This window comes from Papaver somniferum, chromosome 10 (genome assembly GCF_003573695.1).
Source record: "Papaver somniferum cultivar HN1 chromosome 10, ASM357369v1, whole genome shotgun sequence".
Classification (NCBI taxonomy): Eukaryota; Viridiplantae; Streptophyta; class Magnoliopsida; order Ranunculales; family Papaveraceae; genus Papaver; species Papaver somniferum.
The window spans coordinates 22,435,880-22,507,968 of NC_039367.1; the positions used below are offsets into that span (position 1 = coordinate 22,435,880).

General features: G+C 38.5%; 1 protein-coding gene across 2 annotated transcripts; it reads right to left on the reverse strand.

Annotated features, from left to right (window-relative positions):
- Positions 1 to 52,878: 52,878 nt before the first annotated feature.
- Positions 52,879 to 56,648, reverse strand: LOC113318891 (protein CLP1 homolog). Of its 2 annotated transcripts, XM_026567173.1 has the most exons (10): positions 56,327 to 56,648; positions 55,669 to 55,737; positions 55,428 to 55,523; positions 54,890 to 55,131; positions 54,584 to 54,722; positions 54,352 to 54,408; positions 54,014 to 54,148; positions 53,681 to 53,916; positions 53,198 to 53,242; positions 52,879 to 53,123 (listed from the first exon to the last, which is right to left on the reverse strand). In XM_026567173.1, exons 1-10 carry the CDS (start codon positions 56,543 to 56,545, stop codon positions 53,036 to 53,038), a joined length of 1,326 nt encoding a protein of 441 aa, XP_026422958.1. In that variant the 5' UTR covers positions 56,546 to 56,648; the 3' UTR covers positions 52,879 to 53,035. The 2 variants fall into 2 exon arrangements, with proteins under 2 accessions (XP_026422958.1, XP_026422959.1); XM_026567174.1 differs by lacking the exon at positions 55,428 to 55,523.
- Positions 56,649 to 72,089: the final 15,441 nt, after the last annotated feature.

Here is a 72,089-nt window from a genome sequence, read left to right on the forward strand (position 1 = left end):
CAATGGTCGCTTCAGTAGAGTGCATCAAATAGCGATACTTCCGCTAAACACTACAGCACCTAACCTCGATCTTCGCCGTTAACTTCGTTGTATCAAGACATCTGACGGTCGCTACCAGACTCTTCAGGGGTAGCCATCCGATTCACCTACCAGCTTCGCATCCAGTGACTCAGATTCGCCAACATCGAATCTTGATATCCCGCCTAACACCCAAGTATCGAACACCTATACCCTTCAGCCAAACGCACCTTACCCAAATTCTCATCTTCCTCCTTCGAGCAGTCGAGCTCTGCTCCTGCCAACTCCACCACCATCACCCTGCCACTGCCATCGTCACCACCTACTCCATAGCCACCTAAACACCACCACCAACTCCACTATAATCACTCCCCCCATCTTCTAGACATCTATCCTACCAATTTCTTTTCTTTTCTTTCTCAGAGAACCCTAGGAAAGAAATTGGTACAATAGCTCGAGATAGAAAGAGAAATTGAAGGCATGGGAAGGAGCAGAGAAGGGAGAAGAAGCATGGGTTGAAGACGGACTCGTCTTATCACGTTTGGTAAGTTCGAAAATCAAAACCCTAGTCTACTGTCAATTTGGGGGAATTTATTTAAAAAAACCCTAATTTTCTGTTAGGGAGAGCATTAGAAGATATGGGTCTGATTTGTACTGTCAAATTAGGTAGAAACAATTTACCTAATTTCTGTTTGATTTTAGGGATTTTTTTTGGGAAGAACCCTAATTTTGTAATTTGGGGGAAAACCCAAATTGGGTTTGTGGGTATAAATAGAAGGGACTGTGGGTGTGATGAAAAGGTTATGCTGGACTAGCCAGTGTCCAGAACTTTGTTGTTCTGTATATGTTCTATTCTTGGTATTCACTGTGTAATGTTCATGTTCTGTTTATGTTTAATTTTTGAATTCATGTTTCAATTATCTTGTATGATGTATGTTAGTGTTAGCATGTTAGTCATGAGCTAAGTCTCACTAGATGAGGCTCAGATGTAGCTTTAGTGCACTGTTAGGTAGTGGAATGTTAGGTTAGAAGCCTTAGTTCACTGAATTGATTGAGCAATGGGAGAAATCAGTGCTCACTAGTGCTTGTGATTGATTGTACTGTCAAAAGACAGTCAATACTAGGAGTACATCAGTTGAGCAAGCTGATTATCTTGCTATTCCCTTTTTGTATGCTTAGGATCTTAAGTTGGACTTAACTGTCACTTAGTTCCATTAAGGATTCAACCTAGAACTACACTATCTGGCTAGGTCACAAGGGTGGATTCAAAGCCTTAGCTTTTACCTCCACTGTTACCATTTGTTTCATTGCTGCTCCCTTGCCTTAGGCTAACTGCCTTTGTGCCTCATTGCCACTGATTTTTGCTTCTTTCGCATGATCATTGTTAGTTTGTTTCACTGCCATTGTTAATCCTTTAGTTATTGTTCCCTATTCTTCCTTGTTCCTCATCTCTGTCTGTGTTCTCTTTTATTCTCTTTCTTTTGCTATCTTTTGCTCTTCTAGTTTCTCTGTTTTGCTCCCCATTAGTCCATTGAAGCTCACTGTGGCCTAAGTGCATTGATCATTAAGAGCCCAGTCCAGTTCACTGTGGACTCATTCAAAAACCAAACTGATAGCTCTATCAAGCCCAGCTCACAGTTCACTTTCCAAGCTAAGGCCTGTCACTGTCAAGCCTAGATCCTCATACAAGCCAACCGAGCCCAAAGCTCACTTCAACACTAAGCCCAAGTTCAGTTCATTGAAACCAAAGGCTAAAAGCCCAGGTTCATATCTAAAAAGCCTAGCTCCATCTAAGGCCCAAATCATACCAAAAGCCCAGGTTTAATCCCAAGCTCAGTTCACTACACTGAGCCCAAGCCTAAGTTTAAGGCCAAAGCCTAGTTCACAGTTCATTCCAAAATCATTCAAAGGCCCAAGGCCTAAAGCACTTCATCATTACAACAAACCCATTAAGCCCAATTTACTCAAAGGGTATTCAAAGCCCAACAGTTCCAAAGGGTATTCGTAACCCATTGGTACCACAACCCTTTGATACCTAAAGCCCAATAGCCAACTAGAACCCAAAATAGCTAAACACTACAAAACACCCCTAGTCTCTGTGGATCGACCCGTACTTGCACGAGCTACAACTGACGACCGTGCACTTGCGGTATTACTGTAGGACCGTTTCATTTCGCTTCAATTTTATACGCTTTCCCGGGCCCACCAAGTTTTTGGCGCCGCTGCCGGGGATTGGTGCTGTGTTTTTCTTGTAGTTTTATTAGCTATTTTTGCATTTCACTGCATAGCACTTGCATCTGCATCTGCTTCACTTAATTTGCTATTGGACCTGCTGTTCCGAACCAGTTTTTCCTCTGTTGGGACGCCACCAAGGAAAAGAACCAAAGCCCAACTGGGTTTTTGCAACAATATCAGAGCAGCTGGGTTGTGCTAAAAAGGTAAACCCATTTAGGAGAACCCGAATTGTGGGCTTCCAATTTTTAATTGTGGGCTTGTAATATTAAAGCCAATTTTTGGGCTTTTTATTTTCTGTTGGGTTTGTAATTAATTTTTGTGGGCTTGTTTGTTTAATTTGTGGGCTTGTATTTAATTTTTGTGAGCTTGTTTAATTTGGACTGGTATTTTGTATTCTGGGTTTTTAAACCCAGCTGAGCTTGTAACCGATCACGCTAGGTTAACTCGTTAGTGGGCCGAGTACCCAAATTCTAGGCCGAGATTTTGGACTCAGTTTCACCAAACGTTTTCAAACCAGCTGAGCCAAAGCAAACACAAAACCAACAGTGGGCTTGCTCCCATTCAAAAACCAAATTTTATTTTCTTTTTTTAAAAAAAAAAAAAAACAAAACAAAATTTTTACTTTTCTCCCATTCAAAAACCAAATTTTACTTGCTCCCATTTTAACAACCAAATTTTTTCTTCTTTATCCCATTAAAACCAAACTTGCTCCCAAATTCTAAAAAAACCAAAAAAAATGTCTCCCACCAAAACCAAATTTTTCCCAAAAATCCAAACCCTTTAAAAACCAAATTCTGAGCTTTGTACATTCTTTACTTAGCTTTTGAGCCAATCATGAATAGATCTTTTTCTACAGTTGGGGAGTATAACAAATCCCTTAGAGAACTTGCATATGGACAAACTTCACGTTATGAACCTTCCACGGACCATGATGTCAATAGTCATAGGAATTATTATGGACATTTTCAAAGTCCCGAGCCGCAATACATGAACCCTAATGACTATTCATACATGCATCATTCATTGCAACGTGAAAATGAACATTCTGCTAGAGCCTCACTCACACAATCATCACTTATGGATCAAATAGAAGCTCGAATCACAGCTTTAGAAATGCAATCACATGAGGAATCTGTCACATCTAATTTTCTTAGGCAACCTGAAATCTATGCATGTCCCGCATGTGGTAGTCTAGACCACCCTGTTGAGAATTGTCATATTTTGCATAATTTTAGGCAATCTAGAGAAAATCCAAGGTATGAAATGCCCATAAATTTTGAGAATGGTAGTCATTGGGACCATAATCAATCCTTTGAGGGTTGCGATCAATATTTTGTAAACCCTAATGACCATGCACACATGTACCATTCACCACAATTTGAACATGAAGAATTTTGTACTCCCATGAATTTAGACTCCACCACAGAAGCTTTAAGACTCTGCAAGCAAGACTATGATAGATCTACATCACGAATTCATGCATATTTAGATTAGATTTTGCTTCACCTACAAAAGGAGGAAATTCATGAGGAAATGTATGTTGTCCCTAATGAAGTGTCTAGTCCCATTCATGTAAATAATGTTGAATATGAACCTAATTTAGAGGAACATGAATCGACTAATGACACCACCACTGTTAATGAGGACCAATATGCATGCTACCATGATGATGATTATGATGATTATGATGATATGTTAGAAGAACATGAAAATATTGTGGAACCTGTTGGTTCAAAAACATATGGCTTCTCGCCCTCGACCTTCATGCATGTTGTTCTTTCTAATACTCATTGTAATTCATATGATTTTGATATTGACATGGGATTCGTACAATTATTCTGTGAAGATGAGCATGACATAGGAATAGTTGAATCTTCTGTAGACACTAATATGCATGAAAATATATTTGATGTGTCTGATTCTCTACCAAGGTCACATTGTGATATTTCTCCTGATTTGCCGATGCATGAGAATGAATCTGTTGATGATGTTGATGACTCTGATTGTGATCTTGCCAATTTGTTTGATGATTGTGAGCATGTTGTGACACTTGTAGAAGACTTAGGAGATGTTGATGTGATTAATAATGATGTGCCTATCTTCCTACATGAGTCACAATCTGATGGCCTTCCATCTAACCTAGATTTGGTTTGTACCGATATTGTCAAACCAATTTTTCTGAGAATGCCCAACCTAGGTTTGGAACTGTGTGCTTCCCAAGTCCTCTTGGACTATTTTGCTTCTAAGTATAATACATCTGAGGAACCACAGTTGGAATTAGCATGTGTACCCGTCCCTAGCGAAGTTCATTTCGAGCTAGACCTTGTGCATGATGAACCCCCAAAACTACGAGATTTTGTTTCCAAAATTTTATCTGTTGAAAAATCCAGGTTTGGGGGTAGCTCATTTTGTTTCACAGCTTCACTTGCATGCCTATCATATTATTATTGTGTGAAGCTGTTGAAACCTCTACACTTTGTCTTTTGGGTTGATCCTCAACTCTTTAGATTGTTGGTGTATGGTGAATTTTTTGTATATAATCCAGTAGATACAATTTCTTAAAACCCTTTTTATTCCTTTTGTATATATTTTGCTAATCCAATATGATCTCGGCTGACATACGTTGGATTTTTGCCTTGAATAACGGAGTTCTAATATTGCTCTCGCCGAAATCGGGTATTCTCTTTCCTTTTTCTCTACTCAACATGATCCTCTTCATATGTTGTATTATAATTTTGTTCATATTTTGAAACATTGAGGACAATGTTTAGTTTAGGTTTGGGGGTATGGAATGGATACCATGATAATATGATATAATTGAAAACGAACTCCTTCTTTTGAAAAAATCGAAAAAAATTCAAAAAAATTAAAAAATGAAAAATCATAAAAATGGAGCTCATTTACCTTGAAATGTTGACTCTTGTGCATATATGTAATTTTTAGGAGTCTTAGTCCAGATATTTAGGCACCCTGATTCTAGCACAATTCACATAGTGATAAGAAATTTGCACGCGCACGATCTACCAATACATGTATAGCCTCGATCTTCAAGGTGTTTGATAGGAAGTCACGATTGCCAATCACTTTAGAATACTGAACGAAACTTGACTAGCTTGTTCTTTGGTTGGTTGGGATAGAAGGTGGAGGTTACATTAAGAAAGACAACCATCGAATTTAACTGGGTGCATCAAAAAGGGCTACCTCTTGCAAAGTGTCATGTAATTTTTTGTTTCTTTTTGTTATGTATCAAAAGAGCTACCTTATGTAAAAATCAATTTCAAGTTCTTGTGCAAAAAAAAAAAAAAAAAAATCAAGTATTTATCAATTCCATCATCTCTTGTTCCAAAAATAAAAGAGAGTAGTCAATGTAAATAAGAGTCATGTAAATAGTCATTTTGTTGTTTCATTGTAATAAGCAAGGAGGGTGTATGCCATTGATGTACAACGCGAGTAATTGTGAAATACCTCCAACTCATTCACGATTCTCGTAAAGTCCGGACAGCTAGCTAGATTTCGACCTTGGTTCTTAGCCTGAGAAACTATCTCTTGGTGATTAGTAGTCATAACTTCAGATCTTTCTTTACACATGTGTAGATACACTTTACACTCTTATCACATGTCTTTTTTTGTTATCAGTGCTAGGATTGTGCCTTTGATAGCTAGATTGACATCTCCATTTTGCTGTGAGCTTAAACTGACTTGCACATGTCACATTTGATGGAATCTGAGCTTATATTTTGACCTAGAACTTTGTAGGTACGTTCTAAGCAAACCTTCACGAGACTTAACTCGTCCACTAGGGACACTTAGTGGTTTAAAAGGCTTAGTGCATATGCTAAATGCATTCGAGAGACCAGCGACAGTGGTATAGTTAGGATTTCCTTAGTTTTGTTTTACTTGAGGACAAGTAAAATTCAGGTTTGGGGGTATTTGATGAGTGCCAAATAATGTATATATTTATCCATTTTTGTTGGCATTTAACTCATCTTTTGTGCAGTAATTCTACATTTTATCCCATATTCTGTATTTTCATTGTTTTCAAGAATAAATATTTTTCTTACTTAATTTTGCATTTTTAGGTAATAAATAAAGTCTGGATGACTTGCGGAGCGGAAAAGAGCTGAAGAGTGGTGAAAAGCCGGAAAAAATTACGCAAGGAAGCCGCAAAGAATGGAGCGCACGTCCAAAAAGCTAGGAATGGGCTCAAGAAGGAAGAATTGTTCTTCAAGAAGATATGGGCTTGGCATACCCAAGGCCCAAAACCCTTACCCAAACCCATTTTCTATATCCATACCCGCTTCCATTCTCATCCGTTAGATGGGATTACATCGAAATCCAATGGTCGCTTCAGTAGAGTGCATCAAATAGCGATACTTCCGCTAAACACTACAGCACCTAACCTCGATCTTCGCCGTTAACTTCGTTGTATCAAGACATCCGACGGTCGCTACCAGACTCTTCAGGGGTAGCCATCTGATTCACCTACCAGCTTCGCATCCAGTGACTCAGATTCGCCAACATCGAATCTTGATATCCCGCCTAACACCCAAGTATCGAACACCTATACCCTTCAGCCAAACGCACCTTACCCAAATTCTCATCTTCCTCCTTCGAGCAGTCGAGCTCTGCTCCTGCCAACTCCACCACCAGCACCCTGTCACTGCCATCGCCACCACCTACTCCATAGCCACCTAAACACCACCACCAACTCCACTATAATCACTCCCCCCATCTTCTAGCCATCTATCCAACCAATTTCTTTTCTTTTCTTTCTCAGAGAACCCTAGGAAAGAAATTGGTACAATAGCTCGAGCTAGAAAGAGAAATTGAAGGCATGGGAAGGAGCAGAGAAGGGAGAAGAAGCATGGGTTGAAGACGGACTCGTCTTATCACGTTTGGTAAGTTCGAAAATCAAAACCCTAGTCTACTGTCAATTTGGGGGAATTTATTAAAAAAACCCTAATTTTCTGTTAGGGAGAGCATTAGAAGATATGGGTCTGATTTGTACTGTCAAATTAGGTAGAAACAATTTACCTAATTTCTGTTTGATTTTAGGGATTTTTTTTGGGAAGAACCCTAATTTTGTAATTTGGGGGAAAACCCAAATTGGGTCTGTGGGTATAAATAGAAGGGACTGTGGGTGTGATGAAAAGGTTATGCTTGACTAGCCAGTGTCCAGAACTTTGTTGTTCTGTATATGTTCTATTCTTGGTATTCACTGTGTAATGTTCATGTTCTGTTTATGTTTAATTTTTGAATTCATGTTTCAATTATCTTGTATGATTTATGTTAGTGTTAGCATGTTAGTCATGAGCTAAGTCTCACTAGCTGAGGCTCAGATGAAGCTTTAGTGGACTGTTAGGTAGTGGAATGTTAGGTTAGAAGCCTTAGTTCACTGAATTGATTGAGCAATGGGAGAAATCAGTGCTCACTAGTGCTCGTGATTGATTGTACTGTCAAAAGACAGTCAATACTAGGAGTACATCAGTTGAGCAAGCTGATTATCTTGTTATTCCCTTTTTGTATGCTTAGGATCTTAAGTTGGCCTTAACTGTCACTTAGTTCCATTAAGGATTCAACCTAGAACTACACTATCTGGCTAGGTCACAAGGGTGGATTCAAAGCCTTAGCTTTTACCTCCACTGTTACCATTTGTTTCATTGCTGCTCCCTTGCCTTAGGCTAACTGCCTTTGTGCCTCATTGCCACTGATTTTTGCTTCTTTCGCATGATCATTGTTAGTTTGTTTCACTGCCATTGTTAATCCTTTAGTTATTGTTCCCTATTCTTCCTTGTTCTTCATCTCTGTCTGTGTTCTCTTTTATTCTCTTTCTTTTGCTATCTTTTGCTCTTCTAGTTTCTCTGTTTTGCTCCCCATTAGTCCATTGAAGCTCACTGTGGCCTAAGTGCATTGATCATTAAGAGCCCAGTCCAGTTCACTGTGGACTCATTCAAAAACCAAACTGATAGCTCTATCAAGCCCAGCTCACAGTTCACTTTCCAAGCTAAGGCCTGCACTGTCAAGCCCAGATCCTCATACAAGCCAACCGAACCCAAAGCTCACTTCAACACTGAGCCCAAGTTCAGTTCATTGAAACCAAAGGCTAAAAGCCCTGGTTCATATCTAAAAAGCCTAGCTCCATCTAAGGCCCAAATCATACCAAAAGCCCAGGTTTAATCCCAAGCTCAGTTCACTACACTGAGCCCAAGCCTAAGTTTAAGGCCAAAGCCTAGTTCACAGTTCATTCCAAAATCATTCAAAGGCCCAAGGCCTAAAGCACTTCATCATTACAACAAACCCATTAAGCCCAATTTACTCAAATGGTATTCAAAGCCCAACAGTTCCAAAGGGTATTCATAACCCATTGGTACCACAACCCTTTGATACCTAAATCCCAATAGCCAACTAGAACCCAAAATAGCTAAACACTACAAAACACCCCTAGTCTCTGTGGATCGACCCGTACTTGCACGAGATACAACTGACGACCGTGCACTTGCGGTATTACTGTAGGCCCGTTTCATTTCGCTTCAATTTTATACGCTTTCCCGGGCCCACCAGATGACCCTTATTTGTGGAAACAAGGTAGTGACCAAGTATTACGTAGGTGCATTCCCGAATATGAATTTAACTCTATATTGTCTTTTTGTCACTCTTATGCTTGAGGAGGACATTTTGGGAGTAAGAAAACCGCTCAAAAGGTGCTTGAAAGCGGTTTCTATTGGTCAACCTTGTTTAAGGATGCACATAAATTTTGCACAACTTGTGATAGGTGCCAAAGAACAGGCAATCTAGGTGCTCGAAATCAAATGCCACAAACTTTTATTCAATTTATTGAAGTTTTTGATGTATGGGGTATTGATTTTATGGGTCCTTTTGTCAACTCTCATGGGAATTTTTAAATCTTACTTGCTATTGATTATGTGTCGAAATGGGTGGAAGCTAAGGACACCCCAACTAATGATTCTAAAGTGGTTTCAGATTTTGTGCAAGCAAATATTTTTGCAAGGTTTGGAATTCCAAGGGCCGTAATTAGCGATGGAGGTTCTCACTTCAAAAACAGGGTCTTGCAAAGCTTGTTAAGGAAGTACAATGTGTCGCATAAGATTGCAACACCTTATCATCCACAAACGAATGGACAAGACGAAGTTTCCAACCGAGAGGTGAAGTCCATACTTGAAAAGACAGTGAATCCAACAAGGAAGGATTGGAGCATGCGACGTAATGATGCTTTGTGGGCTTATAGAACCGCATACAAGACACCTATTGGGATGTCTCCTTTTAGGCTTGTGTATGGTAAACCTTGTCACTTACCCGTGGAGATTGAGCGTAAAGCGTTTTGGGCTATCAAGCAATGAAATATGGAGATGGATGGGGCTGGAAAGCAAAGGAAGTTACAACTCCAAGAGCTAGAGGAGCTTCGCAATGATGCATTTGAAAGCTCACGCATTTACAAGGAGAAAACTAAGGCATTTCATGATAATATGATTTCTAGAAAACAATTTTGTGTTGGGCAGAAAGTGCTTTTGTTTAATTTTCGCTTGCAATTATTTCCGGGTAAATTAAGGTCACGATGGATTTGACCTTTTATTGTTACTAATGTGTTTTCTCATGGTGCAGTCGAAATTCGTAGTATTGCTACAGCCAAGGAGTTTAAAGTTAATGGGCACCGGTTGAAACCATACTATAAGAACTTCTCTTCCGAAGTGGTGGAAGGAGTTAATTTTGTGGATGCACTGCCTCTGGAGGAGTCATAGAAAGCAAGGAGAGAGTCGGGCTGACGACTTTAAACCAAGCGCTAAGTGGGAGGCAACCCACCGATTTTGTATCTTTACCTTTATTTTATTTTTATTTTTTTCAGTATTCTTGTCTTGTTTTATTTTAATTTTTTTTATTGTCTTGAATTTCCCACCTTGACTTACTTTGGATGATTCAATTTACATTGAGGACAATGTAAAGTTTAAGTGTGGGGGAGTGGTTAAGCTTTTGCTTTGTACATTTTTCATGCATTTTTTTTCAACTTTTTTGTAAATTAGTGAATAAGAAACTCCAACTTGTAGTTAGTTTAGAGTCACATAGTATACATGTCGCTAAGATTACATCGAGAATCTCATAAGAGTGACTGAACTTAGAGATGACAGAGAACGTGATCGGTTTTCTTACTTGTATGAGAGTTAAAATTGGATTTAACCATCCCAGTGGAAAATGAGGTGCAGATTGAATTCGGTATTAGATTTAGGATCCCCGATAGTGGAGACTACCCATATTACATTATGAGAGGCACCGACCTTCATTTCTTTGTACCTGTCTAAATACGTGCTTTTATAGTGTGTGTCACCGTACGTAAACTCCGGGTAGAATGGTGAGCTACCCAACCTCCCACCATAGAAGCACTATTTTGATCTCTTGAGTGCTATTTTTATCAATCATGAATGGTGACATCGAATTGCTAACTTACATACCACTTGTAATCTTGATCGCAATTAGCACCTTCCACTTTATCTCTCTCTACACCAACGGGTCCATAGAAACACCATCATCATCAACAAGAAGAGCATCACAAATTCGAACGAAAGTTGAAGACGTTCAAGGTTTATGAGCAACCGTACAGAAATGAGCAGATTTCATATCTAAGTAAAGCAACAAGACAAGGAGCAAAATTTTTACAAGTCGAAGACTATTGTACAAGAGTGAAGATTATCAAGATGAGAATTCAAGAAGTTTATGATATCAAGACATACAAGTTGTGAAGAATTGAGTGGTAAATTACTCATACCATGGCCTTTGCATTTTCATTTGTTAGTTTGTATTTTATTTTCTCAAGAAAAAGAAAGAAAAAAATCCATTGTATTATATTTTGGTTTGTTTAGTTCATTTTTGGTTTTGTATTCATTCAATAAAGCCAATGAAAGAAGAAATATCCATAATGAAGTTTCAAGCAACAAGGAATTAGAGGAAAGAATCACATTGTCAAGATTCAACGAAGTTTAAGAGTTATCATCAAGCGTTGAAGACCGAAGACAAAGATGAAGAAAAGTATTGAAGACCGGAGACGTTTCTATGGATGCTGTGAGAGTGGTGCTAACTGCACGCCGAACGGATAACAAGGTATGTAAGCATATTCCCACCTTCGTTAAGTGGTTGATTTCCTTTCTAAGAGATCGTCAGAAAAAATGGTTTTCAAAATTATAAAAGATGTGGGTTTTCAAAATACTTCGGAGGGTTTTTACCTTCCTACCATTCAAGGTGTCGCAGGATTTTCTCTTCATTCCTACCTGGACATATGTGTGACCCATAAAGAGCTATTTATTATTGAGAGCAATATCATAAAACCCTTTCTTGTGAGGCAGAGTCGAGACTTTTGATCACTTCGAACCCGATTTTATTTCGAGAAGGGATGGTTATTTCTCTCTCAACTTTTAAGGATGAGATTGTGTTCATTTATGTGTCTAACTTCTTATTGCTAGTGTGCAGAATTTCTATGTCTTCTTAGCGCGTTGGATACTATCTTTTCGGAGAACTAGTAAGTTGGAAAAGTAGGTTTTGTAGGCATACCTCTTGTAAACCTTCACGAGACTATAACGCGTCCACTAGGGACACCTAGGGGTTTAAAGGATTGTTATTTATGCTAAAAGTGACCGTAGCCTCGACGACACGGAGTTGTATATATTTTAGAATTAGTTTTGTTTGATTTGCTCGAGGACTAGCAAAGTCTAAGTGTGGGGGAATTTGATAGGTGTCTAAAACACCTAATTTTATATCTAGTATTTATGCTTTCTTTGCTATTTTTTCTTGTAAATTATGTATCTTATTTTGAATTCGAGTTATTAGGTATTTTGGAGTCGTTTTGAGCAAAAGAAGGAGAAAACGTCCATTTGGAGCGTAAAGGAAACAAAGTCAATTCACTGGAGAGTTATACTTGGAGCGGACTAAGGTGCGCGAGAAGGAGGTGAAGAATGAACTGCCAGTTCCTCAAAACTGACAGTGGAGTTGAGAAAGGAATTAAGCCGTCGATTCTCTGAAACCGAAAAGCCATGTTTGAGTTGGTCACTGGGTATCCCTTATCTACTTTACCTGGGTGGTTATATCCAACCTCATTTACTACACCAAACCTAAAAATCAGAGAAAATTCATTTCTCTTCATCTGTTGTTATTTTTCCATATTGGTCTGAACAATGGCGGCATCATAATTGAGAGGAGAGGTTCTGTGTCGAGTAAAACCAGAGATGGTTCTGCTACCGGTAAAGATTAAAAGGTGAAGTTGTATTTCTGAGATTGAGAAGATGTTGTTGCTGAATAGAGAGTTTAAGAATCAGAAGATGGAACTGATGATGAAATACAAGCAATTGAGGAAGAAACTGAGTTGTTGTCGTTCAGTTGATGACAGAGATCGAGAAGAAGTTAGGGTTTGCATTTCAGTAAAATCGATTGAAGAATCTGGTGATGATTTTGACGGATTTCAGAGATTGGGGTTTGTGGAGATTAAGAGAAGGACATGTTTCTGAGATCGATGGAGTTGATGGGTGTGTTGCTGCAATTCGATTGAGATATAATGGGTTTGAGTGAGATTTCAGAGGGGTTAGAGTTTGAACCAGAAAAGATGAAATTGCAGGTGATGGATTCTTGCGAGTTTGAAATGGAAGATGCAGGCAGTAATAGAATTAGATTGGTGACTCTGTGGTTAGATGAGATATTGCAGGTACAGAATGCTGCGTCGCAGTTGAGGATGATGTTGCAGCTTAGATGGAACTGGTGTTGCAGTTGGTCATGGATTGAGATAAAGAAACTGAGAGAAGATGGTGATGCAAGGAAGATGAGTTGCAGGTGCAAGTGCAATTCCAGTTGGGAGATGGAATTGGCAGTGGTTAGCAATTGCAGGAGGAGCTGCTGTTGTTGTCTCAGATGGTGAAGCTATAATGATGGTGAGTAAATGGGGATTGGTCTGCAATGGGTATTGTGTGAGTGTGTTTTCAAGGGTGAAACAGTGGTTTGTATGGCTGTGAAATATTGGGACTGCAAGCAAGTAGTTGTTGGCTGGAATGGTTGTTAACCAGCGAGAAAGGAGAATGTGTTGGCTGCAACAGTGCAGTTAAAGGAGGAAAGGCTGAGCTGGTGGTTGCAACTGAGATGGCAAGAAGAATAAGGAGATGAGTTGATTGCAGTCAAGCCGAGCTGAAATAGGACCAAGAATGGAAGTCAGTAGGAAACTGTTGTGGATAATGAGCTGAAATGGTATGGGTCAAGGATGTATGCGGTGGTTGATTGAACTATGAGCTGGTAATGAAGCTACAGTGGGTGCCAACATGAGGACAGTGCAAACGGTGGCTGAGTTGCAGCTGGTATTGCATTTCTGAAGTGTGCAGTGCTGCATAAGGAGATGAAACTGGTGAGATGGAGCAGCAATATGAGCTGACAGAGCTGTGGTGGTGATTGTCTGGTGGAACTTGGAACTTAGCTGAGATCGAGAAAGACATGTTGCTGCAGCTGTGATAAGAGTGTGGTATTATGGAGTGGATGTGCATGAGATGATTGCAGTTGAACTGTAGAGAAGATGGCAGTGAATGATATGAATTGAGAGATTGGTTAGGTCTGTGAATGAATTAAAATTACAGGGAAGAAGTGATGTTGCGAAGAGCCAAGAAGAATCAATAGTGGGTTGCAGATGAAGCTGGAAGTGAAGCAGTGATGCACAATCATTGTGCAGCACGGCTCTGTCCTGTGCAAAGTGGGATGCAACTGTAGCCTGAACCAAGTCAGCTGAGTGAGCTTCTTACTCAGGTCTGACTAGGCTCAGCATCTGACATCACTGAGTTGAGTCTCTGATTCGGTTTGACTTCCCGAGTCGACTCGTTGATCCGGCCGATTCAGGCCGTTGACGGTGATCGGGCGGACTTTGTCGGTCACCTGAACCAACTTTCCTGCCACTTTTCGGCAGAGTTTCTACACGGGTTTTTATGAATTTTGGGCCACGCGGATTTTCATCTAATGGGCTTTGAAATTTTGACCTAATTTTGGGAAGCAAAGGGATATCAAAGAAAGACTTCTACAAATTTTGGGATTATTAGTTTTTATTATTCTTTTTGGAGTTGGGGAGAAAACTACTTCTAGGGTTTGCTTTACTTTCATCTTCTTTATTATTTAATTGATCATGATGATGATGAACTCCATTATTATGAGTAACTAAATACACTTGTTGGTTATGGGATAAAAGTTGATTTCTCAATGCATGTTATTTGATTCTATGGATTAGTTTTGTCTCAACTTTATTGTTTATGATTCATGGTTTATAGTGTTTTAGGATTTGATTGGTTGATTCCGGAATCAATCCGATTTGCTTTCATCTCTAGAGCTATACTAGGGTTTTCAATACGTAAAAGTTGTTTGTCCCTGATTTTAAGTAGCATAATTGTGGTTAGCGCTTGTAGTGATAGATCCTACTAGTCACATATGAATCATAACCTTGGTTAAAACAAATTAGTGCTCTTACACGTTTGTTTGCTTTGATTAGTCTTATTCCATAAATCTTAAAGCTTTTAGGGAGTTAAACTTAATTGTGCATTTACACTTTGGGTTGCTTTCTAGGAAGAATTCACATATGCATCTTTTAATGTGGTTGTGATGAAAATAGGGAATTAGCGGGATACTCTTGCGATCAAGGTATTCTAGGACTTTTAATAAATAAGATATTAAATTATCAATTCTATTCAATGATGAAAAATACATGCTTGTGAATGGTATTATCCCATGACCAATATCTTCTCCTTATTGATTATTCCAACTATTTACTTTGCTTTACTTTATTTTATTTGATTTGTTAAAACAAAAACCCCCCTTGGTTATCTTAGAAACCGAAAATTGCATAACAACAAAGGCCTCCCTGTGGATACGCACTCTTTCCTACCACTTTCTACATTATTGTAGTTGAGTAAGGAAGTGAAATTATATTTGTCGATTGACAACCGATCATCACTGATGTTGTAGCATACGACCCTCACCCCTCTGTCGTTGTCACTGTTGATAAATGACAGTCTTTGTGCATCTAAAGTTTTTCGTGTTCTTCACAGCAGCAGAAATGGTGATTTCTGCAACTTGATTTTCTCGACTTTGTGATGCTCTGTAATCTCCCCAAACTCTCTGTAACCATTCTATGACCTCCGAACAGTCTTTATATACTCAACAGGGCCTAAGAATCGATGTAATAACTCCAGGATAATTCTCAATAACTCTGCCAGACACGGGAAAATATTCTTTCCCTTTTCTGCTCTTGCACGCGTTATACAGCTACAAATTCTCCTTATTTATCTCTGTCACGACCCAAATGGTTGTTAGAATCTTCCTAGCATGCGCAGCACTCTCTCCAACTCATGCAATCCCGTGATTATCTCAACTGCATACATACTCCCCTGTTTTCTTCCCAACAATTATCCAGCCCAAGTAACCTCATTTGAACACCCATACCAACATTGTTTGGGAATATCATGTTCATCCCAATTGAAATCAGCCGTTGAATCACATTATAACCCCTTGAATTCTCGAAACCTAATCTGCCAGGGAAGAACCAAACTTTCCCGCCAGTTCTTGAATTCAAATGATAAAGAAGGTTGGCCCCCTAACCAGAGTGGGGGTGCTAATAGAAAATGGGTGATGTGAATGAATTTGGGATACACATAGCCATGGGTGCTCCTTATCCAAATCTGGGGTCCGTATAGCAAATGTCCTCCGGGGTGCCCTGAGCAACTTTTCGAGCCGAATTTTCCAAAAATGTTTATTTCCCAAAAATACCTACAAATACAAAAAACACCATAATAAGTACGAAATCGAGTACCAAAAATACAGAAAATTGAGGACAATATAGACACATAAATGCGTCTATCAAATACCCCCAAACTTATTATTTGCTAGTCCTCGAGCAAAACTAATAAAATGACTACACTTAGCACGTGCAGCAAGCCGTTAAATCGCTAGGTGGCCCTAGCGGCGGAGTGTTGTCTCCGGAGGGTTTACCAGAGGTGTACCCACAAAACTTTTACTCCAAACCCTAGCTATCTACGCAGAACCTTGGAAGGAACTAAAGAATCTCCTTGGTTGGCATACAATCATTGACTATAGGAGGAAGTACCCTGATGCGAAATTCCAATTTTTGTACACGAGTTTGCACTCAGCATACTAGGATTCATATATAAGTGACAGAGCTCTACTCAGATAGTTTCTGGACATCATAACCGGAGTCAACCAATCACATGAAAAGATCAAGAAGATGGATAAAGAGAAAAAATAGATGGTTTAAAGTGCACGGTATTTCCCATTTCTGTCTGAAGGCCTCTGCCAAGATGAACCTATCCTAATGGACTGACTAATATCAACCCAACTGGCATAAACAAGGGGACCAGTGGTCGATAAACCTAACTCTAGGTCAACACAACTGGCATATACAAGGGCACCAGGGATCGACTTTATTGAATTTATTACGGTTGGTCTGATGGTCTGGTCTCAATATTTTTTTTTTGTATCTCAATCACCCTATTTCACCTAGCAACGGTAACAACTTGAATCGTGTTCCCCACCAAATCACTTAAGAAATAAAAACATAAGGGATTAGGATTTAACGATATATGGCGAAACTACCATGTTTTTTTTAATTCTAATACCTGAGCTCTGTGCTTTTATGAATAGACTCTTTAGATGTTTCCATCTAATCAGATTGGTTCCTCAACTCCTACAACAAAGATGTTCTCAGCCACTTAGATTGGTTAGTGCCAACCTTAATAAGCATAAATTTCTAGGCACTGGAGTTTATTTATTGCAATTAAAAGCTAACAAAAAGTTTCTTCCCCACCCCCAAACTTAAATCTAACATTTTCCTCAATGTTTCTAATGAAAGAGCAATACCAAAAAGTAAAGTAACATGAGGAATCAGTAAACAGAGAAGTCGGAAAGATAGTACATGGGTGAAGAAAGAAATCAAAAACTAATATACAACATACAATCGCCTCGATGGTCAATCAAGGGTAAACAGGGTCCTCCAGAGGGACCTCCTCAACATCACCTGTAGGAAAGGGATCTAAAAAGGGTTTCAATCTCTGACCGTTAACCTTCGAAGACCTACTACCATCCGGTGTCTCGATCTCAACAGCTCCATGAGGAAACACAATGCGAACAATAAAAGGACCCGTCCACCGAGAACGTAACTTCCCAAGGAAAATATGCAAGCGGGTATCATACTGAAGAACTTTTTGACCTGGATAAAATGACTTTCTTAAAGTATTCTTATCATGCACAAGTTTAATTTTGTTCTTATACTCCTTAGCACTATCGCATGCATCTCTACGAATCTCTTCCAACTCATTGAGCTGGAGTTTCATATGGGCTCCTGCCTTGTCTAGTGAAAAATTTAGCTGCTTAACAGCCCAATATGCTCTATGTTCTAACTCAACAGGTAAGTGACATGCCTTTCCATACACAAGTCGATAAGGTGACATTCCAATGGGGGTCTTAAACGTAGTACGGTAATCCCATAAGGTATCAGTAAGCCTAGACGACCAGTATTTCTGATTAGGATTAACTGTTTTCTCTAAAATACGCTTTATCTCCCTATTAGAAACCTCTACCTGACCACTAGTCTGTGGATGATATGGGGTATCTACCTTATGTCTAATACCATATTTCTTCATCAAAAGCCTAAAAGGTTCATTACAAAAGTGCGACCCTCCATCACTAATTATAGCTCGCGGTGTACCAAAACGTGTAAGTATATTATTTTTCAAGAACTCAATCACAACCCTATGGTCATTAGTTTTACACGCAACCGCCTCAATCCACTTAGAGACATAGTCTACAGCGACAAAGATGTAAAGGTTACCAAAAGAATTAGGAAACGGACCCATAAAGTCAATACCGCACACATCAAAGACCTCAACAACTAAAATAGGGTTCAAGGGCATCATGTTCCTACGGGAAATGGTTCCTAATTTCTGGAAATGCTCACAAGTAACACAGTGACTATGGGATTCTTTAAACAACAAAGTCCAGTAGAATCCACACTGCAATATCTTAGCAGTAGTCTTCTTAGCACTAAAGTGACCCCCACAAGCATGATCATGACAAAAGGAAATAATACTGGACTGGTCACTCTCAGGTATACATCTCCTAATAGTCTGGTCTGGACAATACTTAAACAAATAAGGATCATCCCAAAAGAAGTGCTTCACCTCGGCTAAAAACCTAGAACGATCTTGTTTACCCCAATGTTGGGGCATTCGACCAGTAACAAGATAGTTCACTATATTTTCATACCAAGGTAATTGGGTAACAAAGAACAGTTGTTCATCAGGAAAGTTATCCCTTATATGAAGGGAATCATCAGGGGAATCAACAACTAGCCTAGACAAGTGGTCTGCTACTACATTTTCGGTACCCTTTTAGTCTCTAATGTCTGGAGAAAACTCTTGCAACAAAAGCATCCACCTAATCAATCTAGGTTTCGTATCCTTTTTAGACAGAAGATATTTCAAAGCAGCATGATCAGTATATATTACGATCTTAGAACCTAAGGAAAACACAATGGCTAACAGTTCCTTCTCGGTAGTGGTATAGTTCAACTGGGCATCATTCAGAGTTTTGCTAGCATAGTAAATCACATGAAGTAATTTGTTTTCTCGCTGACCTAGCACAACACCCATAGCATAATCTGAAGCATCACACATGATCTGAAAGGGTAGGTTCTAGTTGGGTGCCTGTACTATAGGAGCGGTAGTGAGTAAATTCTTAAGATTCTCAAAAGACTCTAAACAAGCATCATCAAAGACAAACTTAACGTCTTTTGCAAGCAAATTGCAAAGAGGTCTAGAAATCAAGCTAAAATCCTTAATGGATCGACGGTAAAAACCTGCATGCCCTAAGAATGACCTAATATCTCTTACGGTTTTTGGGACCTGTAAAGTTTTAATAAGGTCAACTTTGGATCTATCTACCTCTATACCCTTCGAAGATACGATATATGCCCTAGAACAATTCCTGAACGAACAATGAAGTGACATTTCTCCCAATTAAGCACTAAATTGTTTTCCTTACACCTAGTCAAAACTAATGACAAATGATGCAAGCACTCATCGAAAGACGAACCAAATACTGAAAAATCATCCATAAAGACCTCTAATATCCACTCTACCATGTTAGAAAATATGCTCAGCATACAACGCTGAAAAAGGTCGTAGGGGCATTACATATCCCGAAAGGCATGCGTATATACGTAAAGGTACCAAAGGGACAGGTAAAAGTGGTTTTCACGTGGTCTTCTGGGCTATGAAAACCTGATTATAACCGCAATATCCATCTAAAAAGAAATAATTCCTACGCCCAGCTAATCTCTCTAGCATTTGGTCGATGAAGGAAAGGGGAAAGTGGTCCTTCCTAGTGACCTTGTTCAATTTCCTATAGTCAATACAGACACGCCAACCTGTGGTGACCCGGGTTGGGATTAACTCATTGTTATCATTCTGGACTACAGTAATACCGGATTTCTTGGGAACAACCTGAACGGGGCTGACCCACTTACTGTCTGAAATGGGGTAGATAATGCCTGCATCTAACAGCTTAAGAACCTCGGTTCGAACTAGTTCTTTCATATTAGGGTTCAGTCGACGTTGCATCTCCCTAGAAGGTTTGGTGTCACTCTCTAAATAGATATGATGCATACAATCAGTAGGACTTATACCCTTAATGTCTGCTATGGTCCACCTTAAAGCTTCCTTGTTATTCTGAAGGACGGTCACTAGCCTACTTTCCTGATCACTATCCAAGTCGGATGCTATAATCATTCAGATGGGCCTAAAAACACATACTTCAGGGAATCTGGTAATGGTTTAAGGTCCAACTTAGGAGGATTTTCTAACGAAGGAACTAGGGTAGATTTAGAAACAGGTAGAGTTTCGAACTTAGGTTTCCAGCCATCACTATTGTCCATCAAAGGGGTTGAATCTAACAAAGCATTCACCTCATTAATCACATCGTCATTATCAAAATCAATCCCAAAGTGAGCTAGGAATTTCTCTAATGGATCTTCTAACAAAGTGTTTGGTAATGACTCCTATCATGTTCACCTCTTATATGCTCGAGTCATCTAGTTCAGAGGGTAGCTCACTAATATTAAAATGTTCAGCTCAATAGTCATATTAACAAAAGACAAATTCATAGTACCATTTCGACAGTTAATGATCGCATTGGATGTAGCTAAAAACGGGCGATCTAAAATTACTGGTATTTGGTTCTCTGGGTCAGGGACAGGTTGGGTATCTAGGATAACAAAATCCACTAGATAAATAAACTTGTCTACCTCAATAAGAACGTCCTTGATCACACCACGAGGAATTTTAACGGACCTATCAGCTAACTGAAGTGTCATCTGGGTAGGTTTCATCTCACCAAGTCCTAGATTAAGGTACACATGGTATGGAAGTAAATTCACACTGTCTCCTAAGTCAAGCAACGCTTTCTCAACACGGTATTTACCTATTGTGCAAGAAATGTTATGGGACCTTGGGTCTTTATACTTAGGAGTAGTGGTAATATGAATAATAAAACTCACATGACTACCTAGAAAGGATTTCTTCTGGAAACTAAGTTTTCGCTTTCGCGTACACATATCCTTAAAAAACTTGGCATAAGCGGGAATCTGCTTAATCGCGTCTAATAATGGAAGGTTGATAGTTACCTGCTTAAAAACATCCAATATATCATTAAAGTTGGACTCCCTCTTAGTTGGAACTAGCAGCTGGGGAAACGGGGCTCTGGGAACAAAGTCGGGCTCAGCATGACCCTCATTGGTCTCTTTGGAGACTCTATCGGTCTCCTCATTTTCTGGCTCATAAGGGTGAACTACAGCATGTTCACTATCAGGCATGGCAACTTTATTGTCAATTTTCTTTCCACTCCTAAGGGTTGTTATAGAATTCACATGATTGTACGATTTCTCTCCTTTAGGGTTAGGATCATTTTGACTAAGGAACCTTCCATCTTCTCTTTCACTAAGAAACTTAGCTATTTGGCCGACTTTAAGTTCTAAGTTAGCAAGAGACTGGGAATTATTCTTAAAATTCTTCCTGATTTCTTCTTGAAAACCATAGTGGTTCTTTGATAACATCTCATGGTTCTTTGCTAACATAGTAAGGGTTTCTTCTAAGGTGGAGATCTTTTTCTCATTCTGAAACTGGGGTTGACCTGAAGAGTTCTTAGCATAACCAAAACCTGGGGGAGGCTGAGATTTACTAGATTGTCCTTGATTCTGACCCTTAGGCCAAGAAAAATCAGGATGGTTTCTCCAACCAGGGTTGTAAGTCTCTGAGTATGGGTCAAACTTTTGACGGTTCTCAAACCTAGCATTGTTATAGACAACATGGGCTTGCTCTTCACTAACCTGACCTTCCCAAAACGAGTTATTGGGTTCTAGTCCACAACTAGACACTTGAGAGGCTCTAAACCTATCATCAGGTTCAACAAGAGACTTATGTTTAGGATGATTCAATTCCAAAGCTTTTAACCTTCTAGACAAAGCAGCAAACTTAGCATCAGACCCGAAGCTTGTATCTACCACCTTGGTGCTACTTCTATTGACCAAGAGTATTTTGGGGGGTTCAACACAAAACTTCCCAGCGACATTTCCTAAGAAGGTAAAAGCATCATCAGCACTTTTACTAGTGAACTCACCAGCGCACATAGACTCAACCATGGCTTTGGTTGAATAGTCTAAACCATCATAAATAATCTCTACGAGTTTCATCTTATAAAATCCATGGTGAGGACACTGGGATAGGAGATCATTGAATCTCTCTAAAAACCTATAAAGAGACTCTCCCTCTTGTTGCACACTAGCACTAATTTTCTGGCTAACAGACGCAGTTTTATGCTCATGGTAGAATTTCATATAGAAAGCAGCAATAAGTTCCTTCCATGATTCAATTGATTCAGATGGTAGGTTGTTCAACCAGATCTTGGCTTTATCTCTCAAGGAAAAGGGAAACATCTTAAGTTTCAAGACTTCATCATTAAGGTCTTTTATTCTAATTGTCCCACAAATTTCCTCAAAGTCCCTAATATGAAAATAAGGGTTCTCATCATCTTTCCCTGAGAATATAGGGATCATCTGAAGAATACTAGGTTTTATCTCGAAATTATCCATAGTGGCTGGCAATTTAATGCACGAGGCTCGGGCGGACCTAGTTGGGAACATGTAATCTTTAAAAGTTTCCATCACTGGCACAGCTGAAGTACTAGGGGTATCTTCCTCAAGAAGAGACAGATTCTCAAAACTGAAGTTTCCAAAAACAGGGCTCTCAAAAGAAGAGTCTTCGAGCTCCCCGCTTCCACAAGAAGAACTACTAGGTTTTTCACTAATCAATCGACCTAGATTATCTCTTTTCCAATCCCGTTTTCTAATGACCTCTGGCATACACTAGAAAAACAAAAGAAAAAGAAAGAAATCCTAAAAGAAAGGGAAGTTTTTATGCAAACACAAACAAGACTGACTCCACCACAGCAAACCTACTGATTTCTAGCAAACAAAAAGCATGATGGATCCACTTAGATTGTTTCTAGACCAGCTTATAATCCTTCGAAAGGAAATTCTTTACAATTTAAGCAAACCCCTCTGGAATCAATCCGAGTTAAAGTAAGTTGAATCGAGAGGAGGGAAGCTCAGTGGAGCTTTGATACCCAAGGCCTCACCGGCGTTACAAGGCGGTGTATTCAACTCACAGAAACCATCATGAACTGTGAAGAATGCTTAAAATAGTAACCAATATTTTTCAAATGACTTTCCTATTAAGATCGTTACCCTATAGGTCTCGTTCTAGTCAAATTTTAGGCTTAGGTTCGCGTTTGGTTTCGTTTTCCTAAGGTGGGCAAGAAGGGAACGGTGATGAAATCCCAACCCATATCTTGTATGGCCAGTCCTTTCCCTTTACTAGGAAATTAAAGCAGCCGTTTTCAAATCCTCAGCATATATGCAAACGAAGAAATACAGTAACTCGCTGACAGGGGATTCGCGAGTGTTTCGGCAAACTTACCTCCCGTACTAGACGGGGGATGAACCGTTATAGTCGACTTGGGCCACAACTATTATGTCATGTACGAATACGAGGGGCCGAGGCGATATCGTAATCGTCGTCCTTCTCTGCAAACAGTTTATATTTAAACTACCCTTCCGTAGGGTTTTAAAAAATAAAAATAAAGTCCCAAAGTCCACAGTCCAAAGTCCAAAAATAAATTGCAAAAAAAAAAGATAATCTAAAAAAATTTTAAAAAAAAATGTCTCTCTCTCTCTTTTTTTTAATTAATTTTTATTCTTCTTTTCTTTCGCTCCTTTCGCTTTGCTTTTACTCCAAATCTTTAAGTATTCAGCTTTGGCAAATTTTTCTTTCGCTCCAAACTCCAAAATCTGTAAGGAAAAGACAAAAACTCAAAAACGTAAAGAAGAACAAATAAAATAAAAACGAAAAATAAATAAAAATCTAAAAACTCTAGCCTAAAGACAAGTCCGCGTCGGCGGCGCCAAAAATTGATGTGATTTTCAATGATGTTGTAGCAGTAATAGGTTCGTTGAGACTTGTGAAAGCAAAAGATTTTAGACTTATAAAACTTGAAAATAGAAAACTTATTGAAAAATTGATTTCAAGATATTTAAAATAACCAAGACACTGATTCCACTATCACACATGAATAAGTTATGGTAAATAATCCAAAACTCTAATTATCTTGTAAGTCAATTATTTCTTAATTCACAAATAATCAGGCATATTCTCAAAAATTAATTGTATTCCCTAAGCATAGATTATCTAAACAAAGTATAACCTATCAAATTGAATCACAAGTAATTAAGAAAATCATGCAAACAATTTAAAACTCCGCAAAGCAGTGATTGAGTGAATTATAAATTATAAATTAGAGAGAATATAATAGTTGCAAATTATTCATGCATGAATAGCTTCCTCATTTCCTTGGTTGTGGGAGAATTAGCTCATCATCATGTTGGAAACACACTCAAAATTCATTTTTATTGCTCAAAGGGTGTTTACAAAGATGAAATGGAGAAAAACTATTAAAAACCGGGTTTGTAACAGTTATAAGTGTTACAAACCGAACTGTTACAGAGAATGATATATGTGAACTGTCACTGATGTTGTAGCATATGACCCTCACCCCTCTGTCGTTGTCACTGTTGATAAACGACTTCTTTGTGCGTCTAAAGTTCTTCATGTTCTTCACAACAGCAGAAATGGTGATTTCTGCAACTTGATTTTCTCGACTTTGTGATGCTCTGTAATATCCCCAAACTCTCCGTAACCATTCTATGACCTCCGAACATTCTTTATATACTCAACAGGGCCTAAGAATCGTTGTAATAACTCCAGGATAATTCTCAATAACTCTGCCAGACACGGGAAAATATTCTTTCCCTTTTCTGCTCCTGCACGCGTTATACACCTACAAATTCTTCTTATTTATCTCTGTCACGACCCAAATGGTTGTTAGAATCTTCATAGCATGCGCATAACTCTCTCCAACTCATGCAATCCCGTGATTATCTCAACTGCACACGTACTCTCCCCTGTTTTCTTCCCAACGATTATCCAGCCAAAGTAAACTCATTTGAACACCCATACCAGCATTGTTTGGGAATATCACGTTCATCCCAATCGAAATCAACCGTTGAATCACATTATAACCCCTTGAATTCTTGAAACCTAATCTGTCAGGGAAGAACCAAACTTTCCCGCCAGTTCTTGAATTCAAATGATGAAGAAGGGTGGCCCCCTAACCAGAGTGGGGGTGCCGATAGAAACGGGTGATGTGGATGAATTTGGGCTATACATATCCATGGGTGCTCCTTAGCCAAATCTGGGGTCCGTATAGCAAATGTCCCCCGGGGTGCCCTGAGCAACTTTTCGAGCCGAATTTTCCAAAAATGTTTATTTCCCAAAAATACCTACAAATACAAAAAACACCATAATAAGTACGAAATCGGGTACCAACAATACAGAAAATTGAGGACAATATAGACACATAAATGCGTCTATCAAATACCCCCAAACTTATTATTTGCTAGTCCTCGAGCAAAACTAATAAAATGACTACACTTAGCACGTGCAGCAAGCCGTTAAACCGCTAGGTGGCCCTAGCGGCGGAGTGTTGTCTCCGGAGGGTATACCAGAGTTGTACCCAAAAAATCTTTACTCCAGACCTTAGCTATCTACGCAGAACCTTGGAAGGCACTAAAGAATCTCCTTGGTTTGCATACAATCATTGAGTATAGGAGGAAGTACCCTGATGCGAAATTCCAATTGTTGTACACGAGTTTGCACTCAGCATACTAGGATTCATATATAAGTGACAGAGCTCTACTCAGATAGTTTCTGGACATCATAACCGGAGTCAACCAATCACATGAAAAGATCAAGAAGATGGATAAAGAGAAAAAATAGATTGTTTAAAGTAAACGGTGTTACCCATATCTATTTGAAGGCCTCTGCCAAGATGAACCTATCCTAATGGACTGACTAATATCAACACAACTAGCATATACAAGGGGACTAGTGGTCGATAAACCTAACTCTAGGTCAACACAACTGACATATACAAGGGCACCATGGGTCGACTTTATTGAATTTATTACGGTTGGTCTGATGGTCTGGTCTCAATATTTTTTTATTTTTTATTTTTTTTGTATCTCAATCACTCTATTTCACCTAGCAACGGTAACAACTTGAATCGTGTGCCCCACCAAATCAGTTAAGAAATAAAAACAGAAGGGATTAAGATTCAACGAGATATGGCGAAACTACCATGTTTTTTTTTAATTCTAACACCTGAGCTCTAAGATTTTATGAATAGACTCTTTAGATGTTTCCATCTAATCATATTGGTTGCTCAACTCCTACAACCAAGATGTTCTCATCCACTTAGATTGGTTAGTGCCAACCTTAATAAGCATAAATTTCTAGGCTCTAACAAAAAGTTTCTTCCCCACCCCCAAACTTAATTCTAACATTGTCCTCAATGTTTCTAATGAAAGAGAAATACCAAAAAGTAAAGTAACATGAGGAATCAGTAAACAGAGAAGTCGGAAAGATAGTACCTGGGTGAAGAAAGAAATCAAAAACTAATATACAACATACAATCGCCTCGATGGTCAATCAAGGGTAAACAGGGTCCTCCAGGGGGACCTCCTCAACATCACCTGTAGGAAAGGGCTCTAAAAAGGGTTTCAATCTCTGACCGTTAACATTCGAAGAACTACTACAATCCGGTGTCTCGATCTCAACAGCTCCATGAGAAAAGACAAAGCGAACAATAAAAGGATCCGTCCACCGAGAACGTAACTTCCAAGGGAAAAGATGCAAGCGGGTATCATACAGAAGAACTTTTTGACCTAGAGAAAATGACTTTCTTAAAATATTCTTATCATGCACAAGTTTAATTTTGTTCTTATACTCCTTAGCATTATCGTATGCATCTCTAGGAATCTCTTCCAACTCATTGAGCTGGAGTTTTCTATGGGCTCCTGCCTTGTCTAGTGAAAAATTTAGCTGCTTAACATCCCAATATGTCTATGTTCTAACTCAACAGGTAAGTGACATGCCTTGCCATACACAAGTCGATAAGGTGACATTCCAATGGGGGTCTTAAACGCAGTACGATAAGCCCATACGGCATCAGTAAGCCTAGACGACCAGTCTTTCCGATTAGGATTAACTGTTTTCTCTAATATACGCTTTATCTTCCTATTGGAAACCTCTACCTGACCACTAGTCTGTGGATGATATGGGGTAGCTACCTTTTTTGTAATACCATATTTCTTCATCAAAATCCTAAAAGGTCCATTACAAAAGTGCGACCCTCCATCACTAATTATAGCTCGCGGTGTACCAAAACGTGTAAGTATATTATTTTTCAAGAACTCAATCACAACCCTATGGTCATTGGGTTTACACGCAACCGCCTCAATCCACTTAGAGACATAGTCTACAGCGACAAAGATGTAAAGGTTACCAAAAGAATTAGGAAACGGACCCATAAATTCAATACCCCACACATCAAAGACCTCAACAACTAAAATAGGGTTCAAGGGCATCATGTTTCTACGGGAAATGGTTCCTAATTTCTGGAAACGCTCACAAGTAACACAGTGACTACGGGAGTCTATAAACAACGAAGGCCAGTAGAATCCACACTGCAATATCTTAGCAGCAGTGTTCTTAGCACTAAAGTGACCCCCACAAGCATGATCATGACAAAAGGAAATAATACTGGACTGGTCACTCTCAGGTATACATCTCCTAATAATCTGGTTTGGACAATACTTAAACAAATAAGGATCATCCCAAAAGAAGTGCTTCACCTCGGCTAAAACCCTAGAATGATATTGTTTACCCTAATGTTGGGGCATTCGACCAGTAACAAGATAGTTCACTATATTTGCATACCAAGGTAATTGGGTAACAAAGAACGGTTGTTCATCAAGAAAGCTATCCCTTATAGGAAGGGAATCATAAGGGGAATCAACAACTAGCCTAGACAAGTGGTCTGCTACTACATTTTCGGCACCCTTTTTGTCTCTAATGTCTGGAGAAAACTCTTGTAACAAAAGCATCCACCTAATCAATCTAGGTTTCGTATCCTTTTTAGACAGAAGATATTTCAAAGAAGCATGATTAGTATATATTATGATCTTAGAACCTAAGAAATGGGGTATAAATTTGTCTAAGGAAAACACCAATGGCTAACAGTTCCTTCTCGGTAGTGGTATAGTTCAACTGGGCATCATTCATAGTTTTGCTAGCATAGTAAATCACATGAAGTAATTTGTTTTCTCACTGACTAAGCACAACACCCATAGCATAATCTGAAGCATCACACATGATCTCAAAGGGTAGGTTCCAGTTGGGTGCCTGGACTATGGGGGCGGTAGTGAGTAAATTCTTAAGATTCTCAAAAGCCTCTAAACAAGCATCATCAAAGACAAACTTAACGTCTTTTGCAAGCAAATTGCAAAGAGGTCTAGAAATCAAGCTAAAATCCTTAATGAATCGACGGTAAAAACCTGCATGCCCTAAGAATGACCTAATATCTCTTACGGTTTTTGGGACCTGTAAAGTTTTAATAAGGTCAACTTTGGCTCTATCTACCTCTATACCCTTCGAAGATACGATATATGCCCTAGAACAATTCCTGAACGAACAATGAAGTGACATTTCTCCCAATTAAGCACTAAATTCTTTTCCTTACACCTAGTCAAAACTAATGACAAATGATGCAAGCACTCATCGAAAGACGAACCAAACAATGAAAAATCATCCATAAAGACCTCTAAGAACCGTTCTACCATGTCAGAAAATATGCTCAGCATACAACGCTGAAAGGTAGCAGAGGCATTACATATCCCGAAAGGCATGCGTCTATACGTAAAGGTACCAAAGGGATAGGTAAAAGTGGTTTTCTCGTGGTCTTCTGGGGCTATGACAACCTGATTATAACCGCAGTATCCATCTAAAAAGCAATAATTCCTACGCCCAGCTAATCTCTCTAGCATTTGGTCGATGAAGGAAAGGGGAAAGTGGTCCTTCCTAGTGACCTTGTTCAATTTCCTATAGTCAATACAGACACGCCAACCCGTGGTCACCCGGGTTGGGATTAACTCATTTTTATCATTGTGGACTACATTAATACCGGATTTCTTGGGAACAACCTGAACGGGGCTGACCCACTTACTGTCTGAAATGGGGTAGATAATGCATGCATCTAACAACTTAAGAACCTCGGTTCGAACTACTTCTTTCATATTAGGGTTCATTCGACGTTGCATCTCCCTAGAAGGTTTGGTGTCACTCTCTAAATAGACATGATGCATACAATCAGTAGAACTTATACCCTTAATGGCTGTTATGGTCCACCCTAAAGCTTCCTTGTTATTCTGAAGGACGGTCACTAGCCTACTTTCCTGATCACTATCCGAGTCGTATGCTATAATCACAGATAAAGTTTCAGATGGGCCTAAAAACATATACTTCAGGGAATCTGATAATGGTTTAAGGTCCAACTTAGGAGGATTTTCTAACGACGGAACTAGGGTGGATTTAGAAACGGGTAGAGGTTCGAACTTAGGTTTCCAGCCATCACTATTGTCCATCAAAGGGGTTGAATCTAACAAAGCATTCACCTCATTAATCACATTGTCATCATCAAAATCAATCCCAAAGTGGGTTAGGAATTTCTCTAATGGATCTTCTAACAAAGTGTTTGGTAATGACTCCTAGACTAATGTTCCTATCATATCACCTCTTCCATGCTCGAGTAATCTAGTTCAGAAGGTATCTTACTAATATTAAAAATGTTCAGCTCAATAGTCATACTACCAAAAGACAAATTCATAATACCATTTCGACAGTTAATGATCGCATTGGATGTAGCTAAAAACGGGCGACCTAAAATCACTGGTATTTGGTTCTCTGGGTCAGGGACAGGTTGGGTATCTAGGATAACAAAATCCACTGGATAAATAAACTTGTCGACCTCAATAAGAACGTCCTCGATCACACCACGAGGAATTTTAACGGACCTATCAGCTAACTGAAGTGTCATCGGGTAGGTTTCATCTCACCAAGTCCTAGCTTAAGGTACACATGGCATGGAAGTAAATTCACACTGGCTCCTAAGTCAAGCAACGCTTTCTCAACACGGTATTTACCTATTGTGCAAGAAATGGTATGGGACCCTGGGTCTTTATACTTAGGAGTAGTGGTATTATGAATAATAGAACTCACATGACTAGCTAGAAAGGCTTTCTTCTGGAAACTAAGTTTTCGCTTTCGCGTACTGATAGGGCTGGAAACAACACTATATTTATCTAACTGCAAGTGCACAGTGTCTAAAGCAACACAGGGCAAGCATAGGTCAGTTCCACAGGGACTTGGAGGGATATTTGCTAATTTTTTCTAAGCTTTCTTGTTAACTGGTCTTCCTAAGGGGAAGTGATGATGAAACAGTGAGAAAAGATGATTTTGTGGTGTTATGAACACCACTGATCGGTGAGGAGTGAGCAGTAGAAAGGGGGAAATAATGAGATCAAATGGAAACAACAGCAAATGTAAACAGGGATATTGAGTAAATGATGAGAAGAGTACTAGGGCCTTTGATTCCACCACTAACTTACACTACTTGTTCTGCTCCTAACACTAACCTTGTCCTTATAACTGATAATAAGAGGGATGTCAATCCTCTGCATATCTAAGGTCAATTTGAGATGGATGATTCAATCACAACTAAGGTAATTCTCCTAAGTATTAACTGTCTTTTCAAGGCAAAGCTAATCAAAAGGTTCATATATGCTGTTAAACATGAGTTGCAGTTCTACAACACAGAATAATTCTAACTAAAATGGATGCATTACATACACTGTGAAAGTTAAGTGTTGAAGTCGTAAGACTAAATTTCATCCTAAACAATTAAGCATAACAAGGTTATTGTCAAAAACATGAACAACAAACAGCAAATTAGGACTTCATCTCAACCTTAGCAAGAGGAATTAGAACATTAAAACAGAAATTGAAAATCAAACAGAGAATTAAAATGGCATTGAAATTGAAGTTCAAACAGAAATTAAACTACATAGAACCACTAATTGGTGGTAACTCGGCTAACCCAAGCACACTCATAACAGTCTACATCATCTTCTATTTATAGTTTTACATGAAATCCCTAATTTCTAAACCCTAATTTTGAAAGAACCCTAATTTTGAAAATCGAGAAATCACTCACCGATTCTCTGAATTTGTCTCCTCTACTCTCTTGCTCGTCCTTGCTTTCCTCTTCTGCTACGAACCCATGCCTTCTTGGTCTTCTCTGCGCTCCTAGTTAACCCTAGCTTCTCACTGCCTAATTCATAGCATCCAGGAATGATGCTAGGAATGAGAGAGAGAGAAACTAGGGATATGGGTTTTTGTCGGGTGGTTGTGGTGGTGGAACTCGAGGGATGGGAGATGGTGGCAGTGAACATCGGGGTCTGGTGGTGGCAGGATATGGTGGTGAAGGAGTTGCAGGTGATGGAAGAGTTTTCTCTGCAGACGGTGAGGGAGAAGATGGAGTCGATAGAATTGGAGAAGGGTGTGTTTGTTTTGCGGGTATAGGTGTTAGGTGTTGTAGTGTTGAGCGGTTGTAGCAAATTCGATGTCCAGCGAAGATGATATGTTGGATGATCACATCTGGATTGAATCGAAAGGCTAAGATGGAACAAGCTTGCAGCGACCATTGGATGCGTGATACAACAATTTTGATGGCTTAGATTGGAGTTAGGTACTATGATGTTTGACAGGAGCTTCAAGATTTGATGCTCGGTGATGAGGCGGACGTTAGATTATGTGATGGATCCAATCTGGCGGCTCTCATGGAAATGGGTATGGATATTGGAAATGGATTTGGGTAAGGTTTTTGGGCCTTGGGTATGCCAAGCCCATATCTTCTTTAAGGACAATTCTTCCTCTTCAAGCCCACTTCTAGTTGATCCGGCTCTTGTAAACATCATTCTTCGCTGCCTTTCTGCGGGAGTCTTTGCCGTTTCTTTGCTCTTTTCGCTCCGTGAGTTAACCAGGCTTTATTTAGTACCTAAAAATGCAAGATTAATTAAGAAAAATATTTATTCTTGAAAACAACGAAAACACAGAATATGGGATAAAATGGAGCGTTAGTGCACAAATGATGAGTTAAATGCCAATAAAAAGGTGCAAATATATACAATATTTGGCACTCATCAAATACCCCCAAACCTGAATTTTAGTTGTCCTCAAGTAAAACAAAACTAAGGAAATCCTACCTATACCATTGTCGCTGGTCTCTCGATTGCATTTAGCGAATGCAATAAGCCTTTTGAACCACTAAGTGTCCCTAGTGGACGAGTGAAGTCTCGTGAAGGTTTGCTGAGAACGTACCTACAAAGTTCTAGGACAAAATATAAGCTCACATTCCATGAAATGTGACATGTGCAAGACGGTAGAAGATCACAACAAAATGGAGATGTCAATCTAGCTATCGAAGGCAAAATCCTAGCACTGATAACAAATAAAGACATGTGATAAGAGTGTAAAGTGTATCTACACATGTGTAAAGAAAGATCGGACGTTATGACTACTAATCACCAAGAGATAGTTTCTCAAGCTAAGAACCGAGGTCGAAATCTAGCTAGCTGTCCGGACTTTACGAGAATTGTGAATGAGTTGGATGTATTTCACAATTACTCCCGTTGTACATCAATGGCATACACCCTTCCTTGCTTATTACACTAAAACACAAAAGATGACTCTTTACATGACTCTTATTTACATTGACTACTCTCTTTTATTTTTGGAACAAGAGAGGATGGAATTGATAAATACTTGATTTTTTTTTTGATTTTTTTTTGAACATGGTAACACTTTTGATACATAGACAAAAAGAAACAAAAAAATACATGACACTTTGCAAGAGGTAGCCCTTTTTGATGCACCCAGTTAAATTCGATGGTTGTCTTTCTTAATGTAACCTCCACCTTCTATCCCAACCAACCAAAGAACAAGCTAGTCAAGTTTCGTTCGGTATTCTAAAGTGATTGGCAATCGTGACTTCCGATAGAACACCTCAAAGATGAGGCTATACATGTATTGGTAGATCGTGCGCGTGCAAGTTTCTTATCACTAAGTGAATTGTGCTAGAATCAGGGTGCCTAAATATCTAGACTAAGAATCCTTATGTTTACATACATGCACAAGAGTCAACATTTCAAGGTAAATGAGCTCCATTTTTATGTTTTTTTCAATTTTTTAGTTTTTTATTTTCATTGTTTCATTTTTTTTTTTCATTTTTTTTTTTTATTTTATTTCCAAAAAGAAAGAGTTTTATTTTCAATTAAAGCATGTTATCAAAGTATCTACTTTTCACCCCCAAACCTAAACTAAACATTGTCCTCAATGTTTCAAAAGATAAACATGATTATAACACATACCATGAGAACGATACTAAGTGTAGAAAAAGGAAAGAGATTACCGGATATTGGCGAAAGCAAGTTTTGAACTCCATTATTCAAGGAAAAACCCAACAGTAACTCAACTGAATTCACATTGGGTTAGCACAATATATACAAGAAACATATGATTCCACTAAACATTACCTACCATATTATATACAAACAATTCACTATATACATACAGTCTAAAGAGTTGAGGATCAACCCAAAAGACAAAGTGTTGAAACATAGACAGTTTCAAACAACTAAAATTGGATTGAAATGGGAGCGAGAGTGAAAAACCAAATGAGCTACCCTTAAACCTGTAATTTTCAGCAGGTTTACTTTTAAGCACAAAATCTTTCCATTTTAGGGGTGCAGGATTCACAAGGTCTAACTCAAAATGGACTTTGTTTGGGATAGTCAGAGAAATTAATTCCAACTGTGGTTCTTTAAAGATGTTATATTTAGCAGAAAAATAGTCCAAGAGGACTTGGGAAGCACACAGTTCCAATCCTATATTAGGGACTCTCAGATTAGTTGGTTTAAAAATTTTGTTACAAACCAAATCTAGGTTGGGTGGAATAATCTCAATATGCGATTTAGGTAAGAAAGTTGGTACTTCTAAGTTATTTTCATGGATAAGATCAATAGTACCAACACATACTTCCCCTAAATCAGAAATTGGTAAATCATGCTCACATTCATCGAACAAAACATCAAGACCTAAATCGGTATCATGATTGTCCGTAGTACTCAAATCAACATCGGAAGAAATAACATTTTGTGACTTAGGAAAGGAATAAGACACATCAAATTTGTTTTCATGCATATTAACATTAGTGTCTACAGAAGATTCAACTATTCCTATGTCATGCTCATCTTCGAAGAACAATTGTACAAGTACCATATCAATATCAAAATCATATGATTTTCTATGGGTATTAGAAGAAACAACATTCATGAGGGTCGAGGGCGAGAAGCCATATGTTATTGAACCAAAAGGTTCCACAATATTTTCATGTTCTTCTAACATAACATCATTAGCATCATAATCTTCATAATCATCATCATGGTAACATGCGTATTGGTCCTCATTAACAGTGGTGGTGTCATTTGTCGATTCATGTTCCTCTAAATTAGGTTCATATTCAACATCATTTACATGAATGGGACTAGACACTTCATTAGGGACAACATACATTTCCTCATGAATTTCCTCCTTTTGTAGGTGAAGCAAAATCTGATCTAAATATGCCTGAATTCGTGATGTAGATCTAGCAAAGTTTTGCTCACTGAGTCTGAAAGCTTCTGTGGTGGGGTCTAAATTCATGGGAGTACAAAATTCTTCATGTTCAAATTATGGTGAATGGTACATGTGTGCATGGTCATTAGGGTTTATAAAAGATTGATCGCAACCCTCAAAGGATTGATTATGGTCCCAATGACTACCAGCCTCACAATTTGTGGGCATTTCATAATTTGGATTTTCATGGGATTCTCTAAATTGCCTATAATCATGCAAAATATAGAAATATTTATCCGGGTGGTCTAAACCACCACATAAGGTACATGCATAGATTTCAGGTCGTCTATGTGAACTAGATGCTATAGATTTCTCATGTGTTTGCATTTCTAAAGCAGTGATCCGAGCCTCTAACTGATTCACAAGTGACGAATGTGTGAGTTGGATATTGTCTAGATGTTCATTTTCACTCAATGGTGGATGATGCATGTGTGAATAGTCATTAGGGTTTGCATATTGAGGTTCATGACCTACAGAAGGTCCATAATAATAATCCCTATAACTATTGACATCATGGTCTGTGGGAGGCTCATAAGGTGAATCTTGCCTGTAAGCTTCTCTAATAGATTTATTCCCAGTGGCATACCAAAATCCAGACATGTTATGTTTATCAAACAATCACACAATTCAAAAAGAGAAATAAGGCCCACACTTTTCAGTTATGGGTTTCAAAAATTTGGTTTTTTTTAGGCTTTAAAGGTAAAGCCTATTTGGGATTTTTGGTTAAAAAGAGGGAGAAAAATTTTGGTTTTTGTATGGGAGAAAACTTTTGGTTTTAATTGGGAGATAAAAAGAAAAATTTGGTTTTTAATATTGGGAGAAAAACTTTGGTTTTAAAATTGGGAGCAAGCCCACATTGGTGGAGCAAGAATTTGGTTTTGAGTTGGGAGAAAATTTTGGTTTTTTATGGGAAAATTTTGGTTTTGATGGGAATGAAAAACATTTGGTTTTTATGGGTTGAGGCCCAGCTAACTGGTTCAAATTTTCTGTGGGACAAGCCCAGCGAACGGCCTAGAGATTTGAGTACACGGCCCAACTAACGAGTTTAGTGAACCAAGCCCAGAAATGCACGAGGCTCAGCTGGGTATTTGATTTTTGGGCTCTCAGTTATCCAAAATACGAGGCCCACTTGGGCTTAAAAACGTTTTACAAATTCTGAGTTGGGTTCAAGCCCAGAGTTCAGAAACAAAGTGCACTTGGGTTCAAGAGTTTCTAATCAATTTACAAGGCCCAGAATTTCAGTTTTTAAAGCAAGCCCACACAGTTATTGGGTTTAGGCTTACTCTTTTTAGCACAGCCCAGCTGCTCTGTTGTTCTAGTTGCACAGCTCAGTTGGGCCTTGTTCTTTTCCTTAGCTTGTGTAGCCCAGCTGTGTTTTGGTCTAGCCACAGCAGCAGCAGACAACAACAGCACAACAACTCAGCAACAGTAACAGGCTCCAACAGCAACACCAGCAGCAGCAACACCAGCAGCACAGCAACAGCAACAGCAAAAACACAGCACAGCTCCATCAACAGAAGCAGCACTAGCAGCAGTTCAGTTCAGCAGCAGAGCAACAGGAACAGCTTCAGCAACAGCAGCCCAGCAGCTCCAGCAAGGCAACAACAACAACAGCAGGGGCAACAGCTTCAGCAACAACAGCTGCACCACAGGGTAAATAGAAGGTAAGACAGTAGCTCAGTGAACAGCTATGACAAGCCCAAAAAATAGCAAATATGCCGCTACCAAGTCCCCGGCAGCGGCGCCAAAAACTTGATAGGGCTGGAAACAACACTATATTTATCTAACTGCAAGTGCACAGTGTCTAAAGCAACACAGGGCAAGCACAGGTCAGTTCCACAGGGACTTGGAGGGATATTTGCTAATTTTTTCTAAGCTTGCTTGTTAACTGGTCTTCCTAAGGGGAAGTGATGATGAAACAGTGAGAAAAGATGATTTTGTGGTGTTATGAACACCACTGATCGGTGAGGAGTGAGCAGTAGCAAGGGGGAAATAATGAGATCAAATGGAAACAACAGCAAATGTAAACAGGGATATTGAGTAAATGATGAGAAGAGTACTAGGGCCTTTGATTCCACCACTAACTTACACTACTTGTTCTGCTCCTAACACTAACCTTGTCCTTATAACTGATAATAAGAGGGATGTCAATCCTCTGCATATCTAAGGTCAATTTGAGATGGATGATTCAATCACAACTAAGGTAATTCTCCTAAGTATTAACTGTCATTTCAAGGCACAGCTAATCAAAAGGTTCATATATGCTGTTAAACATGAGTTGCAGTTCTACAACACAGAATAATTCTAACTAAAATGGATGCATTACATACACTGTGAAAGTTAAGTGTTGAAGTCCTAAGACTAAATTTCATCCTAAAAAAATTAAGCATAACAAGGTTATTGTCAAAAACATGAACAAAAAATAACAAATTAGGACTTCATCTCAACCCTAGCAAGAGGAATTAGAACATTAAAACAGAAATTGAAAACCAAACAGAGAATTAAAATGGCATTGAAATTGAAGTTCAAACAGAAATTAAACTGCATAGAACCACTAATTGGTGGTAACTCGGCTAACCCAAACACACTCATAACAGTCTACATCATCTTATATTTATAATTTTACATGAAATCCCTAATTTCTAAACCCTAATTTTAAAAATCGAGAATTCACTCACCGATTCTCTGAATTTGTCTCCTCTGCTCTCTTGCTCGTCCTTCCTTTCCTCTTCTGCTACGAACCCATGCCTTCTTGGTGTTCTCTGCGCTCCTAGTTAACCTTAGCTTCTCACTGCCTAATTCATAGCATCCAGGAATGATGCTAGGAATGAGAGAGAGGGAAACTAGGGAGATGGGTTTTTGTCGGGTGGTTTTGGTGGTGGAACTCGAGGGATGGGAGATGGTGGCAGTGAACATCGGGGTCTGGTGGTGGCAGGATATGGTGGTGAAGGAGTTGCAGGTGATGGCAGAGTTTTATCTGCAGACGGTGAGGGAGAAGATGGAGTCGATAGAATTGGAGAAGGGTGCGTTTGTTTTGCGGGTATAGGTGTTAGGTGTTGTAGTGTTGAGCGGTTGTAGCAAATTCGATGTCCAGCGAAGATGATACGTTGGATGATCACATCTGGATTGAATCGAACGGCTAAGATGGAACAAGCTTGCAGCGACCATTGGATGAGTTATACAACAATTCTGACGGCTTAGATTGGAGTTAGGTACTATGATGTTTAACTGGAGCTTCAAGATTTGATGCTCGGTGATGAGGCGAACGTTGGATGACGTGATGGATCCAATCTGACGGCTCTCATGGAAATGGGTATGGATATTGGAAATGGATTTGGGTAAGGGTTTTGGGCCTTGGGTATGCCAAGCCCATATCTTATTTAAGGACAATTTTTCCTCTTCAATCCCACTTCTAGTTGATCCGGATCTTGCAAACATCATTCTTCGCTGCCTTTCTGCGGGCGTCTTTGCCGTTTCTTTGCTCTTTTCGCTCCGTGAGTTAACCAGGCTTTATTTAGTACCTAAAAATGCAAAATTAATTAAGAAAAATATTTATTCCTGAAAACAACGAAAACACAGAATATGGGATAAAATGGAGCGTTAGTGCTCAAATGATGAGTTAAATGCCAATAAAAAGGTGCAAAAATATATACAATATTTGGAACTCATCACGTACACATATCCTTAAGAAACTTGGCATAAGCGGAAATCTGCTTAATCGCGTCTAATAATGGAAGGTTGATAGTTACTTTCTTAAAGCCCTCCAATACATCATTAAAGTTGGACTCCCTCTTAGTTGGAACTAGCAACTGGGGAAACGGGGCTCTGGGAACAAAGACAAGCTCAGCATAACCCTCATTGGTCTCTTTGGAGACTCTATCGGTCTCCTCATTTTCTGGCTCAGAAGGGTGAACTACAGCATGTTCACTATCAGGCATGGCAACCTTATTGTCAATTTTCTTTCCACTCCTAAGGGTTGTTATAGAATTCACATGATTGTACGATTTCTCTCCTTTAGGGTTAGGATCAGTTTGACTAGAGAACCTTCCATCTTCTCTTTCACTAATAAACTTAGCTATTTGGTCGACTTGAAGTTCTAAGTTAGCAAGAGACTTGGAATTATTCTTAAAATTCTGCCTGGTTTCTTCTTGAAAACCATAGTGGTTCTTTGATAACATCTCATGGTTCTTTGCTAACATAGTAAGGGTTTCTTCTAAGGTGGAGATCTTTTTCTCATTCTGAAACTGGGGTTGACCTGAAGAGTTCTTAGCATAACCAAAACCTGGGGGAGGCTGAGAATTACTAGACTGTCCTTGATTCTGACCCTTAGACTAAGAAAAATTAGGATGGTTTCTCCAACCAGGGTTGTAAGTCCCTGAGTATGGGCCAAACTTTTGACGGTTCTCAAACCTAGCATTGTTATAGACAGCATGGGCTTGCTCTTCACTAATCTGACCTTCCCAAAACGAGTTATTGGGTTCTACTCCACAACTAGACACTTGAGAGGCTCTAAACCTATCATCAGGTTCAACAAGAGACCTATGTTTAGGATGATTCAGTTCCAAAGCTTCTAACCTTCTAGACAAAGCAGCAAACTTAGCATCAGACCCGAAGCTTGTATCTACCACCTTGGTGCTACTTCTACTGACCAAGAGTTTTTTGGGGGGTTCAACACAAGACTCCCACTGTTGGGATTTTTCAGCGACGGTTCCTAAGAATGTAAAAGCATCATCAACACTTTTACTAGTGAACTCACCAGTGCACATAGACTCAACCATGGTTTTGGTTGAATAGTCTAAACCATCATAAATAATCTCTACGAGTTTCATCTTATCAAATCCATGGTGAGGACACTGGGATAGGAGATCATTGAATCTCTCTAAAAACCTATAAAGAGACTCTCCCTATTGTTGCACACTAACACTAATTTTCTGGCTAACGGACGCAGTTTTATGCTTCGGGTAGAATTTCCTATAGAAAGAAGCAATAAGTTCCTGCCATGTTTCAATGGATTCAGATGGTAGGTTGTTCAGCCAGGTCTTGGCTTTATCTCTCAAGGAAAAGGGAAACATCTTAAGTTTCAAGACTTCATCAATAAGGTCTTTTATTTTAATTGTCCCACAAATTTCCTCAAAGTCCCTAATATGAAAATAAGGGTTCTCATCATCTTTCCCTAAGAATATAGGGATCATCTGAAGAATACTAGGTTTTATCTCGAAATTAGCCGTAGTGGCTGGCAATTTAATGCACGAGGCTCGGGTGGACCTAGTTGGGAACATGTAATATTTCAAAGTTGCCATTGCTGGCACAGCTGAAGTACTAGGGGTATCTTCCTCACGAAGAGACAGATTCGCAAAACTGATGTTTCCAAAAACAGGGCTCTCAAAAGAAGAGTCTTCGAGCTCCCCGCTTCCACAAGAATAACTACTAGGTTTTTCACTAATCAATCGACCTAGATTATCTCTTTTCCAAGCCCGTTTTATAATGACCTCGGGCATACACTAGAAAATCAAAATAAAAAGAAAGAAATCCTAAAAGAAAGGGAATTTCTATGCAAACACAAACAAGACTGACTCCACCACAGCAAACCTATTGATTTCTAGCAAACAAAAAGCATGATGGCTCCACTTAGATTGTTTCTAGACCAGCTTCTAATCCTTCGAAAGGGAATTCGTTACAATTTAAGCAAACCCCTCTGGAATCAATCCGAGTTAAAGTAAGCTGAATCGAGACGAGGGAAGCTCAGTGGAGCTTTGATACCCAAGGCCTCACCGGCGTTACAAGGCGGTGTATTCAACTCACAGAAACCATCATGAACTTTGAAGAATGCTTAAAAGAGTAACCAATATTTTTCAAATGACTTTCCTATTAAGATCGTTACCCTATAGGTCTCGTTCTAGTCAAATTTAGGCTTAGGTTCGCGTTTGGTTTCGTTTTCCTAAGGCAGACAAGAAGGGAACGGTGATGAAATCCGAACCCTTATCTTGTATTGCCAGTCCTTTCCCTTTACTAGGAAATTAAAGCAGCCGTTTTCAAATCCTCAGCATATATGCAAACGAAGGAATATAGTAACTCGCTGAAAGGGGATTCGCGAGTGTTTCGGCAAACTTACCTCCCGTACTAGACGGGGGATGAACCTTTGTAGTCGACTCAGGCCACGACTCCTATGTCATGTACGAACCCAAGGAGCCGAGGCGATATCGTAATCGCCGTCCTTCTCTGCAAACAGTTTATATTTAAACTACCCTTCCGTAGGGTTTTTTAAAAAAAATAAAGTTCCAAAGTCCACAGTTCAAAATCCAAAAATAAAGTGCAAAAGAAAAATATAATCTAAAAAAAATTCTAAAAAAAAAATGTCTCTCTCTCTCTTTTTTTAATTAATTTTTATTCTTATTTTCTTTCGCTCCTTTCACTTTGCTTTTACTCCAAATCTTTAAGTATTCAGCTTTGGAAAAAATTTCTTTCGCTCCAAAATCTGTAAGGAAAAGACAAAAACCCAAAAACGTAAAGAAGAACAAATAAATTAAAAAGAAAAACAAATAAAAACCTAAAGAAAAAATCTAAAAACTCTAGCCTAAAGACAAGTCCGCGTCGGCGGCGCCAAAAATTGATGTGATTTTCAATGATGTTGTAGCAGTAATAGGTTCGTTGAGACTTGTGAAAGCAAAAGATTTTAGACTTATAAAACTTGAAAATAGAAAACTTACTGCAAAATTGATTTCAAGATATTTAAAATAACCAAGACACTGATTCCACTATCACACATGAATAAGTTATGGTAAATAATCCAAAACTCTAATTATCTTCTAAGTCCATTATTTCTTAATTCACAAATAATCAGGCATATTCTCAAAAATTAATTGTATTCCCTAAGCGTAGATTATCTAAACAAAGTATAACCTATCAAATTGAATCACAAGTAATTAAGAAAATCATGCAAACAATTTAAAACTCCGCAAAGCAGTGATTGAGTGAATTATAAATTATAAATTAGAGAGAATAAAATAGTTACCAATTATTCATGCATGAATAGCTTCTTCATTTCATTGGTTGTGGGAGAATTAGCTCATCATCATGGTTGGAAACACACTCAAAATTCATTTTTATTGCTCAAAGGGTGTTTACAAAGATCAAATGGAGAAAAACTATTAAAAACCGGGTTTGTAACAGTTATAAGTGTTACAAACCGAACTGTTACAGAGAACGATATATGTAAACTGTCACTGATGATGTAGCATACGACCCTCACCCCTCTGTCGTTGTCACTGTTAATAAACGATTGTCTTTGTGCGTCTAAAGTTCTTCGTGTTCTTCACAACAGTAGAAATGGTGATTTCTGCAACTTGATTTTCTCGACTCTATGATGCTCTGTAATCTCCCCAAACCTTCCGTAACCATTCTATGACCACCGAATAGTCTTTATAAACTCAACAGGGCCTAAGAATCGCTGTAATAACTCCAGGATAATTCTCAATAACTCTGCCAGACACCGGAAAATATTCTTTCCCTTTTCTGCTCTTGCACGCATTATACAGCTGAAAATTCTCCTTATTTATCTCTGTCACGACCCAAATGGTTATTAGAATCTTCTTAGCATGCGCAGAACTCTCTCCAATTCATGCAAATCCCGTGATTATATCAACTGCACACGTACTCCCCTGTTTTCTTCCCAACGATTATCCATCCCAAGTAAACTCATTTGAACACCCATACCAGCATTTTTTGGGAATATCACGTTCATCCCAATCGAAATCAGCCGTTGAATCACATTGTAACCTCTTGAATTCTCGAAACCTAATCTGCCAGGGAAGAACCAAGCTTTCCCGCCAGTTCTTGAATTCAAATGATGAAGAAGGGTGGGCCCCTAACCAGAGTGGGGGTGCCGATAGAAAATGGGTGTTGCGGATGAATTTGTGCTACACATAGCCATGGGTGCTACTTAGCCAAATCTGGGGTCCGTATAACAAATGTCCTCTAGGGTGCCCCGAGCAACTTTTCGAGCCGAATTTTCCAAAAATGTTTATTTCCCAAAAATACCTACAAATACAAAAAACACCATAATAAGTAATAAATCGAGTACCAACAATACAGAAAATTAAGGACAATATAGACACCTAAATGCGTCTATCAGGTTGCGAAGTCGAAAGGGTTCATTCGGAAAGAAAATGAGACGAGGTGTTTCTACAGCTGGTGGGTGTCTCAATGGTTTCCCGATGAGTTGGAGCCGGATCAAAAGAATAGTACACTTCATGTCACGGCATTCTTGGCTCTTGGGTTATCCAGAGATATTTTTGATGATGGCTCTGGTAGGAAGGAGATAAGACCGGAACTTATCAAGCTTGCCATAAAATTAGCGAAAGGCGTCGTTCTCCCCATTGGCGGCTTGTTTCTTGGTTCTCTGTATACACACTTGGATCATCTGGTTGCATACAAATAGGCATCCAAGAGCCGGTTCAAACCTGGTTGATTTTCTCGACAATTCGTACGCGGTCAACTTTCTCCCGTGGGCCCCGGTGTGCGCATCCATAGTTCAGGTTAACACTTTTGCTTCTGCTCCGAACATGTCTTTTCTCTCTGACGAAAGGAATACGAGCGTTGGAGAAGTTGTATTCATGCGAAGTTGCGTGCCTGGTTGTATATCGTCTTTCTTTCAAGGATCGTTCCAGGTGGTCTCCTACAATATTGATCAGGCAGCTCGACATATGGTCTTTGACCAAGGAGTCCCTCTTGCTCATCAGTTGGTTGCTTCAGATAATCCATTGCCCGTCGTTCTCGACGTCAGTGCCCTTGCACCGGGTAAGAGTCTCCCCTTCTTGACCTTGGAAAGAAACCCGTCGACGACTTCCAAGTATAATGCGTTCTGGTAGGATGAGTTCCTTGTTATCCAAGGTTTCGTGAATAATACAGTGGAGAATACCCGCGGTAAACTCTCCCCTGAGGTTTTGGCAAAGCACCCGCTGTTGAGGGATCCTTCTTCAACTAAGAGAAAGTCCCCTAGTCGGGATGCGGACATTCCCCAAGCGAAGGAACAAAGGTCAAAGAATCGTGCAGGTGGATTTCGGTCAGGTCCGGCAGACGGAGGCTCTCGTGACTTTCAGCTCTTCCAATATCCGGGTATGTGTCCTCTTCTCACCGGCTTAGCTGGATTGTGTAAATCTTCATTTCATTTCTGGATTTCCGCCTTGGTTCTTTGTTCAGGGTCTCAGCAATGTGAACGCCTTTACCGAACTTGTGCGTCGTCAGAAAGCGGCACTCTTGAGGCGGAGGGTGGCAATGCTGAACTTGCACGTCGTCAGAAGGCGGCACTTATTGAGGCAGGGGGTGGAAATGTTGAACCTTCCCACGATGAAGAGGAGTCCGAAAAGGAGGAAAGCTATGAATCTGAATCTCGTGATGACGAGAATATCTCTTCCGACAGCAGTGTTGAGTCTCCTTCTGAAAGCGGATCAGTGAGTCTTCTGCGCATCTTTCTTTTTTATTCTTCCCCTTTTTTTTGAAAGTGTCTAACTCGTGACCTTACAGGAAGGATCCGCTTCTGGAGATGGCCCTGAAGTGGAGGCTCGTGGAGATACAGTTCTACCTCTAACCGTGAAAGCTACATCTGGCAATCTGGAAACGGGGGTTGATCAAGCTGAAAGTGTTGTTGCGACTCAAATAACAGAGAGCATTCCCGTGTCTGCAGGCAAGATATGGGAAAGGTACAGACACATTGCCACAACCAAAAAGGTCACTAGTCAGTTTGCGTTATCCAAACGTGTGGAGGAAACTTTATCTTCGATTGATGATATGTGCAAAGTGACTGGCCGCACCGTTTCTGAGGACTTGATTACAAGTTGGAAGTTTCATCGTGATATGTGCTTAGACCATGGGTTCAACATCTCCTGGTTTGTCGAAGGCTTTGCAGAGATTGAAAAGTTGAAAACCATAACGGTCGAAGGCCATTCTGCGGATGAAATCGCACGGCAGGAGGCGGAAATCGAAAGGTTGTCCAAGAAGCTGAATATGAAAAGGGAGGCTCTCTAAAGCGAGAGGGAGGCTTTCTCGAATAAGAGCAAGCCGTTACTGGATAGTTTTCCTTAAATGCACTCATGTCTTCTGAACTTCTTTATTTAGGGTTTTTGTTTTTTGAAAGGCAGATGAAACGCATGGTTTATGGTTTTGGTTTGAATTGATAGATAAATGTTATCTATGAGGGTTTTGGATTACTCTTTTTGAATGAATTGTTTTAGAATAATGTTGTCTTGGTTACGATTGCAAGTGACGCAAACATCCCAGGAAAACCATATAACCGTGAGTGTTGCATGTCGGTAGAGAGCATGAGATGAGACATAACATGGCTATCGGTTTTATCATTCCCGTGAAAACTTGAAGTAGTGAACCATGTATTTTATCTAGGAAAGGCTTGCTCGGGTTTTTCGGATCTCTTGACAAAAAATGAATCTTCCGGGTGTAAGTCCAAGTTTTATGTGAAGCACCGCCATGATTGTGGAAAGGCCCCAGTCGTCCCTAAGTCACCTGATAACCGAGTCGTCGATCCCTGGGCGAATCGTTTGCTTCTACCATCTTGTAAATCCCTAATCACCTCTTGTCGTGTCATGACTGGTAACTGAGTCGTTGATCCCTGAGCGGATCGTTTGCTTCTACCACCTTGATGTATGGGTTGAAGTATGAGATTGGGAGTTGGAAATCAATATTGTAACCGATAGATTCTCCCACTGTGGTCGCCAATTGTTTGAAGGTGAAAACAGTTTCTGCTGGTTTCGGTAATTTCGTGGATGTGGGTGAGAAACAAGTCTAAACCTTAAATAATATACTGCAAGGGAGTACTTTAGATTCGAGAGATCAATCTGTATAAGTCAGGCCTAAACCAAGAAATGGCCGTTCCAGACTTGCTTCGGTCACAAAGTGAAGGAGAAAGGTTGGTTTTGGGGAGGGAAGCAAAGAGAGTATTGAGACCAAAGTAGTTGGTTCTGGAAGAGTAGTTGTTTTGACTTGTATCAGAAAGCGTAAGCTAACAGATGAGAAAGCTAACAGTTGATTTCTGAGTGTTGTATGATCCTGACCAAAACTTGTTGTTCGGTGGAAATATGTAAGACCTATTTATACAAGTCGAAGTGAAACGTACTCTGGTCTCGTAAGAAATGGAAAATGGATGAGTAAATGGGAGGAGGTGATAACCGGTAACGCCTGGAATTGATGTTCCATAATGAAAGAAAGCGTTTGACCATTACTCCCTGTATTTACTAACCACCTCATACTTATGACACTGTCTTGTAATGAGCGTAGTGTACGCCGCACGCTGTAAACCGCCAAACCAATACCCCAATGAGCATCCCCCAGTTTGTGACATGTGTTGATATCTCAGGTGTTTTTGTGGAAAACATGTATCATGTTGTTGCTATTTGGCAAGTTGATCTTGGGAGACTTACCAGCTCGGTGGTGACCTTCGAAGGTCGAGATTTTGCATCTTAAGAGGAAGTGTAGCCGTTGATTATTGCAACCCTTTCGTTTGGTAGCCAGCGGCATGAAAGCATGGCCGGCATGGCTTTAACATGGTTAGGCATGGCCAAGCTAGGATTTTGGCATAGTTTAGGCGCGGCCAAAAAACTAGGGTTTTGGCATTGTTTGGGTGCGACCAAAATTTGGGCTTGGCATCGGTCTAAAGGTGGCCATGCGTTAGCTGGTAACCTTGGATGGCTAAGATCTGCATCTTATATGGAAAGGTGGTCGTCGATTGTTGCAACCCTTCGTTTTGGCAGCCAACGTCGTGAAGGAAAGGCTGGCATGGTTTCGGCACTGTGGTGTGGTTGGCATGGTTGGCATACCTTTTCACGGAAATGTGGCTGGCACGGCATGCCATTGGCACATGTGGCATGGTTAGCATGCCTTGGCGTGGAAATATGGCTGGCACGGAATGCCATATGCACATGTGGCATGATTGGCATGCCTTGGCATGGATATGTGGCTGGCACGGCATGCCATTGGCACATGTGGCATGGTTGGCATGCCTTGGCGTGGAGGTGTGGTTGGCACGACATGTCACTGGCACATGTGGCATGGTTGGCATGCCTTGGCGCGGAGAGGTTGCACGGCATGCCATTGGCACATGTGGTGCGGCATGGTTAGCATACCTTGGATGGCGAACTTGGACGGTTGAGATCTGCATCTCAGATGGAAGGGTGACCGTTGATTGTTGCAACCCTTCGTTTTGGCAGCCAGCGGCATGTAGCGGGGCCGGCATGGCTTTGGCATGGAAACGTGGTCAAGCAAGGATTTGGGCATAGTTAGGCGTGACCAAAAACTAGGGTTTGGCATTAGTTTTTGGGCGCGGCCAAAATTAGGGCTTCGCGTTGGGCCAAAGGTTACCACGTGTTAGCTGCCGACCTTGGACGGCTAAGATCTGCGTCTCATATGGAAGGGTGGTCGTTGATCGTTGCAACCCTTTGTTTTGGCAGCCAGCGGCATGTAGCGGGGCCGGCATGGCTTTGGCATGGAAACGTGTCCAAGCTAGGATTTTGGCGTAGTTAGGCGCGGCCAAAAACTATGGTTTGGCATTAGCTTTGGGCGCGGCCAAAATTAGGGCTTGGCGTTGGGCCAAAGGTTACCACGCGTTAGCTGGCGACCTTGGACGGCTAAGATCTGCATCTCAGTTGGAAGGGTGGCCGTTGATTGTTGCAACCCTTCGTTTTGGCAGCCAACGGCATATAGCGATGCCGGCATCGAATCGTGGCTGGCATGGTTTTCCATTGGCACGGTGGTGAGACTAACATGGTTGGCATGCCTTGGCGCGGAGATGTGGTTGGCACGACATGCCATTGGCACATGTGGTGCGGATGGCATGGTTGGCATGCCTTGGCGCGGAGACGTGGATGGCATGGTTTCCCATTGGCACGGTGGTGTGGCTGGCATGGTTTTCCATTGGCACGGTGGTGCGGCTAGCATGATTGGCATGCCTTGGCGCGGAGACGTGTCTGGCATGGTTTGCCATTGGCACGGTGGTGCGGCTGGCATGGTTGGCATGCCTTGGCGCGGATACGTGGCTGGCATGGTTTTCCATTGGCACGGTGGTGCGGCTGGCAGGGTTGGCATTCCTTGGCGCGGAGACGTGGCTGGCATGATTTTCTATTGGCACGGTGGTGCGGCTGGCAGGGTTGGCATGTCTTGGCGCGGAGACGTGGCTGGTTTTCCATTGGCACGGCGGTGCGGCTGGCATGGTTGGCATGCCTTGGCGCGGATACGTGGCTGGCATGGTTTGCCATTGGCACGGCAGTGCGGCTGGCATGGTTGGCATGCCTTGGCGGGGAGACGTGGATGGCATGGTTTTCCATTGGCACGGTGGTGCGGCTGGCATGGTTGGCATGCCTTGGCGCGGAGACGTGTCTGTCACGGCATGCCATTAGCACATGTGGCACGAGAATTAGGGTTTGGCGTCGATGATGTCGGTCAATGCTAAGGGTTCTTCTATGGAACATGACACATGTATATAAAAAAAAAGGTACCCTGGTAATTCTTACGTAGGCATGCTGATTGATTCAATAAATATGCTAATGGTCATAGTGACGTCATGTCAGATGTGCGGTTTTACGATTTTAACCCTAAGCTAAAAACCACCATCAACACATATGTATTTGTAACGTGAACGACACATTAATTTTCCCGCTTTTTGTCAATATAAATTGGCAAAGGTACGAAAACTAGTGGGATAATAATGAAATTATCATAGAGATACTTCATGACTAAAATAGAACATGTCAACTTTGTTTTGATGATTTCACATAGTCGAAACTTAGTGTGTTCATCAAGGAGTTTAGAAAGATACAAGAAAACTCCTACAATATTCCACATCTGCATTCCCCACAAAGATTTGGCAATTAAGCACAAGTTCAATTAAGAACTCTCCCCCATAAAATGTCATTCCCGAGAGAACAACAAGAGCGGGCTTACTTTCACAAGAAAATAAGGATTTCTTTGGACATTAACAAATTACATGAAACATGAATTTGTATCCAGAAAACTCAATTAAATTAACCACAAGAGAATCTATGATTAATTTCATTGGAAATGCTCAACATAAGAGAACTTACGGAGCCATACAGTACTTTCACATAGAAGTGTATCAGGGAAATATCAATACTGCTGAATACTCAAAGATTCATTCTATTTTTCATCAATATTTGCATAACGATATCATAGACTTAATCTTTGCAAATCAAAATTTCATCTATCTTCCATCAATATTTGCATAATGACATAATAGGATTAACTTTTGACATATATGGGACAATCATAGTTCACGGACGCAAACACACATATCTCGTAATAATATTTGCAATATATAAAACCAATAAAGATTAATACTGCAAAATCATCTTCCAAATAAACTTTAGAATTTAAATAAATAAACCTAGAAACATTTCAAGATGAAAATCGTTGGCAATAGCAATGTGTAATCACAAAATAAGCTATTCCAAACCCTAGTTATCCTTCTTAAAACACAAGAATAAATTTTCATAAGAAGTTTCCTAGACAAAATAAACACTAGTGAGAGAAAGAGAGTTTAATCGTCATCTTCATCATCGGAAACCATCCAAGAGGCTTGAACAATATCCATATCTTCCTTGATTTTGGGAAACTTAATGGCAATTTATCGTAATTGTTCTTGCACAAATTTTACCTTGGAATTGATCTTACATACACCCTTGTGAATTTTTTGAAGGAGACTCAAGGTGGTAGGATCACAAGAACCGTCAAGGGAATCACATCTTTGTCTTTTTCAAGCATTCTCCTTCATACGTTTGAAAGTACAAAGACGGACAAGTTTAGGAGTTCCAATGGAGTTGCCAATATGAGCAATAGAATATGCTCGAAAAAATTTCTCAATTAAGCAAGGAAAACCTAACTTCTTGCTGGATGACGTCATTGAGAGCATTTGAAGAATGGTGAATCCACAAATATCAAGACTTAGAGAACCCAATTCAAGGAAATAGACTAACTCCGCAAACTCACGACTCCACCGAGAGTTCTCAATTGTGGTGGGACAAAGATTAGAAATACCAAGTTTTCCGAAAGACATCAAGGAAAGACTAAGAAGATTAGTAGAAAATTTCCATTCAATCCAATCAACACTCTTGCCACAAAGACCATTTGAAATGGTTCATACGATGGTCTTTCTTCCATTGGTTTAGGAAGGCGAAAATTACCCAAAGGAATTTTGGTAATCTTTGAAATCAACTCTCTATTAACAAGAATCCTTTCTCTATTTATTATGGTCTTGAATTCCATGTCAGTAAGATCAACATCATGGATGTTAGCATAGAAGATTCTTGTTAGAGTGTCAAAACCTTCACCAAGGCTATTAAAAATGTTTCCAAGATTAAATTTCTCAAAACAAATCAAATCTTCTTTATGACCACTAACCAAATCCAACTTCTTTTCTAGAATGAAACCATTAGAAGAAATTCTTTCAAAGATATTACTACTAGAATCATTGACAAATCTAATTCTAACAGAATCTTGATTTTTAGGTAAGATCATGCTAGAAGAGGATGAATCCAAGTTTTTTGAAACCTTCTTTGAAACCTTGAAATTTACCATGAGATCTAAAAAAATCAAAAAGAAGGAAGAAACTTACTTGAAAAACTTATTATGGATGAAGACAACCCTTTGCCTCCCTTGGACCTCCAAAAACAAAATTTAATAGAGTTGAAAACGTGAACACTAGAAGAGACTTAGTTCACATACGCGGACAAGAGAAGAAGGAAGTAGGGTACGCATACCACAACTCTTATATATCCATTGATGGGCTTGGAGCCGTTCATGAACCGTGACCCACGAAAAGAAAGTAGGACGATCACAGACCAAGGTTTGCACATTGTGAAGAAAATCAACATACAGTAAAACTTCTTTAAAATAATAACTTTGGGACCAAAAAAAAAATTATTTTAGAGAGATTGTTATTTTAGCGAGAAGAAAATTAACATGTGCAAGTCTAATTGGGACTAAAAAAATTTATTATTTTGGAGAGATTATTGTTTTAACGAGTATTATTTTAAGAAATTTTTATTGTAGTGCAGTAAAAGGATAGTAGTAGAACTACATCACTTTATTTAACCTCAGGTGGACAGAAAACTTGTGTCGAACTAGTTTTTCTTCAAGGAAAAATAAATTTCAAAATAAAGCTAACCCATAATACAAAGACACAAAACAAATCAGACCGTTACTTTCCCCACTTCCAAGTTATATGCAAATGGGGTGAAGCCAATTTTGTTACCAAAAGGCAAGATGAGCCGAGGAATCCTCATGCATCTTCTCCGGTCGATATTTGTGAAATGTGCCAGAAGTATAATCATAGTAATGATGATACTCAGGGTTATTTGAAATTTTTGACTCCTTTTTCCTGTGAGTAAAGGAAGGATCCAATGGCTGGAACTTGAAACACCATATGTAGAAAACTTTTTATCGTTTTTGACCGAGTTGTTGCCAAAACTTAAATGTGTGTCACGAATGACAGAATTGGAATTTTTACCAGCACAAGCCTTTTTCTTAATCAAGACAAGTCGTTCCAGAGATTTAAAAACGTTTTTAAAAGTCATAAATAGATCTTTGTCATGATTTCTAAACTCAATCTTAATCATTGAAACATTCTTGGAAAACTGGAATAGCTGTCTCACACAAACTATTAGCTTCAAAGCAATTTTCAAGTGGTCAATTGATCAGTACGAAACATTCCGAGTCTACATCAAATGACTGTCTCATACAAATCATGTAAGATGTTACCGTACAATTTTCACATGATCATCTTTTGACTTTCGTCAAGAATAAAGGTGAACTTGGTTAAAGCGTAAGCTTGCCAACACGTATTTCGAGAAATATGTAAGCGTGTTAAACTCAACTCGAAATATCAAATGTGTATAATGTAAAGTCTATATAGCTATACGACTTTTGTCTCAATAGAAGATAGAAAAGAAATAGACTTCTGAGTGATAGCTGAGAGTTCCAGTCGTGAAGTCTAAGGCTCAACTACACATTCTATCCTAGTCCGAGACATGGCTATAAGTAGACTAGAAATCAAGACTTATAGTTTTGGCAACTAAACTTGACAACAAGCTTGAGATAGCAACGCTTACGAGTTCGACCGAGCAATGCTCTAATAAATAGCGCTTGACTTACGTTGTTCTGATTGGCGTTTCCTGTTTTCTAGTGTGCTATTCTGAATAGCTTTTTACGTTAATCTGATTAGCGCTCCCTTGGATTGCACGATACCTCCCACGAAACCATGGAACGTTGTTTGGATATTTTTGTGGAAAACACCAACTTGGAAGCCACTAGACTTGACATTCCACCATTTTTCCACACTTGAAATAGGTTGGATTCCACCATCAGACTTGCTCTTACCATGCCTCTACATGCACACTGGATCAAGATTAATTTAAGATATATAAATCACTGTAGATGATTCCATGCATTAATCTATAGTTCTGTAAGCCGGGGTGCACTCACATGAGTATATTATGACAATACTAGTGACAAAAACATTGGTGTGCCGATCTGATGATACTTATTATAAAAAGGGTAAGAAAAAAATCTGATGATACATACGATGATCATATTCGTACAACGTAATTGGGTATATATCATGCAGTACAAAACAGGCTCGGGTCATATTCTTTCTTTATTAGTTGGTGATCAATTCACTCATAAACTCATGGCCAACAACGAGCATCAGCATTACTGCTTTAGGCGTTGAACGGATAAGAAGATCAATGAAACCATGCTCAACCCACGTAAATGAAGTAAACACACTCGCCTGCTACGAGCAAGTATTTGTATGCTTAACTCAAAATTTTGGCTGCTAAAAATTGGGGTCCAGAAATGCAAAAGAGAACTGTTAAACCACAGTTTGCTGACATCATAAATTGTCAAATGTTTGGCGTTGGTGCTGCCAAATCAAAAAAGATTCTGAAACGAACACGTATATCTAGGAAAAAATTGCAATGACAAGCTAAAAAACATCCTTGCAGACTACAGATGATAGTAGTTTTGCATGTTTAGCATTCACCATTTGGCTTCGCCAGGAACAAAGAAAAATTGCAGCTCATAGTTAAGTAGAAATGCTTTCTTAATACCAACTTTTTCCATGGTCACTTTTCTGTACCAGTGACTTTATTTTTCCACAAATATAGTTTTTCCTTAAAATACATTTTCAAGCTTATCTCTATGATCCTGTAGAATGTAGAGAATAAGAAGCAAAAAATTCTGCATTTTGAAGAAAAAATAAACAAGATTTAGATGAAGCAAGGTAGATTATCAAGAAATCAAACTTCATACTGTATTTCTTCTCTACAAAGTTAAAAACTCTTCAGACAAAAACTAATAAATATCATAAGCAATTAACATTAGCAGTGGGTTCTAGAACTTAAAAGTACATCTGTAACAGCCAACTGTTATTACAAACATCAAGTCTCAACCCATGTCAAAGATCCTACTATCAAAAATTTGCTTGGGAGATCCCCCGCTGCTGGAGCAAGGTATGTTATTTTCTTCCTGCAGAGACAATTAAAATGAGATCCAAGCATATTGAAGGGAGTAAGCCAACCCAGTCCCGCGTAAGATCATACCTTTGAACATCAACGTCTGTGACGTAGATGAACCCTGCGACATTACTGCATTCAATATAGTAAATTGTTATCAGAGTGAGAAAGAGCAGGATTTGTTAACGACAAACTAAGGTGTGCCTTGCTCGTAAACCATGTCCAAATTAGCAAGCATTTCGCTTTTAAAAACAGTGAAAATGGAAATGAAAAACTTCGAAGAAAGCAAAGACAATCATCTGCTTGGTCAGGTAGTCTTAGAAAAATGAGTACTTGGATATACTCCAATTTACAGCCAAAACGTAAATATAAATCAGTCATTTATAATTTATCCAGATGAACTTTCTAATAGGTTATCTTATACAAACTAGAATTGCACTTTATAGCCAGTGAAAACTTGCTACACTTGTCAACGACCATGGCAAAACGTACGAGGAGAAAAACATAAAATCCTCCAACTACTTGAACTAGAACATTGAACATGTGCAAGATGCAGTAAGCACAATTTACCTTGAGATAACTTCATCTGCTTCTTTAGCATATGAAATGGCAAGAACCAAATGTAGCAGGTCATGATTGATGTTGACGGGAACTAGTCTTGTAGGATCTGCTGTAGGCTCTGCACCAATGGGGAGAGCTGACCGCGGTGCCTGAGGTCCACCACCAATTCGATATACAGATAGATCACTAAAACTTGCAATATTGGAATGTGGGGCAAGTTCATTTCCAATGCCGTAGAAGTATTCCTGGGAGAATCCCAAATCATTGTTAAATGTTAACAATGCCACAAGGTTCTTTCTCTATCCAACAATCAACTGTAAATTTAAAAAGTAGGAACTATACCCTTATCTTGTAGCTCCTGGATTTCTGCCGAAGCTTCGGATTTCGAGACACAACACCACCTGACTTCTGAAGTTTCACAACATCCACATTCGGCTTGTTCTTTAACACGTCCTTAAGCATGCTGCAAAGTTTTTCCTACGAGTTCACATATATGCAGATGCATTAGCATTAGGAGGTTTAATCAAACCCATGTTAGTTATTAAGTCTACAGTTACCCACAGGTTTAGCGACTTATATAGAATTACCATACAGCAACACCGGCTCCAAATATAAAATAACAATTGTTCTAGTAATGTGAAAAGATTGATCATAATCGAAGGAAACAAATGGAAATTTACCTGACCAATAACTAGAACAACAGTAACACTGAATGCGTCAATTGCTTGAAGAAGCAACTGCAACCAGCACAAGAAGGTAGAAAATATCAAATTCATAAGATCATCACATACACAGAAAAAGATTTATTTATATACTTTTTTGGAAAGCCTAATGGCAGAGAAAGAACAAACATTATGCTCGAACCATCCAACATGTAAAAGCCTAGGTTTCTGACTACAAATAGGGCAGTACCTCGTAACCGACACCTTCTACCCATCCCATGGTGTTAATAACCATGCCTGCAGCTCGAGCTTCGGAATTGCCAGTAAATTGCCTCTCAAGTGTCAGAGAAAGCTCCTTCACAAGCACTTTGTACAGTTCCACATTGACACTACAGAAGGAACATCAACATATCATTTAAGTTAAACCTTAAAACTTGAAAGAGAAGTCTGTCTGATATGACAACAAGTTGATGCAGAAATTAAAAGTAACGCCTAATGTTAAAAGCAAAACAAATCAAAAAACGAAAATAAATAAGAGATTGACTGATTGTATTACCTTGGTGTTGTGTGTCCAAAATAGTGAACAAGGGGCATTTCAAGAGGAATTCCTTCAATGGGATCTATGGGCATTTCAACAGGGGTAGCAGCGATGCATCCAGGAATAGTTATAGCTCCCTGACCAATATCCAAGTCAACAAAAGTGGGTTTCCAACCTTGTTTAGCTGCCCAACTAAGAAGCATACGCGACAAAGCACTCTTCCCAGAATCTGTGGGTCCTACAACCATCACCCTGGGGCCCTGAACCCCTAAAATATCAAAAATTAAATTTTCAGAAACAACATGCACGATGGACATCTAAAGAACACAGAAACATAGTTATATTAGTATATAGTACTACACCAGTACCATTATCCACAGGGGTTTGTAATATATACAAGCATGGTCACAATCTTTCAGATATTGGGATTTTGATTGAATACTGTAGTAGAATCTTTTGTATACTTCCCATGTCATTTCCACACTCCGTACATACTTATGCAACAAAGACATCTAGTGTTCAAACGATGTTATAATGTACACATTACATTTTATACCTGTGAAGAATCAGGGTTAGTGGTTGAGGATGCTTTAGCACGCTTTCTTCGTCCCTCCAGTACAGCATGAACATTTATGTAGGTAATCATAGGCGTCTAAGTGAAAAGTTTCAAAAGGCATTACTTTTTGGCAGGTGCTCACACAGTAAAAAAATAAAACTATTTACGCATTCAATAAAATCCCCACACACCCAGCTACGCAAATAGACAAGCACATGTCATATAAGTGTATTGTGTTTACCTCATCCGCAGTATAATCAGTTTCAGTAGTTCCATCAATCTCAAGGGTGGCACCATACCACGTAAAAACCTGATAATGCCAGGAAAATGTTATAACTTGAAACATCAACATTTCGTTACGGTATACAAGTAAAGCACAGAGAACCTTAAAATAATACGAATTCAAGAAATTTTGAGTATGGTTATCAAGGATCACAGAGCAAAGTAAGTGGTGGGAATTTCCAAGCTGTGATTGTTTGGTACCCACTAGGTACCTTTTTGTAACTAGTCTTTCCTAGTGATCTCAGTTCTCACTACTTGTCTTATTTCTTCCCCAAAATTAGCAGAAGTGACCTCAAAGAACAAATTAACATTGCAAACATTTTCCACAATTGTCAAATTCTTGCAGGTATTCGGGTAAAATTGAAAAACTTGTTTAGCTTAAACCCTAATCTATTGGAATAAAAATTGAAACTTGAAGTTATTAAATCTCACAGTATTTACGTCAAATGAGTTCCCTTGAATAAAAATTATATAGTGCGGAAAGTTCAGAAGAAAAAAAAAAACACGAAGGTTTTAGGATAAACCCTAATATCCAAAATCCCAAATTCTTCAAATATCCCACAACAAATTAAAACTATGAAAGAAAGGGGGGAAAGTTAGAAAGTTAAGAAATTTACAGCGAATTTGAGTCTGGGATGAAATGTGAGCCAAATTTCTGGAGGTAATTCAGTTCCAAAAACTTCAGCAGTTCCAGAAACAAGTCTCAGACGAAGAGGTGTTTCTCCTACTTCAATCCTGAACTCGCACTCCTTCTCTAACTTCACTTGCCTTTTTGGTATTGAACCTCCTACTCCTCCTTGATTTCCACCACCGCCTACACCTACTGCATAAGCCATCTATCCTCTCTGTACTCTGTCTCTCTCTCTCGTTCTCGTTCTCTCTCTATACTCTGTCTCTCTCGTTCTCTGGTTCAAACTTCAAAGTCCTGCTTGGACCGTCTGAGCCTGCCTGTATTCAAGTTCGTTACCCACATGCATGTATTTAAAAGAAGTAGAATTATTGAGAGAGTATTTGGGTACCTTGAGATGAACTAGGAAAACATGAAAAAATATGGATTTTACCAACCATAACTGGAGGAAGGGTATTTGGATATACAGGTATACTTTAAACTTAGATAACGTCGGTTGAATTGCTTCAAATTTTCAAAAAACTGTAAATTTTTAGAATAGACTTGGGCTTGTTCGGTTACCTTATGTGAAGAACAGGTTACCGAACTCATCTGAAAGTGTAGTTCGGTTACTTTTTCCGAACAGCAGGTTACCGAACTCGCTCTTTAATGGAGGTTTTTAGTCGTTCGGTAAACAGACATGTTACCGAACTTTGTTTATAGGATTTGCAGAGTAATGTTCGGTTGGTTCGCTAACTTTAACCCAACAACATATCTACCGAACTCCACATGTATGCAATTAGTGAAGAGTTCGGTTTGTCAAGATTTTCTGCGAACAAACCGAACATAGTAGAACAAGTTCGGTTAAATTGAAACTCAACATAGTAGGCAAAATAGCACAGTTCGGTTACATTGGAATTTTTTTTTTTTTTGTAATATGGGTAGAGTTCGGTTACTAGATAGTTTTAGAAATTTTTGCGAATCAACCAAACAGAGTAGGCAAAGTTCAGTTAAATCATAACTCAACATAGTGGGAAAAATAACACAGTTCGGTTACATTGGTTTGTTTTTTTTTTGTATTATGGGTAGAGTTCGGTTACGAACTAGTATTAGAATTTTTTGGGAACCAACCGAACACAACATATTGGTTTTCAATGAGGAGTTTGGTTAAAACTATTTTTTGCGAACCAACCGAACTCAGAGTTCGGTTACGAAAAATTAAATTCGTGATAACCGAAGTGTTCTTCGTGTTCTTGGTTTCAGAATGTTCGGTTATAAAACTAGTTTTTTTAAAACTATTCATAACCGAACATGCCACTTTAACTTCCATTTAAACCATTTTTTGATGATTTCTACTCAATTTTCCCAATCAAAAAACGAATTAAAAAGATTGATGGGTTTTTCAATCGAACGAGGAACGTCAAGGAAAGAGGGAAGAAGAAGAAAATAATTTTTTTTTCAGAACTAAAAAATTTCGATTCCCCTTTTGTTTTTGTTTTTTATTTTGATTTTGGTTAATAAATTCATTTAGATTAGATGTATATGATTATATTTATATAGTTATTAAGTTAGTTTTAATTTAAATTATAGTAAAGGGTAAATGTGTATTTACCTAACTTTAAGATTAGGACACCTCTTATAAATATAGGGAGGTTGGCCTAATAAGACCATGATCCCCAAAAAAAAAAACATGGTCCCTAAAAAATGGTTCCTTCCAAATAACCCGTCTAGTGCCCGTTTAAACTGCTCGGCCCAATAACGTGGTTGTATACCTCGTCTCGAACCGTTTCTTGGGTACAACTCTTTTTTTGTGGGAGACCATTTTATGTGATAAGAATATATACCCTATAGGTATAAGGGGTGTCGTGAAGTGTGGAAATGACTAACCTACCCTTAACCTAATTTTATTTAAAAACAACTTAATAACCACATATATATATAACCATCTCCTCCCACGACCACCGCCGCTCGCCACCACCACCTCCTATATATATATATAGCTTAATTTAAATCAACCACCACCATCACCACCTCTATGAGTTCGGCTAGGAATTTTGGGAAAAACTTTGTCGAACTAGCCGAACTTGATGGAAACGAAGAACATGTAGAACAGTTCGGCTATTTCGTAAAAAAAAATACTTTAGGTGCAGGTTGCCGAACTTAGTTTTAATGGAGTTTTTGCTTTCAGAGAAAAGTTCGGTTACGTCGCAGTTTTATTTCCTAGCCGAACTTTTAATCTGTGTTTAAAAAAATTGTGTTAAGAACTGAGTTGAAAAAGGTTAACTCTGACCTTGTTCTTATGAAAACACATGTTAAAGATCTTCTCAATGAGGATATCTTCTATGAAGAAGCAGTGGATGTTGTCAATCACAAGCTCAAAGGTCTCAAGACTCGTGAGGGTTCCGGAAAAGCTCTATGATTTCAGTTCATGATCGGTTTTGATGGTTTGGGAGTCTTTTTTTTTTGGCTTGTTGGTTTTTATTTTCTTTAGGAAACTTCTTATGAGAATTTATTCTTGTGTTTTAAGAAGGATAACTAGGGTTTGGAATAGCCATTATTGTGACTACACATAGCTATTTCCAACGATTTTCATCTTGCAATGTTTTTAGATTTATTTATTTAAATTCTAAATTTTATTTGGAAGATGATTTTGCAGTATTAATCTTTGTGGCTTCATATATTGCAACTCGTTATGAGATATGCTTGTTTGCGTCCATGAACCATGATTGTCCCATATATGTCAAAAGTTAAGTCTTTCATATGTCATTATGCAAATATTGATAAGAGATTGAATGAACTTTTGACAAACAAAAGTTAAGCCTATTGTATCATTATGCAGAAATTGATGGAAGATAGGATGAACTTTTTTTTACAAAGATTAAGTCTAGTACGTGTCTTTATGCAAATAGTGATGAAAGATAGAATGAATCCTTGTTTATTCCGCAGTATTGGTCTTCCATGTCTACATCTTTGTGCAAATATTGTGTGGCTCCGTAAGTTTTCTTATGTCGAGCATTTCCGATTAAATTAATCATGAATTCTCTTGTGGTTAATTTAATTAAGTACTTAGGATACAAATTCATGTTTCGTGTAATTTGTTAATGTCCTACGAAATCCTTCTTTTCTTGTGAAAGTAAGGTCGCTCTTGTTGTTCTCTCGGGAATGACATTTTATGGGGAAGAGTTCTTAAGTGAACTTGTGTATCATTGCCAAATCTTTGTAGGGAGTGCGGCTGTGGAATATTATAGGGGTTATCTTGTATCTTTATAAACTCCTTGATGAATGCATTTAGTTTCGGATATATGATGGCATCTAAACAAGTTGATATGTTGTTCTCTTTTTTTCATGAAGTATCTCTATGAAAATTTCATTAGGATCCCAATAGTTTTCGTACCTTTGCCAATTTTTATTGGTAAAAAGGGGGAGAATTAATGTGTAGTTCACACTGCAAATACATATTGTTTACGGATCATTATGTAAGGGGAAGTGGTTTTCATGTGAGATGAAGTATTGACTAAGAGGAAGTGATACATATCACCATAGTATTGTTGTCAAAGTTGTGATACAATTGAACTTTGATGTTGTGTAATAATACTATGACATTGTATAACAATGTTTGAGATCAATTGTTTTCTCATTGTTATAGCTACGGATCGTCAACAACTATGATGCTGAGTTTAACACGTTCAAAATCATTAGAGTACACGGAAGTTACGAAGATTTCGAGTAATGTTGAAGAACCAAGGAAATCAAGCATTTGGATTGAGAGATGTAAAGTTTATTTATTTTTTATTCCATATGTATTGGTAGTTTTGTCACTAAAATTGACAAAGGTGGAGATTGTTAGAGCACTGCTCGGTCGAACTCGCAAGTGTTGCTATCTCAAGCTTGTTGTCAAGTTTAATTAGTTTCCAAAACTATAAGTTTTGATTTCTGGTCTACTTATAGCTAAGTCTCGGATTATGATAGAAAGTGTAGATGAGCATTATACTTCACGGCGTTCATCGATTGAAGACGGAAAACTACTAAGGGTAAATTGTGGAAATTCATCAACAAAAGGTATGTGGAGACTTGAAATCATCTATCGCTCAAAAGTCTATCTACTTTATCTCATATTTGAGACAAAAGTCGTATAACTATATAGACTTTGATTATACACATTTTATATTTCGAGCTGAGTTTAACTCGCTTACATATTTATCAAAATCTGTGTTGGTAAGCTTTCGCTTTAACCAAGTTCATCTTATACTCTTGACGAAAGTCAAAAGATGATCATATGAAAATCTCCTGGTAGCATCTTACATGATTTCTGTGATACAGTCATTTGATGTAGACTCGGAATGTTTCATATTGATTATTTCTATAACTTGAAAATCGATTTGATGCTAATAGTCAGTAAAAACAACTATTGTCATCCTCTAAGAAATTTTCAGTGATTGAAATAGAGTTTAAAACAAATATAAACAATTGAACAACTCTAGAACTAGTTTCGTTTGAGTCATTTGAACTAGTTATGGTTAAGATGAATAAGGTTGATATGAAAGTGTTCATATGGCTAACTTCGGTTAATTATTGTTGAACCAACAAGGTGCACATGTTTAGGTACTGTTACTCATATCTAAATGAAATAACTTTTCATTTCAGTGTAACAAGCTAAGTTCGATCTAACGGTTGAAAGATATTAGCTTGAGTCTAATCATGTTTTCATCTAATGATGAATATTGAATGTTTTGTTACCAAGGTAACATTGATTGGAAATCCTGATTTGAAGACTATATAAAGGAGAACTCTAGAAACTGGGAAACCTAATCCCCCCACATCCTGCGTGGTACTAGTTGCGGCTAGAGTCGATTCTCCTTTAACCTTAGGTTTTTCAAGAAACCTTGTAGGTTAACCACTTAAGGACTTCATTGGGATTGTGAAGCCAGACCCAACTATTTTCTCTGTAGTTGTGTGATCTGATCTTGCATATTCTATCGTGATTGAGTACTATCTTATTTAAGATTGGATCGAGATTTATTATCTGATAGGCAAGTTAAAAAGAAATCACAAACATCTTCGTCTCATCGTTTGTGATTCCACAATATCTTGTTTCGCTACCATATGATTAAGATTATTGTGAGGTGATAGATATTTCTAGGCTGTTCTTCGGGAATATAAGTTCGGTATATCAATTGGTTCCTGTTCACCCTTATTTATCAAAAGAAGGAACAAAACTCATAGGTTTATCTGTGGGAGACAGATTTATCTATACAATAGACTTTTTTGTGTGAGACAAATTTTTTTATCAAGTCTTCGACTTTGGGTCGTAGCAACTCTTAGTTGTGAGTGAGATCAGCTAAGGGAATCAAGTGCGTAGAGTCCTGATGGGATTCATAGACGTACGGAGCGTAACCGTACCTTGACCAGTGTGAGATTGATTAGGGCTCAACTATATTACAGTCCGAAGTTAACTTGGAGTAGGCTAGTTTCTGTAGCGGCTTAATACAGTGTGGTGTTCAAATCTGTACTAGGTCCCGGCGTTTTTCTGTATTTGCGGTTTCCTTGTTAACAAAATTTCTGGTGTCTGTGTTATTTCATTTCCGCATTATATTTTTTTATATAATAGAAATATCAGAGGTTGTGTGTTAAGTTCAATCAGTTCTTGAATCTGGCCTTTGGGTTGTTGATTTAATTGATTGACACTTGGATATTGGTTTGTGATACCGTCCAAGTTATTTCTCTTATTCAACCGGGATCGCGAATTCCTATTTGTTTAATTGCGGATTGAATTGAGAAATCAAGATACAACTCTTGGATATATTTTAATTAATTGAGTCTGACTGTCTAGTTGATTCTCTTGGAAATATATTGGAGTTTTTCCATACAAACTTCTAAGAGAAATATTGGGCGTGTTTGTTAGACCCCCGCTTTTTAACATTCGATCACTTGAAAATTGGTTTGAAGGTAATAGTTTGTGTGAGACAGCTACTGTCGTCTTCTAAGAATGTTTCAATGATTGAAATGGGAGTTTAGAACAATTAACCATGATTGGATATAACACAATATGAGTACTTGTATGCTAACTGTTGAAAGTTATTCCAAGTTCGGGAACCATAGTATGCATACCCGTATGCGTACTGGTTGGTTAATGAAAATCCGGGAACTTAGTATGCATACCGGTGTGCGTACTGGCGTGAGTTTCAAGTTCCGAAAATTCAACTGAGTTTGGAAAGTATGCGTATCCGTTCGTATACCGGCGAACCCAAACTTAGTCCGGCCACTTAGGTATGCGTACCCGTTCGCATACTTGAGTAGGTTATGTTTTAAAATCGGTTTGTTCATGAACTAATACATTTATATATTAAGGAATGCAATCTTTTGCAAACCGTGGCTATAATGTTAATGATTTGATTCCAGTGAATCAACGGTTTTTCTTTAATTGTGTCTTGTATACTTCTATGAGAATATAAACAATTGAACAACTCTATAACTAGTTTCATTTGAGTCATTTGAACTAGTTATGGTTAAGATGAATAAGGTATATATGAAAGTGTTCATATGGATAACTTCGGTTAACTATGTTGAGCCAACAAGGTGCACACGTTTAGGTATGGTTACTCATATCTAAATGAAGTAAATTTTCATTTATGTGTAACAAGCTAAGTTGGATCTAACGGTTGAAAGATATTAGCTTGAATCTAATCGGGTTTTCATCTAATGGTGAATATTGAATGATTTTTTACCAAGGTAGCATTGATTACAAACCCTGATTTCAAAACTATATAAGGGATAACTCTAGCAACGGGGAAATATAATCCCCGCACCTCCTGTGTGATAGTAGTTGCGACTAGAGTCGATTATCCTTTAACCTTAGGTTTTTCCAAAACCATGTAGGTTAATGACATAAAAGACTTCATTGAGATTGTGACGCCAGACCCAACTATTTTATTTCTAGTTGTCTGTGCTGATCTTGTTGGTTTCTATCGTGATTGAGAACTATCTTCTCTAAGATTTGCTCGAGATTTAATCTCCGATAGGTAAGATATAAAGTATTCACAAACATCTTCGTCTCATCGTTTGTGATTCCACGATATCTTGTTCTGTTACCATACGATTAAGATTATTGCGAGGTGATTGATATTACTAGGGTATTCTTCGGGAATATAAGACCGGTGTATCAATTGGTTCATGTTCACCTTGATTTATCAAAAGACAGAACAAAACTCTTAGGTATTTCTGTGGGAGACAGATTTATTTATTCAATAGACTTTTATGTGTGAGACAGATTGGTTTATCAAGTCTTCGACTTTGAGTCGTATCAACTCTTAGTTGTGGGTGAGATCAGCTAAGAGAATCAAGTGCGTAGAATCCGACATGGTTCTAGAGGCGTAAGCAACGTGACTGTACCTTGATCAGTGTGAGATTTGTTAAGGTTCAACTACATTTCAGTCCGAAGTTAACTTGGAGTAGGCTAGTGTCTGTAGCGGCTTAATACAATGTGGTATTCAAATCTGGACTAGGTCCCAGGGTTTTTCTGCATTTGCAGTTTTCTCGTTAACAAATTTTTTGGTGTCTTTGTTATTTATTTTCCGCATTATATTTTCTATATAATTGAAATATTACATGTTGTACGTAAGTTCAATCAATTGTGATTGTTGATTAAATTGATTGACACTTGGATATTGGTTTTTGATACCATCCAAGTTATTTCTTATACTCGATCGGGCTCGCAAATTCCTATTTATTTGGTTGCAGATTGAATTGAGAAATTGAGATACAACTCTTGGATATACTTTTCTTAAGATTGAGTCTGACTGTCTAGTTGATTCTCTTGAAAGCATATTGCAGCTAGTTTATACAGTTTGCTAAGCGAAATATTGGGTGTGGTTGTTAGACCCCCGCTTTTTCATACGCCACCTGAGCCACCAAAGCTGTAGAAACCAGAAAAACCTAAACTATGGAAATCCTTCCCCAAGGAATAAGAAAAGTTCATTCGTCCATTCTTTGAGAATGCGACATAAATTTATGAAACTTTGTAGCAACTTACCTGTTTATTTATAGGTGTGAACAATCAAAGTTGATCGTATGAAACATATGCAAAAAAATGATTGTAATCCAAGTTACAGTTTGAATTTGTAATATGTTATGTCATGATATTAATACATTCATTTGAAAAATGCAGTGGCATAGCTTGTAGCTTTTATTTCAACAATGACGTGGAAGAAATCGTCTTTGGAAAGCATATCCAAGCTCTAATGGATAACCAAAACATTCACAGTAAGATTGTTGATTACTACATCAACTTTATGTAATCAAAGATGAATAATCCAAGTAAGTTGAGATACTACAACTAGAAGCACCTGATTCTATCTACAGATGCTTATGTAAGTAACGAAAACTCTTAATCTGTCTTTTCAATAACTTGTTACATCAACTTATTTAGGTTTATATATAGTAGTTGACATCTTATTTAGGTGCAATGAAACTATTTAGTGTGTTGGGGATGGTACAAGTATACATGAATGAATTATTGTTAGTTTTATAATACAAAAATAAATGGGGTGAACAACGAAAGTTGACACAAATAACTGAACTATACTACAACTTTTTTGCGTCAACAATGGCAGTTGACCATCAAAAAATATGGTATCTGAGAATTCCAATTTCCAGATTATAGTGTCAACAACCAAATTTGAAAAGACATTTATGATACACTCGCTGTTATCTAATACGACAAACAAACTAATGTTGAAAATATGATGCAACAACTGTTGAGGGGCGCAATATTCAGAAAAGATGCCACTAAAGTAGATAAATGTGGGATTGCAAATAAGACAAGGAAGTATTACACAGTGAATAGCGATGACACGTACCTGCTCATACCAATGTGTCTGCTTGACAAGCGAAAAAGACTATTCCTTTGGGTTCTGCTTGCGCTAATAGGTGGGAGATGGTTAATACTCAACACCTTATGGCACGGATACAACACACAATATACTATCATGGTAAAACTATTGACTGATGTCCTGAATGAAATGGGCAAGACAAATGTCAACACAGGTGAACCAATAAGTTCAGAATTTTCGCACTCCTATGTACCACCACAACAGGGGTTGGATTGCGCAATCCACATTTGCTTATTCATGAAGTGTTGAGTGAAGCGTGGACACTGTTGGGATTTAGATGGGAAGAAGATAGAATACCATGACAAGATAAATAGGAAGAGAGTGAAGATGGCAGCAAGATTGTTGGGGGAATTCGATGCATGGAAACCGATTTTAGAAATTACTGACATACCTGAAGAAGTGAAAGAATATCAACAAATTATTGACTCAATCGAGGAGATAAGCGAAGCACAACAACAAAAAGACCCAATTGAAGAAATAGTCAATTTACAAGACTCAGTTGAAAGAATAGATTAGTGCAACGTGCTGTTCATGGTCTAACAAAGAAACATCTTAGTGTAGTTTAACAGATCCTGGTAAGTAAAATGTAGGTCTGTTCATTAGAAGTTAGTTTAGAAAGACATCTTAGTTACTGTAAACAAATATATGCAAGTATGTTTATGTTCTGAACAATTTGGATGATCTATTAGTAATGGTTTGTTATGAATTAATGTTAGTATTAATTTGGTTTACTGATTTCTATCCATTTATATATAAATTAATTTTAGTAGTATTAATTTGTTATGAATGAATGAATGATGGTTTGTTATCAAGTGAATGAACGTTGATATTAAAGATTGCAGGTATGTACAACTAATGGAGTTAACTTGTATATACAGATAATACCATGCAATTTTTTTGTTTTAATTAAGTGTCAACAATGAAATTGATCCAATAATGTGGGGTCAACAATGGAAGTTGATCCATGAATAGGACCAACAACGATATGTTGATACTGTTTACATAAGCCTGTAAACTGATGTATTTTCAAAGTTGTTGTAGTAGTATGATTCGTTCAAGACATGTGAAAGCGTATTTTTAGATTTTTTTTTTAATAAATAAAAATAGCGAACTAAATTAAAAAGATGTTGTGAAAATTTTGGAGAGAATAGGACTAGGATTCCACCATTGGTTGATATTAGTGATTTAATAAAACAATAATTATGCAACTCAACATTCAGATTGATTATAATAGTATTTCCTAGACATGTAGATTTCCAAAAGAATAGATGTTAATCCAAGCATAGAATATCAAAACCCTAAAGCAAGCATATTCTATCAAGAGAAAATACACCGAACTAATCAAAATAATATAAACAATTTTTAGTTCAATGCAAAAATCATAATAGAGTTGTTGTAATTAATTAATAAAAATATATCACTTTTACCGAAACAACGGCTTCCTCCATACCCCCAAGGATTGGGTTTAGCTTCGCATATTGGAAACATACTCAGAATAATTTTTCATTGCTCAAAAGTGTTTACAAGTGATGAAATGGGAGAAAATAATGATTAAACCGGGTTTGCTCTAAACGATCCCCAAACTCTCCATAACTCTCTATCCAAAGTGCAGGTGCCTTTATTAATTTTCTCAGAGAGGTGCAAGCATCACTATTCAAGCAACTTTTTCCACACAAGTGTATTTCTCCAAAAAAAACCTACACAAACATAAAAACACCATAATAAGTACAAAATCAAGCACTAACAATAGAGACACTGAGGACAATTCAGACACAAAAATGTGTCTATCAAATACCCCCAAACTTATTCTTTCCTAGTCCTCAAGAAAATCTAGAAAAATGACTACACTTAGCACGTGCAGCAAGCCGTTAAACCACTAGGTGGCCCTGGTGTCGGAGTGTTGTCTCCGGAGGGTTTACCATAGGTGTACCCACAAAACCTTTACTCCAGACCCTATCTATCTACGCAGAACATTGGAAGGCACTAAAGAATCTCCTTGGTTGGCATACTCTCATTGACTACAGGAGGAAGTACTCTGATGCGAAATTCCAATTGTTGTACACGAGTTTGCACTCAGCATACTAAAATTCATATATAAGTAACAGAGCTCTACTCAGATAGTTTTTGTACATCATAACCGGAGTCAACCAATCACATGGAAACATTAAGAAGATGGATAAAGAGATGGTTAAAAGTGAACGGTGTTTCCCATATATGTCTGAAGGCCTCTGCCAAGGTGAACCTATCCTAATGGACCGACATACCGGTCTGACTAATATCAACACAAATGGCATATACAAGGGGACCAGTGGTCGATAAACCTAACTCTAGGTCAACACAACTGGCATATACAAGGGCACCAGTGGTCGACTTTATTGAATTTATTCCGGTTGGTCTAATGGTCTGGTCTCTTTTTTTTTTTGGTATCTCAATCACTCTATTCCACCCTAGCAAAGGTAACGACTTGACTCGTGTGCCCCACCAAATCACTTAAAAAATAAAAACAGAAGGATTAGGATTCAACGAGATATGGCGAAACTACCATGTTTTTTTTTATTCTAACACCTGAGATCTGTGCTTTTATGAATAGACTCTTTAGATATTTCCATCTAATCAGATTGGTTCCTCAAATCATACAACCAAGATGTTCCCATCCACTTAGATTGGTTAGTGCCAACCTTAATAAGCATAAATTTCTAGGCTCTGGAGTTTATTCATTGCAACTGAAAGTTTCTCCCATACCCCCAAACTTAAATCTAACATTGTCCTCAATGTTCTAAAGATAAAATTAAAAACATGAACAAGTAGAAACTGTTACCACTTGAAGCAAAAGAGTTAAGGAAATATATTACCGTGTTGCATGAGCATGGGTTACCTCCCAGGAAGTGCTAAGTTTAAAGTCTTCAGCCAGACTAAGAAAGGATTAGTCACCACGAAAAATCATATAGCAGCAGCCGGAATAATTGCGGGTCATCTGAATCAAAAAGTGTTACCCAAACGAAGAGAAAATCGCAACAGACCATGAAGATACCAAACATACCCTTACTTAACTTTAAGATAACCATATCTAGTTGTGGTTCAGGTTCGGGTTCTATAACTGGGTCTAGATAAAAGGTGTCCATCGGCTGGACTTCCTCAAAGGCAGGATCCTGAAGGTCAGGTTGTAGAGTCTGGAAATACTCAACTAAGAATTTAGAAGCACGTAAAAGTAACCTGAATAACTGGGGATCCTCTAAGTCAATCAAATTTGACTTACACAGCTGACCATAATGAATGTGGTGGTCTTCCTTAAACAAATGTGTCGACCCTAATCTCCTAAAGTAATTAGGTTTAGTCTCGAAACTCAATAATTGACACATCTGAAACTTATACGTTCCCACAATTGGTTGAAAAATATTTGGTGGAAAAACAAAGTCAATTTGGTTACTATCGCCTGGGTAAACCACATCAACCAGAGGATGGGTTTCTAACAACTGAACTTCTTCCTGGACATTATTAGGTCCAGGAGATCTAGTATGAAGGTATTCTGGCACAATGGTTGAGGCACATATATTAAGTCCCAAGTGAGGGACCTTTCTGAGAGTTAAAGGTAAGGCACTAGGAAAGTGATAATCACCCCCAAACTTAGAGTTTTCAGTGTCTCTAGATAGACTAGTCACAATCTCCCTAATTTCTAGATCATCAGATTCTTGAAAATGGTCGATTGATTCTTCTGAGTTACAATCAGCATCCTCACTTATCTCTACGAGTTTATCTTCTTCTAAGACTAGCGTTTTTAACTCGCTAGACTCTAAAACAATATTCTCAGGGTAAACTCTTTCCTCTAAACCATTATTGGCTTCGCAAAAAGGAGATACTACATCGTCTAAAACGGGGATACTTCTAGTCAAATCCTCGTCCTTTTGAATAGGTGAATAATTACTAAAATTATTTGGATTTGAACTAGGAATAATATTATTATTGTAAAGCTCAATTGGAGTAACAAATTCCTGATCACTATGCCTATATGTGTCTGATTCTTCATCAACACTATCCTCATCATAATCATCATTATAATAATATGAAAATGGTTGAACCTCATCTAAACTAGTAGTGTTACCAATTCCAACCTTGTCATCTTGATTATGTGAATAAAAACTATCCTTATTTTCAAGGGTGGTATTGGGAACACTATATTGGAAGTTAAGACTATCTTGAGCAATTTTTTCCATAATCCTATTTGTACTCTCATTAAACTGCTTGAGGGACTCTTCTAGAGACATCTTAGTTGACTGCTCTATGGACTCTTCTGGAAGCGGAATATTATAAGTCTCTTTCATAAATAAGTGAAACTTCTGTGTTGACTCATTGAAACTCTTGAGAGACTCTTCTAGAGAAATAGGAGGATCTTTTTTCTCGTATGACCTGTGGGTGTGTGAATAGTAATTAGGCTCATCATGGTATGACCCATAACCTTCAAAAGGAGGATGTTCCCAAACACTATTCACACTATGGTCAAAGTAGTAATGTCCATTTTGTTCAGTTGGATATTCGTTGTATTGGCTATTGTACCAGTTTGACATTCTCAAAATAAACCCATTGACAAGGCTGACTCCACCACAACAAACCTACTGATTTCTAGCAAACAAAAAGCATGATGTCTCCACTTAGATTGTTTCTAGACCAGCTTCTAATCCTTCGAAAGGGAATTCGTTACAATCTAAGCAAACCCCTCTAGAATCAATCCGAGTTAAAGTAAGTTGAATAGAGGCGAGGGAATCTCGGTGGAGCTTTGATACCCAAGGCCTCACCAGTATTACAAGGCGGCGCAGTCACGCATTCAACTTACAGAAACCGTCAAGAACTTCGAAGTATGCTTAAAAGAGTAACCAATATTTTTCGAATGACTTTCCTGTTAAGCTCGTTACCCTATCGGTCTCATTCTAGTCAAAATTTTAGGCTTAGGTTCGCGTTTGGTGTCGTTTTCCTAAGGCGGGCAAGAAGAGAACGGTGATAAAATACGAACCCTTATCTTGTAGGCCAGTCCTTTCCCTTTACTAGGAAATCAAAGCAGCCGTTTTCAAGTCCTCAACATATATGCATACGAAGGAAGACAGTAACTCGCTGACGGAGGATTCGCGAGTGTTTCGACAAACTTACCTCCGGTACCAGACGGGGGATGAACCTTTGTAGTCGACTCGGGCCACGACTCCTATGTTATGTACAAAACCGAGCGTCCGAGACGATATCGTAATCGTCGTCCTTCTCTGCAAACAGTTTATATTTAAACTACCCTTCCGTAGGGTTTAAAAATAATGTCCCAAAATTTAAAGTCCAAAGTCCAAAATAAATAAAGTGCAAAAGAAAAAGGAAGTCTAAAAAAAAACTACAAAAAATAAAAATGTATCTCTTTTTTTATAAAATAAAAAAAATCTTCTTCTTTCGCTCCTTTCGCTTTGCCTTTTACTCCAAGTCTTTAAGTATTCACCAAAAGCTTTAGCAAACTTTTCTTTCGCTCCAAATTCCAAAATCTGAAAGGAAAAGACAAAAATCAAAAAACATAAAGTTATGAAACTTTGTAGCAACTTACCTGTTTATTTATAGGTGTGAACAATCAAAGTTGATCGTATGAAACATATGCAAAAAAATGATTGTAATCCAAGTTACACTTTGAATTTGTAATATGTTATGTCATGATAATAATACTTTCATTTGAAAAATGCAGTGACATAGCTTGTAGATTTTATTTCAACAATGACGTGGAAGAAATCGTCTTTGGAAAGCATATCCAAGCTCTAATGGATAACCAAAACATTCACAGTGAGATTGTTGATTACTACATCAACTTTCTGTAATCAAAGATGGATAATCCAAGTAAGTTGAGATACTACAGCTAGAAGCACCTGATTCTATCTACAAATGCTTATGTAAGTAACGAAAACTCTTAATCTGTCTTTTCAATAACTTCTTACATCAACTTATTTAGGTTTATATATAGTAGTTGACATCTTATTTAGGTGCAATGAAACTATTTAGTGAGTTGGGGATGGTACAAGTATACATGAATGAATTATTGTTAGTTTTATAATACAAAAATAAATGGGGTCAACAACGAAAGTTGACACAAATAACTGAACTATACTACAACTTTTTTGCATCAACAATGGCAGTTGACCATCAAAAATATGGTACCTGAGAATTCCAATTTCCAGAGTATAGTGTCAACAACCAAATTTGAAAAGACATTTATGATACACTCGTTGTTATCTAATACGACAAACAAACTAATGTTGAAAATACGATGCAACAACTGTTGAGGGGCGCAATATCCAGAAAAGATGCCACTAAAGTAGATAAATGTAGGATTGCAAATAAGACAAGGAAGTATTACACAGTGAATAGCGATGACACGTACCTGCTCATACCAATGTGTCTGCTTGACAAGCAAAAGATACTATTCCATTGGGTTCTGCTTGCGCTAATAGGTGGTAGATGGTTAATATTCAACACCTTATGGCACAGATACAACACAAAATATACTATCATGGTAAAACTATTGAATGATGTCCTGAATGAAATGGGCAAGACAGATGTCAACATAGGTGAACCAATAAGTTCAAAATTTTCGCACTCCTATGTACCACCACAACAGGGGTTGGATTGCGCAATCCACATTTGCTTATTCATGAAGTGTTGAGTGAAGCGTGGACAATGATGGGATTTAGATGGGAAGAAGATAGAATACCATGACAATATAAATAGGAAGAGAGTGAAGATGGCAACAAGATTGTTGGGGGAATTCGATGCATGGAAACCGATTTTAGAAATTACTGACATACCTGAAGAAGTGAAAGAATATCAACAAATTATTGACTCAATCAAGGAGATGAACGAAGCACAACAACA

Coding starts and splice junctions, on each gene's coding strand:
- LOC113318891 (XM_026567173.1), bottom strand. CDS start 56,545: ATGGCTTATGCAGTAGGTGTAGGCGGTGGTGGAAATCAAGGAGGAGTA. Junction 54,409..54,583: donor TAGAAGGTGTCGGTTACGAG/GTACTGCCCTAT, acceptor TGCTGGTTGCAG/TTGCTTCTTCAAGCAATTGA. Junction 53,917..54,013: donor CCAGGAGCTACAAGATAAGG/GTATAGTTCCTA, acceptor GGATTCTCCCAG/GAATACTTCTACGGCATTGG.